General features: G+C 41.3%; 2 protein-coding genes and 1 long non-coding RNA gene across 7 annotated transcripts in view; 1 reads left to right on the top strand and 2 right to left on the bottom strand.

The window, feature by feature from the left end:
* The window catches only part of LOC101155669 (globoside alpha-1,3-N-acetylgalactosaminyltransferase 1), a 46,587-nt gene extending 14,416 nt beyond the window's left edge, over positions 1-32,171 (top strand). Inside the window, exons 1-11 of one of the 5 annotated variants that reach the window (XM_011492162.4) lie at positions 15,725-15,854; positions 22,281-22,319; positions 22,805-22,927; positions 23,255-23,287; positions 23,860-23,994; positions 25,624-25,732; positions 27,298-27,411; positions 28,081-28,197; positions 28,333-28,466; positions 31,389-31,466; positions 31,569-32,171. In XM_011492162.4, coding sequence (XP_011490464.1) covers positions 15,781-15,854; positions 22,281-22,319; positions 22,805-22,927; positions 23,255-23,287; positions 23,860-23,994; positions 25,624-25,732; positions 27,298-27,411; positions 28,081-28,197; positions 28,333-28,466; positions 31,389-31,466; positions 31,569-31,716 — 1,104 coding nt within the window. In that variant the 5' untranslated portion in view covers positions 15,725-15,780 and the 3' untranslated portion in view covers positions 31,717-32,171. Of the gene's footprint in view, positions 1-15,722; positions 15,855-20,844; positions 20,999-22,280; positions 22,320-22,804; positions 22,928-23,254; positions 23,288-23,859; positions 23,995-25,623; positions 25,733-27,297; positions 27,412-28,080; positions 28,198-28,332; positions 28,467-31,388; positions 31,467-31,568 lie in introns of those variants that run through there. The other 4 variants (XM_004067239.5, XM_023953534.2, XM_078945231.1 and 1 more) reach the window with 4 other exon arrangements.
* A 14,224-nt stretch (positions 32,172-46,395) lies between these two features.
* LOC144991103 (uncharacterized) lies at positions 46,396-51,635 on the bottom strand. The gene is made up of 5 exons (XM_078944881.1): positions 51,431-51,635; positions 50,283-51,350; positions 49,315-49,878; positions 46,608-48,168; positions 46,396-46,527 (listed from the first exon to the last, which is right to left on the bottom strand). The coding sequence occupies exons 1-4, from the start codon at positions 51,618-51,620 to the stop codon at positions 46,769-46,771; spliced, it is 3,222 nt and encodes a 1,073-aa protein (XP_078801007.1). The 5' UTR covers positions 51,621-51,635; the 3' UTR covers positions 46,396-46,527; positions 46,608-46,768.
* Positions 51,636-61,969: 10,334 nt separating this feature from the next.
* On the bottom strand, positions 61,970-64,664 carry LOC144991205 (uncharacterized). Its single transcript, XR_013655165.1, has 2 exons — positions 63,879-64,664; positions 61,970-62,406 (listed from the first exon to the last, which is right to left on the bottom strand). It is a non-coding gene; the product is annotated as an uncharacterized LOC144991205 (long non-coding RNA).
* Between the last annotated feature and the right edge of the window lie 5,647 nt (positions 64,665-70,311).

The following is a 70,311-nucleotide window of genomic DNA, read 5'->3' as shown; positions in this document are numbered from 1 at the left end:
TCCTGCATAACCACGACGAACTTCGGCCGCTTGGTCCAGATTCTGGCCCGCCTGCTGATAAGCCCAACGCCTGATGTTCCACCACCCAAGCATGCTCGTCACCCTCAAAGTTTTCCCTATCCTGACCCAGCCAAATATCGAAAGGCCTAATGGGGGCCCTCCCAAACATCAGGAAATATGGTGAGTAACCTGTGCTATGGTGTTCGGTGGTGTTATACACATACAGCAGCTCAGGAAGGTATTCAACCCATCGTCTCTTCTGATGTGGATGCAGTGTTCTCATCAGGTCATGTAGGGTCCTGTTAAAGCGCTCACACTGCCCGTTTCCCTGAGCATGATAGGGGGTCGTTCGAATTTTCCTGATCCCGTATACTTTACATAAACCCTGCACCACATCTGCTTCTACACACCTACCCTGGTCAGAGTGTATCCTAGAGGGGACATCATAGGGCTGGATCCAGTGCTTTACCAGGGCCTTAAAAACAGTTACTGCACGCTGATCATGGGTTGGTACTGGGACAGTAAACTTGGAGAAGACATCAGTCATGATAAGGACATTCTCACACCGGTCTGATGAGGGCTCCAACACTGTGAAGTCCATAGCCACAACCTCCAATGGCCGGTAAGTCAGCAAATGTCCTTGAGGTGCAACTACCTGCGGGTGAGGGTTCTTAGAAACGCTCGCTTTCTCGCTCTGCTGAAAATGACGGAAACTTAACACAGAGTTGATCTCATCCAGCCACTCGTAAAAGTCACACACGAACCCCCGGAAAAAAACTGCATTTCTTCTCCTTAGGGAGGTAAATGACACAGTCCTTCGGCCCAGTTGATGACGAACCACCGGCTGCTCCGTCCAATTGGGACGCCGCCGCCGAACCAGACCCAGCGGGTGAAGCTTCCTGCTCCCGCAGCCTCTCAGCCAACATGTCATTCATGTTCCGCAAGGCGTCCATGGTCGCTTTGTCCACAGCTATCCGGTCCTTCAAGGCCTGCAGCTCCGCTCGCAGCTCCTCCATGACGACAGCGGCAAAGGGAATCCCCGGAATCCCGTCATGACGTCAGCAACCGAACACCAGCCACTGCTTTGGTTTACGTGTCAGACTCCGGCCGCCTCAGCTCCGTAACGCAACGATCCTGCTCACAGTGCCAAATGTAGCCGGTTCCTCCGCAGGTGCGTGCCACGACGGCAGAAACAAGAGCGAAGACAATAGAAAGGTTCAAGCCCTTTTATTTTTATATTGCCATACCAAAGCAGCGGCACATAAACAGCAACCCCACGACACGACACACCGCAAAACCGGAAACGGCCAAGTGTTACATCCCACACACACACCTGTTCTCCTTATATACTGTATCACGCCCCCGAACCAAATCCTCATTGGTCACAAAATCTAATCACAACTATGCAGATGATACTCAGATCTATGTGTCACTGACAACAGGTGAATGTTGGCCGGTGGATTCACTCAGCCACTGCCTCCAACAGATCAGTGCCTAGATGCAGAACAACTTTCTCCAGCTAAACTCAAACACGACCGAAGTTATTATTTTTGGCCCACAGAAACAAAGAGAAAGTGTCAGCAGCTACCTTCATTCTCTGTCTCTTAAACCCTCAAATCAAGTCAGAAATATAGGGGAAATCATGGACTCTAACCTGAACTTTAACAGCCATATCAAGTCAGTAACATCAGCAGCATTTTACTTGAAAAACATTGCCAATATCAAAAACATAATGTCAAAGCCAGACCTGGAGATACTTATTCATCCATTTGTCTCCAGTAGGTTAGACTACTGTAACGGCCTGCTTACCGGCCTCTCCAAACGAGCTGTAAAACAGCTTCAGTAGTCCAGGCTTCAACCGTCTCTCCTAAATGCAATGTATTCAATCACAGAAATTCAGTAGTGACAACAAGCTTCTGCTCACCTTTCTAGTCGGGCCCGTGGAGAGACGGCATCACAACAGGAATCGCTAATACAGGATGTCTGTTCAAAACCAATCAAAACCGTTTCACCAATCTCGTTACAGTCTGCCTACCAGGTCCTCGACGTTCTTCCCTCGCGCCTCTTCCAAGCCCCACATTGGGTGCCAAAATTGAAGCGTGGAGATTCTGTTGGAATGAAAGCGCACAGACGGGGGTATCCAATTCAAGCCAAATATTTAATACCCTAACAATATTTCTAATACAGATATCCGGGCTCAATCAATTTCCCTGAATGCCTTTTACTAAAACAGGACTCACAGCAGAAACAAAGTAAAGAGCCCTGATTCTGTCCCTGCCCGGCAATTTTATACAATGCAATGCATTAATGAATATGTAAATCCAGAGGGGGGTGTGGACTCCGCCTGGTCAGTGGCCTCCTGGCTTCAAGGCATGTTAGCTGTCCCGCAGCCATCTGTATAGATAAGAGAAGAACACAGACTTCAAAGGACCCCCCCACCACCATGGGTGCCTGACACCCTGCTCCACATCCTGACATTTGCTCCTAGAAGTTTTAAGTGGGGGGTTTTATGGTGCATTATCTAACAGTAATTCTAAAACAGTTCTGTGAGTTTTTATGTTCTTCATTCCCCCTTTTGGCCTCGAAAGAGGCCATAACAAAACCTCCTTACGACTGGGTCAGGAAATACATTTTAACCCCACAATAAACCCTTGAAGATTGAATGCAATGTCTATAAAAATGTATGAAAAGTAAAAATAGTAAAAAATATAAAATGTAATTATGAGAAAACCTTCATAAGCCAGGACTGGACCATTCCATGTACGGGACACACTGCTTCATGGCACAGAACATCCCGGAGCATCAAACCATCGTTCCTAAATAATCTACACTCCACAGCTCAAGTAATAACAATACATTGTTATTACAATACAATACATTGACCTAACAGCTGGATGGTCCCCTCCAGGTCGTCAGCCTCCTGGGCGGGAGCTGGTGAGGGAGGCAGGGCAATGTATTGACCTTTGGGGTCGGCTCTGACCTGACTAGGTGTTGACAGATACAGGGAGCACAACATCCACAAACAAAATAAATGCACAGATAATATTGGCAATCAAGGCAGAGGAGACCAGCTTCTTCTATCGTCCAAACACATTCATCCAGTCGTCCCAGAAGGAGGTGTCTACTTCCGAATGTTTTTTCATCTTTTTATTCAAGCTCCTAAGGCCATCTAAGGCTTGGTTACTAGAACTTGTGAGATAAGTTTTTTTTATCCTGTAGAGGGCGCTGTAGGTTGGGAAGGACAGAAGAACATGCGCGGAGGGATACGTCAGATGTGAGATCTATGAGCTGGACCTCAGACTGTTGAGAGAACGTGAGCGAGTTGTTCCCGTTCTTTTATGTTTTTTTTCTTGAAAGAAAGACAATTATCTTCAAGATATTGCCTCCCATATAACACGTTTTGTTTTGTTTCACATTTACAAAGGACTTGGTGAGTCAAATGATTATTATATAATCGGTTATTTTCTTCATTATAAAATTGTGACTTATTTTGATACAGTTTTTATTTGTAAGATGATTGTAGTCAAAATTACATTATTTTGAGTTTTCTTTTTATCTTGAAAAACTGAACTGAGCTAATGAGCCACGACGTGCTGTTAGCAAGCTAACCCTCGTGTGAACTAGCCGCATTTCACAATGTGAAGTATGTGTCAGCGTGACCTACATTTAAATGCTGTGACTGAATTTTATGTTTATATTTATTTATATACATTTTATTTTGTATTGCACTTATGACAGGTCAGGTTTTTTTCCTTTGTGTGAATTCTCCACCGTCACGAGTGCCCAGTTCCCACATACCGCAGCAAATGACGGAAGTATGGTGATGGCAAGCCACCCAACTGGAGTCTGAACACTCAGAAGCAATCGTAAAAGAGCCCTGGAACTCTGATTGCCTCAAAGGAGAAATTGAACACTGCGTTCAATCGTGGTAGGAGAGTGACGACCTTAATTCCACAGGTGCCCAGTCACCGTGTGAGGTTCAGGGGCCAGGGCGGGTTAGTTTGTTTCGCCTTCTAGATTGGTTGTGGGGTTTCCGGGTTCTTTGGGCCTTTATTTTGGTTACTTCCGGTTTCTCCTGTTTGTGTTGCCTCCACCTTTACTTCTGTTATGAATTGCACCTGTTCACACACCTGTTACTCATCATTGCTGTGTATTTAAGTTCCTTCTACCCAGTTGTCACGGGATCGTTTTGTATTCATTGTACTTCGAGTCTCTGCTTCGAGATTAAAGAAAGAAAGAAAAACTTTGATTGAACTTACCTCTGTGTTCCTGCTATTGCATCCACGCGTCGAGCCTGACACACCGGGATCTGAAAGAACTGCCCAAGCAGGACGGAACAGACTTGTATTTCTTTTTTTAAATATTGTTTTGATTTAGAGAATTTTATATATTTTTATTGCATTATTTATTGTGAACCAACCTGGTATATTGGGTTTAAAATTGAACTAAAGAGTATTTTTCTGAAAACCTTGCAAGGTAAAATTTGACCAACCCCGGGGTTAACCAATTTTCTTTCTACACAAATTTTATTTGGGTTATCAGGTTTAATTGTTTATGTTCTGGAACTATTTGAAAGTGTTTTTGTTAATTCCCATCCATTTATAAATAAGTTAAAAAATCATAATTGTGGTCTGTGGTTATTTATTTCATTTAGTCTTTTCAACTGCTCCTCTGAACCTAGAACTATTCTAGTCCAACTCAGCATTTGAGGTGCTACATCTGTCTTTGGCAGTATTGTTGAGGATAAATGTACAACATATATCCACAAAAATCCCGCACACCCCGCAAATTTGATCTTTACCACACCACCACCAGATGTCTGCTCAAATGGTGAGGGAGAAAACGGGTCCAATGTCAGTCAAACTTTCACACCAGTCCAGTGGTACCTTCCCCAGTGGCGTTTCCGAACCTGTCAAACTGAAACACGTAAAGTTGTTGGCAGCAACCTTTTTATCAGATATTGGTTTGTGTTTAGATTGAGGTACCCAAGGGAAAACCTCCTCCAGGATGGAGCAATTTCCCTCCTTGTTTCGGGTCATTAACTTCATTATGCATTCCTCACCTACTGCACCTACTGGGGCAGGTACCACTCTCAGCAAAGGTCTCATTCCCATACAAACCACAGAGTCAGTCTTAGTTGTTTCTGCTGCCTGTCTGTTCTGCCAAGAAGAGCTGTGTCGATTATTGCTTGTGTGTCAATTATTGCTTGTGTCTCCCTCTTGGTCTGGGAGAAACCCAGACCAACAATGGACTTCATCCTAAATGAAAGTGCAACACCACAAAAAAAACTTATAGCATTAATCATAAGCAAAAAATAAATGTAATAAAAAACAAAAATATAAAAATGTTTGTTGTTTGTCCTCAAAGTTGATCTTTGCAGGCCTGAGCGTACAGCATAGCTGCTTTGGATACTTCCCTCATAGCTAAAGCAGGGCAACCATTAGGACCTCTCCAGATCCCGACAGATCTCTGGGTGGCGCCATCTGTTGTCCAGAATTTCTTCTCCTCTGGTGACGCTGCCTGCTGATGTTGCAATGAGGTCGTGATGTCAACCTGAGGAAAGAAGCCATCCAGAGAAACTACACATACAAAAATACAAACGAAAACAGGAACGTGCCCATCCGCCTGTTTGGCTGCTCAGTTAGCCGCGTTATTACCTTTTGCAATGGGAGTGTTGGCTTTACTATGACTCGTGGTCTTTACAATCGCCACTGAAGAGGGGAACTTTATACTCTGTGACAGTCGTTCCATCATTTCCCTATGTGCGATCGGATTCCCTCTTGCTGTGACACAGCCAGTTTGTTTACAACAGGCAAAATCTAAAACAGCTGCTACAGTGTATGCAGAATCAGAGTAAATAGTTACCTGTTCACCTGAAAAGCATTCGAGAGCCAGGCAGAGTGCAAGGACCCCCTCCATCTGCGTTTTCCATCTTGTTTCAGCAGCTGTGTGGTCACTGTTGAGTAAGACTCATAACCAACCTGTTTCACAGGCGAAAAGAAGATCATCTTCATACTTCACCACGCAGCCAGAGGGCAACTACATGTCAATCAACATTTCTTTCAGGGTCTGGACTGCATTTAAAGCCTTGTGGGCAACGGATGTACTGTAGGGGAAAACCGTGATACCAAAATACGAAATACTTCCAACAATTTGATTGTAATGGAAGAGAAAAGAAAACGTTTGCCAAATCAGCTACTGTAAATCATTCCAAATTTGGGCTTAACGACGTGAGAATGCGATGTGGAACTGGAACTGGTAACACAGGAGTGCGAGTTACATCATTAATGGTGCATAGGTCATACGGTAATGGATCAAATTTGCCCTTAACACGGGTTCCAAAGGAGTACAACATTTTGAGTCAGATATTTCTGTTTCTGGCGAACCAGAAATGATACATCAATGTCAAGCTCGATAGGGGGCGCTTTAGAGCAAAATCCCACATTAAAAGGGCCACTATACCTGAGCGACTCGGGCATCTGAGCAATGATATCCTCAGTTCCCTCGTGGTCAGTGAGTTTGCGGCCATAATCTCTAGTAAGAGTTTTATGCAAATTCGAAAACTCTTTGCTGATGGAGAAAAGCGAACATTAGGGACCCCACTCTGCTGCCAGTCGGAAACACCCCTTAGTTGTTTGACCATTGGTCCTAATTCTCTGGCTTCATGTTCTGGAGCCAGGGCAAGTGAAATATGTGGAACTGCATTATTGCTCATGCTGTACCATTGTAGTTGCTCGCTGGTCAAGGCACAGGACGCTGCGACTCCAACGTCGCCTATGTAGAGGTGAGTAGATGCAATGGGCCATTCATCACCATCTACATGAGTAAACTCTTCGGCATAAGTGTCGTCATGTGCCCTATCATAATGTAGCCAGTTCCTCCGCAGGTGCGTGCCACGACGGCAGAAACAAGAGCGAAGACATTAGAAAGGTTCAAGCCCTATTATTTTTATCTTATCAAACCAAAGCAGCGGCACTGCAACCAAAAGATGATGATATACAATAATGTGATATACACACAGAAAGAAACAGGCGAAACGTTAAACACACTAAATATATGAATGTGAAAACAAACACATACCAGAAACAGCAACTCCACGACACGACACACCGCAAAACCGGAAACGGCCAAGTGTTACAAGAAAATAACGTGCAATGCAGGGCGTCCTTCGGAGGGTGGTAAGGAGCCAATGACATGATCCCGGGTTTCCACACCTGATAGGCAGACCACACCCCCGGGTCAGATGGCTGGAGTTCTGTGAAGTCGTTGGTGAGAGCAGCCATTGTCCATGTGTTCTGATGCCAGCGTTACAATCCATTTTTCGTCCATCTGGGAACCGCACCTGTAGTCCATCTGGGCCACAGAGAATAGTTGCTTTTGTGGCAGTCAGGAGGTGTCTTCCCAGTAGGTTCACTGGTGTAACTGGCGAATGAATGAAACGGTGTCGTAGTTTTTGGCCTACAACCTCACTGTCCAATGCCTTGGTGAATGGCAGAGACCCACCATTGGCCCACCAATGTCACAGTTTGTGCAGCTAGACAGGAACGGTCCAGATTAATGTTGAGAGAGGAGTGTGTGGCCCATGCACTGTCAATGGAAGCACTGGCTCCGCCCCTCCATTGCTTCCAGGGCTCCCCAGGCCTCCCTATTCATAGCAGTCCTCCATGGGGTTGCCAGGGTCAAGGAGGACCAGTCAATCCACCGCGACCTCGGGGGGGGGGGTGTTCCCCCTCTTGGGGCCAGAGCTCTCCTCGGATGATAAGGACTATGTGGGCAATCTCTCTCCAAGTGATCAGCTGCTCCACAGATGTAACATAGTCCTGGGTCATCACTCCATCTAGACGCATAGCCACGCCCACCAGTATTGTATCCACCCCTTCCATGCGATGGTCCACCACCACCCCTCGAAGGCCCTGGCCCCTGCCACATGACGGTCTCAGATGATGGTGCTTTCTTTTTCGGTTCCTTTTTTCATTAGCGTCACTTGCCTTGGCCAGCTGCAACTTAGGATGGTGTATTTGTGAGTTCTGCATGGTGTCCTTTTCCCTTTCCTATGTGTATTGTTTTAGTAATAGCAATAAATGTCGCCTAAAACGTGCAGTCCCGTCAGCCAGCAGATGGGGATCCCTTTTTAGTTCATCTTGTAATTTTTCTGGCAACTAATTTATTATGGAGGTTCAGAAAAGTACCTCTGATTCGGGCGAATGCAATGGATGTTTTCCCGTTTGGTCAATCCACCGTTGGACACAATCACCATAATATTTAGCTGGGTCCAGACCTGGGGTACAGGGGACCGAGGTGGGAGCTGTGTCTAGAGTTTTTGGAAATTCTTCGCGAATTGCGGCAAAAAGTTGATGACTCACCAGTCCTAAGGGAGTACATGAAGGTATGCCAGATGTGTTAGCTTTAGGCCTCCTCGGTATTACAACAGACCCCTAACCCCGCTCATATCCACCAAAGCTAAGTCGTGTCCCGCTGTTAGAGAAGTAAACATATTGATCCAAGCATGGCCACCCTGATGTAAAGGTGGCAGCTGATCACACCGCCCTGCCATGTCTCTGACTGAGAAGGGCACATATTGACCGAGTACTCTGCCTCCTGCATCCGTCAGGGGCATCTTAGTCATGCTTCGCAACTTCATCTGGTGTGTTTTACCGGATTTCTTAGCTGCTGCTTGAATAGCTTTGGTGTTCTGAGCAGCTGCCAGTGTGATGAGATGTTCAGATCCTTCTGACACTTTAATTCTTGAATTTTACTTAATGTTTTCCTTCCTTTTTTTCGCCAGTATTCCACAATTTCCGGCCACGTCCCGTCATCTTTCACTCACCTTTTAATCAGTGCTTCCTTACCTTCCATCCAAAACTGTTCCATCCTTTTTTCTCTGGTTTTCCTCCACGCCTGCCAATTTGAGGTCCTCAAATTTCCGCTGCAAATTAAGAAACTGTGAACCCCATCCTCCATTCTCCTCACATTCTCTTTCAACTTCACCCTTCATTTTTACAGTTTTTTTTTTTTTTAACGGACCTGTTCTTTTTTTATTTCAAAAGTCTGATATATCATTTTACTTGTAATCTTTTAAACTATGCTTTTCCCCCGTCTCTATTTCATTCGTCGAGGACCCAAAGACACATTTACTCCCCCTTTTTAAACTCCTGCTTCCCTTTTTCTCAACTTCTCACCATCTGTTTCAGAGGGACCCTAACTCCCCTAGGTTTACAGAAACCTAACAGTGATTAAACCGCGTCGGCCAAACGTCAGTCTACGACGGGTCTACCATCGGGACTTGAACCCAATGTCCAGGAGGACTCGAACCTCCAGTTTTATTCGATATTATTCAATATTATTATTATTTTTTTTTTTCAAATTTATTTTTTATTGAAAAAGCACAGGATAAATTGTACATTGTTTTGACGTGTTACAATGTTCATGCTTTCTCAGTTTTTTAATTGAAAAACAAAAAAAACAAGATAATAATAAATAAAAAAGGAACATGTGAGGAAGCAGGGACTTTCAAAACATAAATGATATGACATGATTTCAGATGAAATCTGATCTTACAGGCTTAACATATTCTGTCCATATAGACCAAGTAGCGTAAAAAACATCCAGCTGTATTTGTAAAGAGTGTGAGATTCTTTCCATTGTCTAAATTCTTTGTACCACATCAATCCAGTCCTCTGTCGTTGGTTGTTCAGGTTTAAGCCATTTTCTGGTTATTGCTTTCTTACTGGCTGCCAGCAGAATGTAGAGCAGTTTCTTATTTTTGTTGTCTAGGCCATCAATTTTACTCAAAAACAGACTTTCAAAAGACAAGGGGAAAACAATAGAAAACACATTTTGCAGATGTTCGTGTATGTCAGACCAATACTTCTTGATAATCACACAGTCCCAAAATATATGGAAGTGATTGGCTCCATTGTTACCACACCTCCAACATTTACTATTTCCTAGATATTTTTTTTGAGAGGGTGTAGTAAAAAACCTCATTATGCTTTTCCAACAGAATTCACGCCAAATGTTTGATCCTGTTGTGATCCATTGTTTCCGACATATTTGTTCCCAATCCTCCTCTGTGATAGTGAGCTGTCCTTCTCGTTCCCATCTTTCCTTTACATAGTATGTGTTCTCCCCCTTGTGCGACAAGATACTATTGTATAACTTAGAAATTATTTTCGTAGGGCATATTGCTTTTATTAACGTTTTAAAAGTTTTAAGAAACCTTGGGTCATCTGTGGATATTTTAATTTTTTGATTGAAATAGTGCCGGACCTGTAGATATCTGAAGAAATCGTCAGAAATTAACCCGTGTTTTTTTTTTAGGGTATCAAATGTTTGAAATGCTCCCTTATGAACAAATGAGTTGAAATCAGTTAGCCCTTTGGCAATCCATAACTTAAATCTACCATCATATTTGTTGGGGGTGAACTCTGAGTCGTACGCACACCATCTGAGAATTTTTGAGTCTTCCATCAAGTTGCATTTTTTAACTGTGTCATTCCAGGTTTTAATCATCATATTCAGTAAGGGGTCATCTTGTAAAGGAAGTTCCCCCTGTAACTTGATATCTGCTAATAAAGCTTTTAATGGCATTTTTTCAAAAGTTTTCAGCTCTAGATCTTTCCACCCTGCAGTGTAAACTGGAGAACACATGCAGATAAGAGGCCTCAGCTGGGCAGCACAGAAATAGTCTTGTAGACAAGGAAGATTTCTGCCACCCTGATCTGTTTTTAATTGTAAGGTTTTATATTTAATTCTGGGTTTTTTCCCTCTCCATATGTATCTTGATAACATCTTATCCCATTCTACAAACTGCTTTTGGGGTATGGGAAATGGTAAACATTGAAATAAATATAACATTCGTGGTAATATATTCATTCTTATTGAGTCAATCCGTGAGTGAAGGTCTAAAAATGGTATTGCATTCCACCTTTGTAGATCTGACTGTAGTTTAGTGTTAAGTGGTCCATAGTTCACTTCAAACATCTTTGTAAAATCTTTGTGCAGAGCAATGCCTAAATATTTAATTGAGTCTGCCTGCCATTCCCATTTGTACTCGTCTTTAATATTTTGAGGAGGGCTGTAGATTAAAGTTAAAACCTGTGTCTTGTTTACATTAATTTTATATCCTGACAGAGTGCCAAAATCTTTAAGGGAGTCCATCATTATTGGTAGAGTTTTTGTAGGTTGAGATATAGTTAATAGTAGATCATCTGCGAATAAGGAAAGCTTTTGTTCCTTTCCTGAAACTTTTACTCCTTTAATGTCTGCTCTTTGCCTGATCCATTGCCCAAGAGGTTCAATGTATAATGCAAATAAAAGGGCAGACATGTTACATCCCTGCCGAGTTCCTCTTTCTAAGGTTATCGTCTCAGTGAGGTCTCCATTGATTTTAATCCTGGCTGTTGGTTTGTTATATAACCCTGAAATTGTCTCAATGATTGATTTGCAAAAGCCAAATTTGCCGAGTACTTTATATAAAAAGGTCCACCTCACCGAGTCAAATGCCTTCTCGGCATCCAGGCTGATCACTAGAGTCTCCTGTTTTTGTTGAACAACTTGATGAATTATGTTTAGTACTTTCCTGATGCTGTCCTGTGTCTGTCTCTGTTTAATGAATCCTGTCTGGTCCTTATGTATCAGCATTGGGAGAATTGTTTCCAATCTCCGTGATATTATAGAAGTGAATAGTTTGTAGTCGATGTTTAAAACACTAACTGGCCGGTAGTTAGCACAATCCAGTCTGTCCTTTCCCTCTTTGGGGATTATTGAGATTATTGCTTCGTTCCAAGACAATGGAGTCATTTTTTTCTCCATCACCCAGTTAAATGTTTTTAATAAGGTTGGAATTAGATGAGTTTCCATCGTTTTATACCATTCTGGACTAAACCCATCTGCTCCTGCCATTTTTCCGCTTTTTAGTTTTCTGATCGCAAATTGAATTTCTTCACTAGTAATTGCTGTAAGCAATTTTTCATTTTGCTCAACTGTTAGAGTTGGCAAATCCAAATTTTTTAAAAATGCATCTATTTGGTCACTATTATTTAGGTTTGTTTCTGAGTAGAGATTTTTATAGTATTCATGAAAACACTGTTGAATTTTCTCCTGGTCCGTTTCAATTTTTTTACTTGAAGGATTTTTTATTTTATAAATTGCTCTCTCTGCTTGTTGTTTTCTCAGTTTATAAGATAGAAGTTTCAAAGATTTGCTGCCTACTTCATAATATTTTTGTTTCATTAAAACAAGTTTTTTCTGTACCGCCAGTGTATTGATGTCGTCAATTTCTTTCTTTAATTTTATAATTTCAGTCTTATTTTTGGTCTTTACACTTTGGAAATGCTCCTGTTGAAGTTTTAACAGTTTTTCTTCTAAGCACTTCAGTTTCTGTTGATTAGCTTTTTTCTGGTAGGATGAGACGCTAATTATTTTCCCTCTCAGAACTGCTTTTAGAGCATCCCAGAGAGTTCCTGGTGATACCTCACCATTATCATTATGTATTAAGTATTCTTTAATTTCATAGCTTAATTTATCTTTGATATTTGGATAATTTAAGATGTTATTGTTTAATCTCCAAACAGTGGCTCTTTTCTGTCCAGCCAAGTAGAGACTCACTGTAACTGGATTATGGTCAGAAATTGCACAAATTCCAATATCACTGTTTTTCACTCTTAGTAGGTCATTTTTGAACATAAATATGTAATCTAGACGGGAGTACGCGTTATGCGGATGTGAGTAGTGAGTATATTCTCTTTTTGTTGGATTATTTTCCCTCCACACATCAACTATGCCCATTTCCTCCATGAGATGTCTCATCTTTTTCCCAATCATTCTATAGTCACCTTTGCCATTTGAGGAATCGAGAGAGTTATTTAATACAATATTGAAGTCTCCGCCGCATATCAAGGTTCCTTGACTTTTTGTTGAAATTATTTCAAAAATATGTCTATAAAAAGACATATTTTTATATTATATTCATATTTTAATATGTCTATAAAAAGACATATAAAAAGACCAGTCGCTACCAGGGGGAACGTACACATTTATTAATGTTATTAGAATACTATTGATTTTTCCTGTTATCATTATATACCTGCCTTCTTTGTCTTTGTATTCTGATACGTGTTGATAATTCACTGCCCCAGCTATCAGGGTGGCCACCCCTCTCCTCCGCCCTGAGCTATGGGAAGAATAGAAAACGTGTTTAAAGCCCATTTTATTCAACTTTAGATGCTCAGCCTCTGGGAGATGTGTTTCTTGTAAAAAGACTATTTCTGCTTTATCTTGTTTTAGTTTGGATAATGTTTTCCACCTCTTAACTGGATTATGTAAGCCATTGATATTAAGTGTAAGCAGTTTTACGTTTCTGTCATACATAATGTTTCACATTTTAGTATTTTGCACATATATTCCCTGCTCCTCATTTTGAACACTGAACTCTGAACAGAAAGAAAACTTAACAGTTGAACATAACTAAAAACAAATGTAGGTAACTTAAACTTCCAAGGTAGGGGTCTTAGAAATAGACCCTGTTGAGCCTCTAAAGGCAGTGTCCTCCTCACTTTGGTAGGGGGGGCCCTTTTGAGCAGGGCTTTAGGTGTGGGAGATTGTCCCACCGACAGAACCACGTATAATGTCAGTTACTTATACACCTGATGACCATTACGTCTCAATATTTTTATTTGAATTAAAGGTAAAAGGTAAAAATAAGAAAATAAAAATAAGATCTCCTCAGACAAGTTCTAGTAGATTCTGATTTATCAGAAACGGAAACCAAAGTTACCATTGGGAAACCTTTCCAGGGTATTTATAAAACTCACTCCACCGCTGGGTCAGCACCGGTTCTCCTGAATGCTCTCAGTTTTTCTTTATAACTCGGACCCGGTGGGCCTGGTGCTGTGCGGCCGGTCCCTCTAGTGACCCTGTTCCAGGTGTTCAGCTGCTTGTATCGCTCCAAAACAGATTCCGGTGGTTTGATGACCTCCACAGGAAATCCTCTTTTGCTCATGTCCTCACTTGCTTCTGTCGCTGTGTTGTAGATCTTGACTCCATCAGCATACTTCACCTTCAGCCTTGCAGGAAATAGGGTTTGAAACTGGATCTGCTTGTCTTTTAGAATCCTCAGGATAGCTGCATATTCTCTTCTTTTCTTGAGAATGAGTGGAGGGTAGTCATTGTCCAAAGATATCTGTTTACCTTTCCAGGTAAAGCCTTTTTGTTGCCATGCTTTGCGGAGTATTTGCTCTTTGGTTTTGAAGCTTAAAAACTTCACCAGAATAGAGCGTGGTGAGGCTCCGTTAGGGGGGGGCGGCCCTAGTGAGCGATGGGCTCGTTCGATGTTTATATTCTCCGCGCCCTCTAGCTTCAAACCTTCACGAAGTAAAGTTTCCACAAAAGCACTCATTGAGGGGGAATCTCGCTCAGATGTTTCTGGCACACCATAAATCCGGATGTTTTCTCTCCTTTCGCGGCTTTCCAGGTCCGTTAGCTTGTCTGTTAGCTTCACGTGTACCTGCATTAGCTCCACCATAACGTCTTCCATTGTTTGGATTCGCTCCTCTGCTTTTTCAATCCTCCCCTCAGCTTCTTCCATTCGGTTATTCACTTTAGCGATGTCTTCTTTAACACTTTCCAATTTTTCGTTGTTTTCTTGGCGAAACGCTCTAAGCTCTTGCAGCAGTATATTGTATTCTGCCATTTCGCTTGTGTTAGCAAACGTTAACTTAGGTGGTAAGCCTCCGGTGACTAGCTTTAGCAGCTAACGTTAGCCCGTTTCAAAGTCAGTTTGCTTCCACCAATTCGCTGCAAAACACTGGTCTTTGGTGTTCTCTCTTTGCCCTCGATGTTATATTCAACTTACATAGTTGATTTCGCCGTTCCCGGGGCTTTTTTTGACTGATTTCTCTGGTTCAGTCGGGAGCTCTCCCACTACACAGCCATCCCGATGATGTACAAACCGGAAGTCTATTCAATATTATTAATCTCATGTATTGGCAGACTCCAGGTTTCAACCGTCTCTCCTAAATGCAATGTATTCAATCACAGAAATTCAGTAGTGACAACAGGCTTCTGCTCACCTTTCTAGTGTTCATGACTCTGACTGCAGAGGGAAGGAAACTGTTCTTGTGTCTTGAGGTTCTGGTCCTGATGGACCTTAGCCTCCTGCCCGAAGGGAGTGGCTCCAGTAGACCATGTCCAGGGTGAGAAGGGTCGGCTGCTATCCGCCTTGCACGTCCCCGGATTCTGGAGACGTATAATTCCTGGTCAGATGGAAGGATGCAGCCAATCATCTTCTCAGCTGAGCGCACAATACGCTATTCAGGAAGAGAGAGCACAAGTTTGAATGCACTGTGTTGTGACGCTTCTGGGCCACCGTATAATATGCATTAAATGTGCATCACACTTACAGCAGCTGTGCTTTAAATATATCTTTGTAAAAGAACAATGGTCTTATTCTCCAATTTTAGAAATGTAATTCTCCAATTTAATCTTCTAAAAATATTTGCAATTTATTGTCGAAAGTCTTATGCACCTTTCTGTACTTATTCTGTACTTTCTGTACTTATTCTGTAATTACCGTACTGTACTATTATCGTCCACACTTTATGGTTAATGATAAAATACCACGAACAGTTTCCTGTTTTTTTCTTTGCTCTTTCAGACTGCCGGGCTGGTTTGTGTTCAAAACAGCAAATCCTGTTTGACTGGTATAGATAAATGATAGTCCCAATGCATCTCTCAATCCAGTCACTGTCAGTTATAAGTGCAGCAGTGAAGGGTCTCAGAATGTGCTTCTTGTTGCGAATTCCCTCCAAGGCCTATTATTTCATAAGCTTTATCGTTCTTCTAATCTTTTTAAGGTAAGTCCTCTGTTGTGCTTGTTGGATTTTTTAATTTACTAATATCATATTTCTGAGATTTAATAGATAATAGAATAGAATAGAATGCCTTTATTGTCACTGTGCACATGTACAATTTGCATCATACGCGTATACAATGAAATGAAAAAAGCAGCTCACTATTTAGTGCTGGCATCCATAGAAAATAATTTCACAGAAATAATAGAATAATAAAATAATTTCACAAAATGAAGGATACAATATACCAAGTACCAAAACATGTTCAAAGGTGCAAAGTGCACAATAGAAAATAGAAAATTTCCACAGATAGGTTGTAGTTAAAACAAAACAAAAAACAGTTATGCCCATGATGGCAGAGATATATTGCACTTACTATATTGCACAATGATGGGAATATATTGCACATAATGAGATGGTGTTGACTTGATGAGATGTGCATAGTGAAAGAGGGAGACATGGGGGTGGAGCTGTCAGCGACAGTTTATGTGGGAGTTCAGGATCGTTATAGCTGTGGGGAAAAAACTGTTTTTAAGGCGTTTTTTCCTTGATCTGATGCACCTGTAGCGCCTTCCTGAGGGCAACAGGTCAAACAGTGCAGAGCCAGGGTGGGAACTGTCTTTCATAATCTTCCCAGCTCTGCTAAAACAGCGGGAAGAGTAGATGTCCGACAGGGAGGGGAGGGGGGAGCCGATGATCCTCTGAGCTGCTTTGACTACCCTCTGCAGTCTCTCCCTGTCCGCCATGGTGCAGCTGCCATGCCACACTGTAATGCAGTACGTCAGAAGGCTTTCAATGGACGTACGGTAGAAGGTTGTCAGCAGGCTGGGCCAGTGGGCCAGTGTGCATGTGGGAGAGAGGTGGGGGCCCAGCCTCACAGCCTGGGGCCGGTCAATGAGGAAGTCCTTTATCCAGGCACATGTGAGGGGGCAGGCCTTTAGTGTCCAGTTTCCTGATCAGTATGTCCGGGATGATTGTATTAAAGGCAGAGCTGTAGTCCACAAAGAGCATCCGAACATAGTTCTGCTGCTCCTCTAGGTGGCTCAGCTCAGCATGCAGGGCTAAGACGATGACATCCTCTGTAGACCGGTTTGTGCGGTATGCAAACTGGTGGGGGTCGAGGTCAGAGGGGAGGTGATCACTGATGTGCCAGAGGACCAGTCTCTCGAAGCACTTCATGATAACAGGCAGAGAAGAAAAAACAAGTTGGACTATGATTTTTATTTAAATACTTTATTTATAGATTTTCCATTTTTATAGAAACGCACATAGATGTAAAAAGCTATTTTAGAACTGTACAGTCGTAGAAGGAAAAAAAACAAGTATACAGTAAACCCTTGTTTTTCGCGGGGATTACGTTCTAAAAAGACCCCGTGATAGGCAAAATCCGTGAAGTAGAAACCTTTATTTGTTTTAACTATTATTATACAATTAAATACTCTATTATACATTGAAAAGAAATAACAAACCAATTTACAGGCTCAAGCATTTGTTTCACAAATAAAAGTACTTTAGAAACCTTTTTTTCAACAAATAACTCTGTACTGTACTGTCAAATAATAATTTTAATCATCAATGTGAACAGAAGGCTTCAAATCGCGGAGATTAGCCCTTCCCACCAGAGTATTGGATTAAACGGGAGAAAATTTAAAATGATTATGAAAAAAATATAAAGTACAGTGGGACAAATAGTGACTCAGGTGTATTTCACTGCTCTACAGACTGAGCCGCTGCATCCTGACTCCACTCTGCAGTGTTTTCTTATTTTGAAGCCCGCAGTGCAGCTGTGTTTGTTCGGGAGAAGAGCATAGTGATAGGCAGTTGTTGTCGCTCTTTTTTCTGCTTTGCAAAAAGATCCTTATACACCGACATGCCACCATCAAGAGAATTTGCACGTAGTAATGAAAATTTGGCAAGCTGATTTACGTACGTGCACATATTAAACTGCAACGTTATTGACGCCCAGATAGAGAAGAAGCGGAGTGACTTTTTAGCCAATCAGAATGCAGAACACAATGCACGATGCAAATCCGTGAAGTAGCGAAACCGTGAAAAGCAAACCGCGTTATAGCAAGGGATCACTGTATACATATACGTACATATACATGCCTATACAAGTAAAAGTAAAATAAAACTTGTCAACCGGTGGCATGTGAAACAAATCTTGCATATAGATTTCCCTAGGCAAATTTTTGACGTCATTGACAACAAGAAAACGCAAATAAGAGTCAGTTAAAATAAACCAAAAACTATGGAAGCGATTGTGTAGCAAAATTAAAAATAAAATTCAAAACCAGAAATGCTTTTACATTTTGAAAATGAAAAAGCATTTTTGACTCAAAATTAAAATGAAAAAGCAATCCACCAAAATGCTTTTTCATATTCTTCTTCTACACTAGGAACTGATAAAACACTAAGTAGTATAGAAAATGTATGTTTTCATATGTTATTCTTTATTATGTTACAGCTTTATCTTTAGTGTGAAGTGAACTCATTTTTAATTCTCAGGATTTATTCTTCTGTGACATTTCTTTAGTTTACAGCTGCAGCTGCAAAGCTTCCTCCCCTCCACACCTCAGTGAAAGAAATAGAATGCTCTTTGTGCAAATTTAGGAGTTATCCAGAGAAGCAATAAATATGCCATGGTCTCCATTTCAACCATCTAGGTTGAACATCTTATCCTTGGGAAAGTGTTCAAATTCGTGTTTTCATGTGGAGGTTGGAGCCGACCTTCACCCTGGATGCCGGTAATGGAACCTAAGGTTATCCAGGAATGATTGATTGGGACTCTTTTGATCATCGGAGTGTGTGCGCCGGTAAAATGGGCCCCGGAGAGGCAGAGCGGATCTGAAGTTGGCAACCTTGATCTATTGGCCAGGGATAGCAGGCAGGCTATCAGCTGACGAATCAGAGCGACCAGAGGAGGAGTTTCAACACACATGTTTAAAAGACTGTTGTGGTTCTTTTCTGTGGTTCTCAAGAAAATCTACGAGTAATTCGCATGTAACTTGTGCGTTTGTAGGTCTTAACTTGGAAATCCACATATGTCTGCATTCATGTTTTAATCTGTGATAGAACTATTGTCAGGGAAATAAACTTTGTGTATTTTTAATCCGGTTGAATACTTGTTTTGCTTTACCACTCTCGACTACGGAACACGCATGGATGAAAAGAACTGAAAAGCGAAGATTTCTTTCCTACAGTAGTTAGGAATATAAAATATCGTAAAACACTTTGCGTTTATTTGATTCTATTAAAGACATTTTGATAAGAATGACGGTCCCGCGATTTCGCTGCAGCTATAAATGTTTTCTGAAAAGTCCCGCCCCTTTAACTGTCTGCACCGATCATTCTTGGAGGGTTAATCACATGTCATCAGTCTGACCAATCAGAAGTGGTTAAACTCTTCACTTCCTTGTTCCGATTCTGCTCATAAAGTCGCTAAGTTCCAAACAAACACCAGCTAAAGCTCGTCTTTAGCGGTGTAGCTTTCCACAGAATACGGTATCAGACCGTAGAACAAGTGAACAAAACAATGAAGCTCAGGGAAGCAAGTCTGTCTTCGTTCGGCGGCTGATTTTACTACATCTCCCATGATGCATTCGGTTAAAGTGACAGCGTCTCAGCGCACAATGAGTCTTCCCTGTTAAACGTCTTGAAACCACAACAAACACACATCAAACAGTTTTTAAATCTTCTAACTTAACTTTTATAACAAATTTTAGAGAAAACAGCTGCAACTTCCAGCTTTTCTGCCACAATTATCACACTTTTGTTTACTTAAACTTTATTTAATAGGGACAGTGCACATTAATGAACATCTATCAAACAATGATAGGTGTAAACATGCTGGATTATAGCAATGATGCTAATTTGCATCCATAGTCCCTAGGCAGGAAACATAAGACAGGACAAAACAAAAAACAGAGTCACAGATACAATAAGAACACAAAAAGGTGGTAAATTATGAAAGTTAAAAGTCAGTGGCTACAGGACTGGTTTGCTTTCAGCCACTGCTTGAGCTGAAAGCTTGAAGGTCTGTAATGTTTGACATTCCTTTAAGTACAGTGGAAGACTGTTCCAGAGTTAACTGGCCTCTACAGATGGCTGTTTTTCTGTATGGAACCTCACAGTCCCCTCGAGACGAGGCCCTAGTCCTGAGAGCGCTGTGAGCCTTTTTAAAAAAAAAAGTCAGACATGGGAGGCGGAGCAAATTCTTTTTACATTTTTGGATGCTGGTGTGCCGCGGGATTTTTGTCAAGGTTAAAGTGTGCCGTGGCTCAAAAAAGTTGGAAAGACACTGACCTAAATACACATAAACCTACTCTTAAAAAAAAGAAGAAAAAAAAGAAAAATTGAATAAAATAAAACACACTTAAATACACATACGCTGCAGCTCCCTCCAAAAACACTGATTAGTTCTTTAAAATCTCTTGCCTCATGTAAATGGCAAACCCTCAATATTTGTTATGAAAAGTGCCCACATTTTATGATATTTGCCCATTGAGCCCTATATACTATATCTGAAGTATTCCATTTGTAGACACATCATCACTTCTCTCACCCATTGGACAAAGGAAGGGGGCTGTTTATCCTTCCACTTCACCAGGATCAATCTTTGTGCCAGGAGAGATAGAAAAGCTATTGCATTCATTTGATGTGAGCTTAGGCCCTCTCTGTTCGGGAGAGCTCCAAACACGGTTGTAAATGGAATGGGATCTATTTTCCTTCCATACAGATGTGAAAAAGTTTTAAAAGCAGAGTTCCAGAACTTATCTAGGGCAGTACATGACCAAAACACGTGACTCATTGTGGCAGGTGACTGGTTACATCTTGGACATCCATCGTCACTGCTTTTGTATATCCTTATTGGCCACACTTTATAGTCAATAATAAACTACCATGGCCAATTTCTTGTTTTTTTTCTTGGCTCTTTCAGACTGCTGAGCTGGTTTCTTTTCAAAAGAGCAAATCCTGTTTGACTGGTTGTAAAAGGTTAGATAAAATATAGTCCCAATGCATCTCTCAATCCAGTCACTGTCAGTTATAAGTGCAGCAGTGAAGGGTCTCAGAATGTGCTTCTTGTTGCGTATTCCCTCCAAGGCCTACTATTTCATAAGCTTTATCGTTTTTCTCATCTTTTTATGGTAAGTCCTCTGTTGTGCTTGTTGGAGTTTTTAATTTACTAATATCATATTTCTGTGATTTAGGCTGACATGGTTTATAATTGTTGGAAAGTTGATGTTATCATGAGACAGTAAGAGCAGTATCAGACTAAATCTGCCCTAAGCTGCACATTAAATACGTGTTGGCTAAAATTGCAATACAATCCATGTGTCTTTTTGTATTTTTCCTTCCTTTAGCATAGCAAAAGAAACACTCACACTCAGAGGTAAAATGATGTAAGGTGTAAGGAATGACGCTGAAACACACGGAGGCAAATATTCTGTTTAAATGTGAAAAATAGATAAAAAAATATTTTAATAATAGTTTACCTTTTTTAAACTTTTGCTTAAACTCTTTTTATTCACCAACTTTAAACAGGTAGTTGAAAATAATATGTCAGAAAAGAAATCAAAGCAAAACCATGATAATAATTATAACTTTAATGCACACTTTTTGCTACATAATAGGCAGAGAAGAAAAAAACAAGTTGGACTCAGATTTTTTTTAACGCTATGGCTTATGCATTTTCTGTTCCGGAAGATATTCGTTTGACTCTCTTGGTTTTTGTTCCACATAGTCCACTCCAAATGGAAACAGTAATAAGAATCCGTGAAGTTAAAATAATTCTGAAGGACTTCCTCATTCTAAATCAAACTGTAAACATATCCAGTCCAACAGGTAACAGATATAAGAATCCGTGAAGTTACAATAAGCCTGAAGGACTTTCTCATTGAACAAAACACTTGTTTAACGTGCGGCGCCATCAAACTTGAATATGTCTTCATTTTCCATTGCATATCAGTGAACTGAGCCATTTAATTGATCTAAATCTCAATGACTTTCTTTCTCTCTTGTCAGGCAATACAAAACATTTACACATACTATTGGTACCCCTTCTGTTTCTTATTGCCACAGAAAAATCATTGTATAACTTGGGTAAAATAAATGGTAATTGAGTGAATTGATCAGGACCAGGTTCGGAGCAAACATCTTCAGGTGATTCAAAAATCAGGGGATTGTTCTTGACAGCAGTTGAATTGCTATATTTAAAACAACCAAATGAGCTAAAACAGATTTGTTTCTTGTAAAATATACTGTAAGTAAAAAGTGTGGTATTGTTTTGTTCTGAGGCAAATTGTTCACAATAAAATGTCATTGTCTTAAGCAACAGTTAAATGTTGTAAATCATGCTTTGATTAAAAATTGTATGTGTTCAAATATGAACATAAATGATAGACTAATAAATACTATTTTTTATTTCAGGACTTTTTATCGCTACTCACAAGATATTATCCGAAACAGGTAAATGGAGTGACTTGGTGGTTCATTTTATTCATCTTTCAAGTGTTGTGTTTTTTATTTTTGCGTGCTCTACATTTACATTTTGTGTCGGTAAATTATTAAAAGACATTTGAAAGAAAAAAATCTATTTAAATAAAAAAAGGGAGTGCTCTTAATAATATTTTACAAGGCATGCAAAGTAGACCTCATATAGTGATTCTTAAACTGAGTAAGAATAAAATCAGAAAGCAGTTTTACAAAATGAATTACACTGTCATTTTTTAGTTAAAATACTTACAAAAAATAAACCGTCTGAATGAACTGTCTGTTAGAAAGGTTGTTTTACTTATGTACGCATCGCTAAAGGTGGACTTCCTCACCCAAACATTTAGGAAAAAAGTCCCACAAATTCTAAATATGTCAGGATGAATATTATTTGTTGATTCTGTCTGACATCATTAGAATTATTAATTTGATGCAACTTTAAAATGTGTTTTCTTTTTAAGCGCTTCAACAATGTGTTTTGACGACATGGAACTTACAATGGAGAAACAGACAAATGTAGTGGAGGCTAAACATCGTTCCAACAAAGTTAGCTGGAGCATTGAGAACCTTTCAATTCCAAATGGGTAAGAGTTTTTCTTCAATTTATTCTAACAAAACCAACATCTATTTGAATTTTTTAGAGGCTAATTATTTATGGGCGTTCCTGCATTTAAATATTGCGCAAACTGTCTGTTAATTCTATTTTAATTTAAATGTAACTTTTGTATGTCATTTTCAGAAACCTTGCTCTGGAGACTTGTTGAAAAGTCATTTTCTTAAGTGATATTTTAAATAAATAAAAAAACAATCCTGTTGGGTAAACAAGATGAAGACATTGCTATATTTTTTGTTCAAAAATTGCTGTTTTATTGTCTAATCACATGATATCATGTAATGATCTTTTCCCATAGACTAATTTATCCTCAGCCAAGCACACAGAAGGGGTAGGTGCATTTCAGTCAGTTACAATCATAATTTTCTGCACACTTGGTGTTACAGTAATTGATCTGGAGGTTTGACTGCTTTTACCTTACCTTGCGTAACCAGGTTGCAATCTGTTCACTTGGGTAATACTTTTTTTAAACACAGTGTAAACTGGAAACCTTTTATTTGCAAACTCACCACTCAACTTTTGAAAAAAACAAAAGCAGGTAAAGGAAACAAACATAATTAACATAATTATTAACCGCGCTTTCTTTAGAAAACCAGGTGACTTGAGAGCACGTTGGTACACTTCCTGCTGCTGACTTTTGTGCTCCTGGAGGACAAAATAGGCCTTTGGTGGTTTTAAAAAAGTGAGAAGGAAGAGTACAACAGTATTACTGAACTACACAATAGTTATTGCATGATTTTATATTGGTTGCTAAAACTGAAATATATGGAAATGTTCAAGGATAACTTTCTGTGTGTCTCAAAAATTTGTGCACTGGGAAAAATCTTTAAATTATTTATTATAAATGACCTGACCTTCAAATGACTACAGAAACTAATATGCTTTTAATATGTATTTTCTCAGACGCACTGATGTGAACTGTGTGACAAACTGGAATGTTCCACTGGTCTGGGAGGGGACCTTTGATCCAATTGTTATTGATGCAATCTACAAGAAAACCAACCCAAGAGTTGGAGTGATGATTTTCGCTGTTGGCAAGTATGTCAAGTATTATAAACCAGAGCTGTCAATGGATTCAAATATATGATTGTAATGATAGCTGGATGGCCTTATATAACTTTCAGTTACTTTCAATTCCTTTAAGTTTTTTCTTTATATGCTATATTTAGAAAAATAATAAATAAAAAAATACACAAAATAGGTTTTTTGTAACACTATTCAAAATCTGAATAAAAACATAATCCCTGGCCATCATGACATGATCAAGACTTACAAAATAAACAAAATATGAATGAATGAAAGATTTCATACTAGTTGGTTTAAAGGCATAGGTATGCGTTCGTGAACACTATCTGTTTTGTGTGCATGTTGACATGTGGACATTTTTGCGGCTAGCAGGTGTGTTGATAATATTTGAGTGTGTGTGAACAGGCCCCGCCCTTTTTGTACTACATTTGAACCGTACCGTAACGATAAACAACCAGTAAGCCTGTCTGCTCTATGCTGCTTCATGGTCTTACCCCCTTTCCCCTCCGATTATCACCCTCCTACCCCCCCCTCTCTCTAACGTCCCTCTCTCTTCTTCCCCTCTTTCCTTTTCCGTCCGGTCCAACACCAAAGATTTTCAAACATGATTGAAATTAATAAAGTTTGGCCTCAATTACAAAAGGGGTTTATTCAGACATACCTTTGGTTTGTCTGAAGATGAATAACCCCTCTTGTTAAAATAAAATATGTCCAACACAAGAGGCCCTCAGCTCTCATCTGTTTGCCTAGCTGTTGGACAGGACAAGTTGGAAAAAAAAAAAAAAAAAAAAAAAAAAAAAAAAAATATCATATAAAGTCAAACTTTTTAAACTTCACCGGAGCAAAACTATTTTGATTAATTTCAACATGTTGCATGTCAAGGAGTCTGTGCCTTCATCAGGGAAGTCTCACATATCACAGGAATTGGTGGGGCAAAGACCAAGTTTCTAGTATTTTTTTTATTATTTTTTAGGAATTTTTTGTTCTCAAATTCCAAATATTTCAGTAATCTTTGACCATGTTTTTGGGAACTTCCTGTGTTTTTCTTTTTCATTTTGTTACACATACCACAGTTAAAACAGAAAACCACTCTAATTTACCTTGTGTTGTCATGTTTTGATCAATTTTTTATGACAAGAGCCTTTTGTTGGGTATATGATATTGGGTAACAATGACCCAGCAAGTGATGGTGTAACTTTTTATAGCGAAAGTGTTCTAGGGTTAAAAACAAAGGAATGCACTGTACTTTGGGAATGTTTTCCTTTTTTTTAAACTTTTTTGCTGGCTGAGCCTCTGTGTTGGTTTTTGGTTAAAAGTCACATTCAATGTTTGACATGTGTCAGTAGTAAACCATTTTGCAACAATGTGTGCGCAAATAACTCTGTCGTCTGACAGAGCTTCTGGCACAAACGGAAATAAACTTTCCCTTTGATTTTTTTTTTTGCTTCTTTGAAGCATACAGCCCCTAGGCTGCATACCCAAATGTTACCCACAAAGGGCAACATTTTATTTTTGATACACAACAAAAAGTTGTCAAATTGCATACATTTTGAACCTAATGTGATATTTTCAGTGTAAAGTTGACAGATATAATGTATAAAAAACATATTTTATTCATTTTTTTTCCTGTCATTTGAACAGATATACTGGTTTTCTGAAAGGTTTCCTGGAAACGGGTGAAAAGCACTTTCTTACTGACTTCAGAGTTACATACTACATCTTTACAGACAATGAAAAGGAGGTTCCTGCAGTAAGTGTCTCTTCATTAAGCTTTAGTAAAACCATTGAATACAAGATCATTTTGTACTATAATGAAAAAGGTGTCAGGTGGGGGGGACTGGTGAGCAGGAAGGACTCAGAATTCAGAAACAGGAGCACAAGGTTCCAAGGCAAGGGGTTTATTAAACAAAAAGCGCTGCAGTGCAGGAAAACAAAACTAAACTGTGGGCATAAACGTGAAAACATGGCAGAAGACAGTCAGGGACAAGACGTTACACAAGAGCCATTACACGAGAGACATTAATGGACCAGCCCAAGAGGAAGGCAGAGACAAGACTTATATACAGACAAGACTGACAAGACACAGGTGAACATGATCAGGGCAGATTGGGACCAAGGAAGTAAAACTCAAGAACATGACAAAACAGGAAACCTTTCAAAATAAAACAGGAAACAGAACTCAAACATGACTAAAACAAGAAGGGAAGCAAAAACCAATAGAAAGAAACCCAAACCATCACAAAAGGAACCAGTTTAAAAAAAGACAAATTGTGTTTTTAATTAAAAATTAATAACGTATATTCACCATGACTTTATGAATATAGTAGAATTCATATTACATGCTTAAATACTATAGTAAAATACTAACAAAATACAAACTAACTGATAAATGATGCTTTATTTTAGATAGACACTCCTGTCATTTATATTGCCTTCCAAATATGTACCCAAACTTGTTTTCCTATCCAAGAGAACAAAACTTAAGCAAAGCGAAGCAGTTTGGGTTCAGTAATGTAAATATTGTTGAAGTTGCCCTGCAATGCACTGGTGAAGTGTCCAAGGTGTACTGGGGGTATTGGATGCCATTCAGTTGCTGGGTGGGATCATTGTGACCCCAGATGGGAATGAAGTGGGTCTGGAATACGTTTCTATTCACTTGTATGGAAGGACACATGTGGAATGCGGTGTGTGAGCAGGTTATTTTGAGTCTTGATCAGAGGAAATAAGTGCTAAAGAAGAGGTTCTCTGTGACAAAACAAATATTCAATCTTTTTATTATTATTATTTTCAGAAAACGAGTTAGAATTGCAAAGGACTTCCTGGTTTTCTTCAGCAAGAGAGAGAGTCTACTTTGGATGTCAAAGTTCAGTTACCATGAAAAGTTAGTTTTGATTTTGAGCCAAAACTGTTACAATTTTCTTCAGCAACAGGCAACATCATAAGTGTGCATTTAATTTCTTTAGGTTAAATAACATGGAGGTTTCCCTCACAGGCTGAGTTTCATTTAGGTTTATTTTCCAGAAAGCAGCAAGGTCTCAGAGAAATGGTCAGTACCGTTTACAGGAGCATTGGATTAACATGATTTTAATTCATACAAAAAAACACGAATTTCATTATTTTTTTACTTCATATATATTTTTTTAAAGGATTATGGTTCATTAAAATGTTTGTCTAAGGGTTGTATCCTTGAAAAATCTTATTATTCAAGCAACTTTTTTGTGTTCAGAAGGAGTTTAGTTTTTTATTTGAATTCAAATTAGTTAAAATTGTAAATTTTGTCTTTTTTCCTTTTCTTTTTTTAAATCTATTTTCAAGATTGCTCTAGGTAAAGGCCGGAAAATTACAGTTCTTCCTGTCCCTTCAGCCAAACGCTGGCAGGAAGTGGTGTTCGGCAGGATGAAATGGGCAACCATCACTATCGACAAACAGGTGGAAGTCCAAGCACACCATGATTTGTCATGATACACTCAAGACACAACATCATATTTATTAAGTGTTTTCCAATTGTGTCCTGTCAGTTACTAAAAAAGAATTATAGTATGTGGTGCTAAACAGTTTTGTACATTGGACGTGAGTAATTTTTGACAGCCTTTGTGTGTGCGAGCAACAGAAAATTCTTTGGTGTTGTATAGTCCCATTCTATGTTATTTTAAAAACAACAAAAAGTAAATTATTTCAGGAATGAAACAGTAGATTTGTGTATAAAAGTTTGAGCCCAAATTCACAATGAGGAGTGGCTGATTTAGCAATAAGAACACTTAGCTCCACCAAGCTCCACCAAGCATATTGTGTTATAATCATATCTGATAACATCTTTCAGATAATATTTTTATGTATGTATGAACACATCAAGGTAAATCTTTCTGATCTAGTTTTTTCTAAGAGTACTTCTGGTAAATGATGTATGATAGACTTTAATTTTCTTAAGTCAAGGGAAAATAAATTTCTTCAAAGTCAGCCAGGATCGAAATGTTTCTCAAATTCTATATTAAAACTCTACATTACATTTAGCAATATATTTAACAACAAGAAAAAATTGTGTAGTTGAGTTTGAATTTTCTGTGTTGTGTTTACTTTTTCATTGATTTATGGTTTTAGATCCGCAATGAGGCAGATTATCTTTTCTTGATGGATGTTGACAGTCTTTTCCACAATCGTATTGGAGCAGAGTCTTTCAGTCGGCTGTCTGCGGTCCTTCACCGTGGATACTACAAGGTTTTACTCTATATTTTCCATCCTTCCATCATTTTGTTGCCAAGTGTTGCATTAAGTTAGTTTTGGAAGTTTCTAATTTTTACATCTTCCCCATTTGTTCAAATTAATTATCCCCAAAATGTCCTTCTTTAATAGAACACTGAAAGAGCCAATTTTCCTTATGAGCGACATCCTGAGTCCAGAGCATACATCCCTGTTGGGGAGGGGGACTACTACTACACAGCAGCTGTCCTGGGGGGATACTTAGAGGACATCTATAACCTTGTCAGGTAACCCCACCCACCACCACATGTGCTCGCAACAGCTTGAAATATTTTTGTGATCTTAACCATCTCAAAAACACCAGGAGTAAGTTATGTTTTTATCAACATATTGACACAAACCAAGTTGTTTATCCAAATATTACTTTGTTAGTTGTCTTTTGACAGTACCTCCTATGAGTAACACAAAACCAAACTTGTTGAGAGAGATTCTCATTCATACAGGGGACATTGTCTTGAGATTGGGTCAGGACATGTGGATTTGTATTCTTTCTTGATGAGTTTTGCCTCAATCCCAGTATATTTATCAGTCTGAATGAGGCTGGGTTCAAGCCCTACATATATCCTCCAGGTGGGTGGATATATGAGTGCGGACTTAAAACGCGGAGCTGCTGCGCAAAAGTAAATAAGTCTACAAAAAGCTCAGTTCAAAAAGACCAACACAAAAGGTTAAACCTTTCAGAGTTATCCCACATGATCTATAGCAGTGGTTCTTAACCTTGTTGGAGCTACCGAACCCCATCAGTTTCACAAGTGCATTCACCGAACCCTACTTTACTGTAAAAGAAAAAGATTTTTTTTCCAAATTCAAGACATAGTTTTTCCACTGGTGCACAAATTGAACCGTGCAGAACAAAACCAACATTGTGCATGAACTGTCAACAAATTACATACCTGCAAATCAGTGTGACTTCTGCTGTTGCCTTTGAGAGACCAGTTCAGATATGCGTGGCTTCACCTTGGCAAGTGCTAGTCTCATGTCGTTTTCAGGGCAAAGTATGTTCCTTTTCTCTGTGTTTATGTCCAGCATCCTCCAAAAGGATTTCTCACAAAGATATGTTGTAACAAATTGTGTAAAAAACTCCAGGGCTTTCTTGGAAACAACTGGATCCTTTTTCATTTGTTGACACCAAAACGTTGAGAACGTTGTTGTTCTGCAGAGTTGCTGCATGGCTTTGCTGAATTTCAATGATTTCATCGAGGTATTCATCATTGATCTCTGCTGTCTCAACATCAAACGTGAACGGCGTTCTCACCCATGCTGGATATGAGTCTTCTGCAGTCAAAAGACTTTGCCACCTCTTCTAAGTGCGTGACAATTCCTTGTTTCAGTTCCATGGGTACAGAAATTTCACCAATTCCAGACACATCTTCCATCTACTGAAACAGTTGTCAAGAAGGGCAAAGTTTGCGAAATGATTGTTATTTCTTCGTTGTTTCCATAATAGTAGCTTTTTTTGAAAAGCCTTCAGGTTTTCTTCTGCTTCCATGATGTTGACTTCACCCCCTGCATCTGCTGATTAAAGTGATTAAGAGTTGCAAATATATCTGCCATATATGCTAAAATGAGAATGAACTCAGATTTTTTGAAGCAATCTGCATGAAAATGTTGGTGCTCTTCCAAAAACAAGGCTAATTCCACAGGCAAGGCAAAAACACAATTCAGCACCTGTCCCCGGGATAACCACGGCACACTAGAACGGTCCAGAAGTACCATGAATTCAGCGCCCATTTCTTTGCACAGCTGACTGAAAATGCGGTGCCTCAGAGCACTTTTTGCACATAATTCACACAGTCCACTACAGTTTTTAATACTTCTGCCATTTTTGGAGTCAAGGCTTTTGTTGCCAACGCATGCCTGTGCAGAATGACAATCATGTGTGGTGCATCGGCTTTTACTAGCGCGCCAAAACCAGACTTTCTTCCCAGCATGACTGGAGCTCCATCTGTACAAACTGCAGAGACCATATCCCATGAAAGCGTATTGTCTCTGAAGAAGTCATCCACCAGCTTCCTCACATCGTCTGCCTTAGTTGTTGTTGTAAGAGGCTAACAAAATAAAAACTCTTCTTTTATCATGTCGTCTTTCACATACCGCACAAAAACAGAAAGCTGGCTTAGGTTAGCAACGTCTGTGGTCTCGTCAAATTGAAGGCTGAATTTTGCCGGGCTTGAAATCAGATCTGCGACTACTTGAGTCAAAATGTCTTTACTCATGTCCTCTATTCCTCGCTGATGGTGTCATCTGAAAGAGGGATTTGAGATAATATACCTTCGGCCGCTGTTCCTAGTATCAGATTTGGCGTTTTTAACGCAGCTGGCGTGTGGCTTGCCCTGATTTGCGATCAGGTACGCAACTTCATATGATGCTATGAGGATCGGTTTGTTAATGAGAACCAATCCAAGAGCAGGCAGAGAGGCCTTATCATCAAATCTGGCTCTCTTCACCTTGAATTCAGGAAGCGTTGTGTTCTTATATTCGCCATCTCCATGCAGCTTCTCAAAGTGTTCCTTTAGTTTTGCCGGTGCAAGGCTGGAGTTGCTCAACTTGGCATTGCAAATCATGCAGATAGGACGCTGACTCCCATCCCGTTCCGTGATACATGAGAATCCATATTGTACATATTCGTCTGACCACTTTCTTTTTTTGCTCAACATAATTTGTATGGATTAAAATATGAAGAAAATAATTACACTATGTACTTCGACAACATTCACACGTTGAATCACTCCTGAGTGCGCTTACTTCCTCGCGGCACTGATAGGCCAAGCAATGTCACGTGATCATTTGCAGCCAGTGATGGCCAAGCGGGGCATATCATTGTGTACAGACATGATGAGTCGGGGACCGGCACAGAGAGACCCAGACTTTTGCCCCCTTGTTGCTACATAGTAGCAGTAGCGTGAAGGGTCTTGCCGAAAGACCCACACTGGATGAAGAACATCGCACCTTCAGGGAAACAAACCATGACCATGCACCAATCCAACAGGCATCCAACTGAGCCATCCAGCCACATAATGAAATTCTGTTGTCCAAATGTCATAGATACATTGTCAGATTGAATTGGACGGACTTTAAAAAAAAAACTCAAGCCATATGTGACCTCAACTATGTTATAGCCCTGATTTTAACTTCTCTCATTTTATCAGGTACTGCTATGAACAGTCGGAAGAAGATTCCAAGAATAAGATTGAGGCAGTTTGGCAGGAAGAGAGCCATCTCAACAAGTATAGTGATCTACAACTAGCACATCTCTAAAACTACTATCAACAATCTCAGACCAGAAACCAGACATAACATTAAAGTTTCCTCCTCTTTCTGTTTCACAGGTACCTTCTATACAACAAACCAACCAAAGTTTTGTCTCCAGAATATCTGTGGTCTGATTATGATGCGGTACCAGCAGATATTAAAGTTGTCAGGATCTCCCAGTTGAAGAAGAACTATGCAGAGGTCCGACCCAATGGTGGACATTAAAGTTTTGAACCACAAGAGTTTTTACATTTTGTTTTACGAGAACTCAGGGGCATTTTGTTTCCTTCTGTCTTTAGACCCTACGTTTATGTATGTCTGAGTGTTTAGTGTTATCTTAAAATGTCAGATATTTTCCTACTTTAATTCAATATTCTTAGCTTTCATTTAACAAACTATTTTCCAATTTTTTCCCTCTAATCCTTGTTCAAAGATTTTCTTTAATGTAGTCAAATTTTCTATTAAAGTTGACTAATTCCAGTTTAATCATACAATATTTTTACTTTTCGTTTGTTTTAATTGTGGTGACCTGGGGGGTTATACTTCAGCCTCTATGACTCATGGGAAGTGGGGAATCTTGGGTGAAAACCATGAGTGAGAGGGTTGTGAGCAGAAGTTAGGTGCATGCCGTTTGACTGTTGTGGTTGAGTTCAAATAAATGAGTTTCTGGAAGAATATTACATAATCTGTCTCTCTCTCTGCTTCTTCCTCCCTGATAATGCGTACGAATTAGCCAAATAATTAGCAGCTTGGTTCTTGCTTCTCTGCTACAGTGACCTACCAGCTGAGTCCAGACAATATTAAATATGTCAATGGAAATCCTCATTTATAATTACTAAAAATTAGATTGACATTTTAAAGTGAAGGCATTTGTTTCGTCAGGACAAATCAGCATTTTAAAACTATACTGCACACTAGGCCAAGAATGTTGACCGGTATAAGTGAAGTCAATTAGACTTGAAGAAAAATCTGCATTTGCGAAATTTTGAGACAAAGATATTAATAAACCAAACTTTGACTGAAAGAGGCTGTTTAAAAAAAGAATGAGTCAGGCATTGTTGAACAGCTCATACAAAAGTTGTCTTTCATAAAATAATCTCAGCTCCGACTGTTTTCAACGGAGTTTAAAGTACAAATCTTCTCAGTTTTATTCTTAAGACAAGGATGTTGTCCATTTGTCCTAGTTTTTTTCCCCCTGGATTAACTGTTTCGCTCTTCTAAAAAACAAACAAAAAAAAAACAATGTTGCGTTTATGCAGATTTGCAGAAAAAAAGACTTAGTTAACAATTGGTTGTTACGCAGTTTCTCTTAAATTGCGGACTGAGAATTGTGACCAAGGAGCCGCCAGTGCAGAGTGGAGCTACCGAAAAATATGACTGCACTTGGCCAATAAAGCTGATTCTAATGAACCAACATCAAATGAACCTGTTGACCATGAAACATCAGAGAGCATTTTTAACATCATCTCTGCATCTTCATGATTTGTCTTCTCTCTGCTGCGATGACTGACAATGCAGAAATGCTCCAGAACTCAGGAGTTAGTCGTTGAAGGCAAAGTTATCCTGTACATTTTTATTGAGGGAGAAAAGTGAACACCTTAAAAAGCACAGTTTAGACAGTTTGTGTTGATAACGTCCCTTTTAGTCATAGGTTCGAGTTTCCGAGCCTCTTGACCAGGGGAATGCTAACTCTATGTGAGATACAGCTGTGTCTAACTTCCGGTACAATTGCAATTGTGAGTGTGTGAATGCAAAATAAACAGAGTTTGCAGTTCAGGTCACCGGAGGCGGAGAAATATGGCTTCAAGGACAGGATGCATGGCTTCCATACCTGAAATTCATGGAACACACTTGGCTTGTCAGGGGCCTCTGGATCCAGCAGATGTCTGCAGTGGGGTTGGCTGTGGTGTGTGACATGGCATCCGATCTGAAAGAATGCTGGCTCCTGTTTTGACAAAAATGTTCTGTCCCAACAGATTCACAGGCGTGTGTGGTGAATGCACAAATGAATGTTCCACCATCTGGTCAAAAGTCAGTCGGACGGTCTTTTGCAGGTTTTGAGGAGTCATATGTTCATTTGTCAGAGCAGATGGAGGTAACTGACAGTTTATAGAGGAACACGTTGCACCAGTGTCCATTAGACTCATCATGGAGTTACCTCTGAGCTTGAAAGGGAACATGGCTCCTGCATCACCAAATGTGGTCCGACTTGCCACCTCTGGTCCTCACCAGGGTGGAGGAGGGGCTTGGAGCGGTCATGGGTGCTGTTCATTTCCGCCAAGCCCTCTGCCCCTGGTCTGTGCATTCCGCTGTTGGGTACCTTGTTGTGGGCAGTCGGGCCCATTTGTCCTGAGCGCCACAGATGCCATTTCCAACTGCTGCTGGGGGGTGTCCCCTGGGTGGCTCACGTCTCCCAGGATATCCACCTGTTCTCCTGTCCCGGCCTCCGAAGGCCGGAACCTGCGACATCATTAGCCGTGATTACATGGGCAAAGTATCTTGATCGGATCAATGGTCGGGTTAAAATTCAACCGTGCACATGGGCACAGAAAACCTTTTTCCGATTAGAAGAAACGTTCACATGGGTCACACTTTCGGTCGGAATAAATCATTTGGGCATGCGCAGTAGTGTCGAAAATACCGGAAGGGAAATGTGTCCCGTTGTAAGCAAACCTTTGCTGTCACATATATTTATGCAGCAGCTCGGTAATATACGAGGCGATCTTCCAAATGGGCTTTTATTAATTTTATGAATATTATGAAGCGCCTGTTCGCTCATCATTTTATTTTTAATCCGTATGGTCAGTGCTTTTTTTGTGGAAGAACGGAGCTGGAAGAAGGGTTAGGACAGGCTTACACGGGCTAACAACATTAGCCTGATGGACACAAAATCCAGGACCTTGCGGGAAATGCTGCAATCTGCAGCTTGGCTGCACGTAAATTAGTGGGAAAAACATCAGCCTTTATTTTGTCGGGGCACAACTGGAAACACAATTCCATGTGATTTTTTGAACAGTTTCTAAGGACTGAGCGGCATTTCTGCTCTGAAAAGCTCACACACTGTCGGCTCGAGCTCTCCTCGGTTCTCCGGAGTCCGGCAGCCGCTAACCCAGAGCGGCGGTTCTGCTCGCCGTCCGAATTCTCACACATAACAAAACAACAAAACGCACACGTAACAAAGCACCCTCCCCTCAAACACATTAATAAATCCGGCTGCTCTGCTCAGAGAGGTTCACTCGGTCCACTCGCACCGGAGCCCGAACGCAGAGCTCGGGTGCCGGGTCCAGACGTCAGTGGGCACGCATCCCCCCCGTATCTCCCTCGTCAGGGGTGAAAGAGAGGGGAGAGCCAGCGGGGCGAGAGCGGAGCGGCGCTTTACGCGGGGCCTCCTCAGAGCAGCTGGTCGGTCCCGTATGCGCTCCAAAGCTTTTCTCTCAGCTAAACATCATCTAAACCAGAGCAGTAGTGAAACATGATCGGAATGAACCGTTTACATACTCCACGATCGGATAAACGATCGGTATAACCCACCTATCTTGATCGGAAAAAAATTTTGATCCGAACAAGTCTGATTGATCATGTTATTTTTTTTTGTTTTGTTTTGACACCTTTATTATCCAGAGTGGATTGTTTTTAAATAATTGTGTTTTCAGTTGTCCAACCTCTCTCTATGACCTGTCTTTTTTCTCAAAATGTCCTCTGCAGGGATGAATCAGATGTATTTTAAATCAACTCTTATCACCTGCCAGACGCTCCAATGCATTCTTCATACGTGCAGTCATGGCTTAATTTGATTAGAGGAGCTGACCAGAAGGTCAGTCACTCATAACTCAGCTCCTTCCTTTGAAGCCAGAGAACTGAGAAATGCTCCTTTTGTCACTCACCCAATGAAGCAGAGGGGGCTTTTCTGCGTAAAAATTTATGAGGTCTCAGGGGGGGTCTGCTCTTCGCCTTTCCTGCAACATTAAAGCTATGTGCTGCTTGGAAAAAAGATGTTGTTACAGCAGATATTGTTAAAGCAGATTTATTATTGTCATGCTTTGTTTTCACCATCGCCAACACTGTGGATGCAAGAGTCAGTTGATCAGTGATGAAAATCAGCAAAGGAAAAAATCCCTAAACTTTTCTTTGAACGATATGAGCAACACGTGGAGCAAAATCTTTGAAAAATACATCGTCTTACATGCATTCTGGTGCATTCTGGCAGCTAGTTATTCACTTTTTAATCAAGAAACTAAGACTAATTGAAGCATCGTGATTTAACATTCAAACCCCTAGTTTGACTTACAAATAAGGACTTGCTGTTCCTAAAAAAGAATATGCATAATTGCTAAAGGAACACAGTAACACAATCTTACAATCTAAATTTCTCCTTAAAGCTGCAAAACATACAATTGCTAAAATATAGTAACATCAAAGCCCCAAATGACAAAAAGAACACCAGTAACTATGATATTCTATGAAAGTACCTCAGTTATTTATACATTATTTCTGCTTTAGAAATAATGGATGTAAAACATCCACTTACACTGTTTTTTCAAACTATAATTACATCAAAACATGGGTTCTGCTTTAAACTATCTTTAAACACCAATAAATCCTTTAACACCAACACTAAGTAATCCGGGAAATATCAAAACAAACATGCAAACTTAGTTAAACAATGCAGAGATTCTTTTTTTTTTTTTTAAGTTTAAGTTTAAACCACCAAACACTTACAAATAATGTCAACAGCATTTCTTTGGGCAAAATTGAACTAAATCATGGTAATTAGGAAATACAAATACAGTAGAGACTTATTCAAAATAAGAAAACCGAAATAATTGCAAAATTATTTTACACAAAATATATCGTACCGATACTACCTTACTGTGTTTTTTCAAAAAGATTTGCCCAACTTTAGGCAACCTCCCGAGAAAGTTATTTTCGTTCGAACAGAGACAGAACAGAGAGGTGCTGCAGCCGCGCGCAAAGTCAAGCTGCTGAGGCGCCTCCCTACTTAAAAATATTTTTCGTCAAACCAAGACCACCGAAATTTGTTTTTATCGACGTCTTACAACCGAGGTCATGACCAGGCTCAATAATTACGATGTCAGTCGTTATTTTACCACAAATTAAATCGCAAGCTCTTCAGCTTTGTTCGTGAAAGTGTAGCGTGTTCCACTATTTTGGGTCTATCCGTCACGCTGACCACGTGGTACGAATAGAGTCAATCACAGCCGTCGACGCATTTGAGAGCAACTAAAACGTCCCGTCATTGGCTAATTCGAAAGAAGATGGCCAGGTCCATAGAGAAAACAATCCACACACAGAAACATGGAAAATAAAGCCAAAATTCGCCGATTTCAAACCTTTTTTAACCCATACTTTCCAAAATCTCATGCATACATTTCGTTCATAAGCAGTATAGTCTCCAAAATCTCATACATTCATTCCATTCATCAGCAATCACGTCCGTATTGTCGTCACAAGTCAGTCAAGTCATGTTTTTGTCCGGACAAAATGCACAATTTTACTAATTTTTCTGTCAAATTCACCTTTCATGTTTATTTTGAATCCTTCTTTGATTTCTCTCCGTATATAAAAAAATAATTTCTAGAGGTCGACACCTCATTCGTTTTTCCAAATCTTCCTAATCATGCAGAATTAGGTCCTATGTAACACTGTTTTTCATCAGCCTTTAGGCGTCTCAGGTCCAAACAGACGCAAACCCTCCGAATTCTAAGGACTCGGGTGAACCTAACCATCTTTATTCATACTCTGTTTTTATACATCAAAATGTCAAAGGCTAACAGACAACCCCTCCAAATCTGTTCTAAGGGCTTGGGTGAACCTAATCTTCATATCTATTTCTTTTGTTTTCGCGCACCGAGATGCCGCAGGCTAACAGTCATAACCCTTCATCTTTTAGGATTTCCTGTCCAAGGAAATGAGTAAACCCATCATAACTCGTGGGGTAACACTACGCTGTCCACACACTCGAATTCTCCTTTAATTTGAGTTATTCACTAATTGAATAACGTAATCAATATGCAGAATTTACAATAGGCACTGCTTACCTTATGTATGAGGGCCCTCAGGAGAATCAAACACGTGGAGGAGCTGTCCCCTGACTTTACAACGAAAGTCTCGTAATCTCATAAAATACACCATTATAATCCGGTCCGTTCGATCCGCGTTCTGGTCCCTGACTTCACGTCTCGGAGTCACCAAAATTGTAGGAAAGAAATCTTCCGCTTTTCAGTTCTTTCCATCCATGCGTGTTCAGTAGTCGAGAGCGGTAAAGCAAACAAGGATTCAACCGGATTAAAAATACACGAAGTTTATTTCCCTGACAATAGTTCTAACACAGATTTAAAGACATTGTTGCAGATATCTGGGTTCTCAAGTTAAAAGACCTACAGACGCATAAGTTACATGCGAATTACTCATAGTTATTCTTGAGAACAAAGGAAACTTTCAAAACAGTCCTTTTAACATGTGTTTGAATCTCCGCCTTCCAGAAACATGGCGGCCAAACCTCCGCCCCTGGTCGCTCTGATTCGTCGGCAGATGTCCCTCCTGCTTTCACTGGCCAATAGCTGGAGTTACAGCCACAGGGTTCGCTCCTCCCGGCTTTAGGGGGAGGTCAGCTCCAACCTCCACATGAGAACATGAATCTAGACAGGTTCCCAGGAATAAAGGCCCGTACACACTGGGACGAATATTCGCCAGGCGTTATTCGCCAGCGTTTTTCGCCACGTTTTTTGTGTTCACACCCAGGCGATTTTTGCTGACGATGAGCCGAGCGAACATGCAATTTCATTCCCTGACATTAGATGGCGCTTAATGTAAACAGAAATACTCCTGTACACAAGGTGGCGCTGCGCAACTTTATGCTTCTTAAAGTCGCTTTTCACTCAGAAGAAGAGAGCAAGTATTTACGCGCTTGTCAGAATAATACAAAGAAAACATGAATATTTCAAGCACCAGTAGCTCCAACTGATGCTTGGTTCGGGGATATTTTAGAATGTCCGTCATTATTTCTTCGCGGCTGTGTAGACGCTACTTGGCGTCTATCTTCTTCGCTGGTATGTGTGCTCAGCAAGGCAGTTTTGTGTTTGAGCGCCCCCAAGTTGTGTTTTACTGTAACTTCAGAAGCTCCAGACACGTGTGCAATTCTCATTGGTCGAATAGATTTCGACGCGAGGCTTCAAAAAAAAAAAACGAACCCGAGGTGTTTTTTTTTTTGACGCGTGGCGTTTTTTCGCGTCGGTGTGCACACTCTCATTGGTGCCCTTTGTTTAGTCACTAGGTGTTAAACGTCGGCGAAAATCGCCAACGAAATTCGTCCCGGTGTGAACAGGCCTTAAGACCTTCAACCCAGACGGTTGAAATGTAGTCCATGGCATATTTATTGCTTCTCTGGAAAAGTCCTAGATTTGCACAAAGAACATCCTATTTCTTCACAGGGGTTTGCAGGGGGAAAGTTTGCTGCTGGAACCATAAATCAAAAAGGAATGTCACAGGAGTATAAGTCTTGATAGTTCAAGATGAGTCACTTCACACTAAAGTGAGCTGCAACCTAATAAAATATAAGATATAAAAACATACATTTCTACACATACAGATGTGAAAAAGTTTTGAAAGCAGAGTTCCAGAACTTATCTATACCGTCTTTCCAGCTCGCTGAGCATGTGTCCCGTTATCTATGATGTAAACGCGCATGCAAAAAGTCAGTGACGGCTAGCGAGACCGCACTTCCACAGATGTCGGCTCACTTGACCGTGGTAGATTTTCTGTTTATGGAGCAACATACACTTAAACTAACTAAGGCGCAACCGTGTCAACTGGAAAACGTCACAACTGGGCAACAACCCAAAGCTCAGTTGTCCTTGAAAACCTGCAATGGAAAAATAATAGGTGTGGCAACACGAGCGGTTCAGGCACACTAAACAAAATGGAGGACTCAACCAGGTGGAGACGTGGTTCTGGCTCAAAAAAAATAGTTTTAATATCAATAATTAAAAACAGTAAGAGCCTCATATAAATAATTAAAACAGAGTAAAACAAATAACATTAAGGGGCTCAAGCCGACTTGTTGATGGCACGGGTACACCAACAACACTGGAACAGAACAAACAATACCCCGCAACATGCAGGGGTATAAGGTGCAAACAAGCAAAACACAGCAAACGGGTGAAGTCCCAGAGTTTGTGTACCCGAGCCCTTTTGTTACAGGTGGTCAGGAAGTGGCAGGTGTACACACACGTCACTACCGGCCTCCAACTCCCAGGAGCACCTGCACAGTCACGTGGTTGGCTGTAGACAAAGTGGGAGGGGGGAGCAGACGCCGCCGTCAGCGACTCCCTCGTTGGACCACCAAAGTGGATGGGGTGGGGGTGGGGGGGAGAGAAGGCCGTGTAAAGAACACCTACGGACACTTCCACAAAAAGGACCAAAACTCTGTACAGCAACAGCGGGTTCCACCAAACACCCTGTGGAGGCAAACCAGAAAACAGGCAGCAGGGCATTACCTCTGCAACCAGAGGACATGCAGGGTAAAGAGGCAGACATCACACACATACCAGTCAGTGGGGGATATCACAAGGAACCGGAGCGATGCGCTCCGTTCCAATTTCGCCTCCACTCCAGTCACACGCCCACCAGCTGTATGACCTGGAGTAGTGATGTCCACAGCACTGAAAACAAAATGATCACACAAATGCAGCAAAACTGATGGGGGAGAGATTGCACAGGCAGTAAGACCGGCTACCATACCTGCAATTCCAGGTGCAGGAACCCAGGGAGGCAGTCTCCGGCAGGAATGAGCAGAAGCCAGCTCAGTCCCGCTATATATGTGGCCTGGTGCTAATTAGCAGCACCAGGACTGGCGTGCTTACACCTGGGAGCCCAATTAACTCATCCTGCTACATAGGCAAAAGGCGCCAACAGCTGACAGAAAACTAATTTTATAAAGTAACAATTTGCTTAAGTTGTTTGTCTGATAAACGCAAATGCTTACAGTGAACCATCTTTAGCTCACAGTCAGTCAGCTAGCTGCTGCTAGCACTCGTGCTAGCTATGTCATGAAGAAAATGGAACATTTTTACCTCATCAAATAATCCCGGAACTCTTTGCTCCTCAGGTGATCAATAGCTTTACGCGCAATCGTCCCTGCCATCGTTCAGCGCTAATTAAAGACTAAGTCAATCAAAAACAAGCTCTTATTCTGACTAAATTGAAGGGCAACGACACGAACAGGAACCAGAGGACGACTGATCAAATCTGCAAAACACAAACCTCCACTTTACGACACTGTCGTAATTTGTTTTAGTGAGTTTATCAGTGCCTCCCTGTGGGTATGTTGGGTATAAATTGGATATAGAATAGAATAGAATAGAATTCCTTTATTGTCACTGTGCACATGTACAATTTGCATCATACGCGTATACAATGAAATGAAAAAAGACGCTCACTATTCAGTGCTAGCATGCAAAGAAAACAATTTCACAGAAATAATAGAATAATAAAATAATTTCACAAAATGAAGAATACAATATACCAAGTACCAAAAAATGTAAAAAGGTGCAAAATGTGCAATAGAAAATAGAAAATTTTGTTGGAAATAGAAAATATGTTGGATTTTAAAAGGCAGTAATCAGATTTTAGATCGGCAGTAAAGTATTGTATTCTAACATTTATTTAAATTTATACAGTTTTTTTTATTTAAAAAAAAAAGATGAAATTACTTTAAAATTAAAGTTTTAAAGAATAAAGTATAATTTAGATTTAAGATTCAAGACGGGGACTACGGATGAAAAATAGCCTTTAGGCTAATTCTGGCGCATTGCAGTGATGCTTTTAATGTGCACTGTCCCTGTTAAATAAACTAATAAATAAATAAATATGCAGGGAAGTTTCACAGAATTGGAATTTGCTTCTGTGCCAGTGTGCAACATAAAACAAAAGAACAACAGTAAGCAAAACTGAGGATGATCAAGGTGCAGGTAGTGGACTGGTGACTGACTGGACATAGAAGTGAAGTTTAATGGGGGAGGAGTTAAAAGGTGTTCATGACTCTGACTGCAGAGGGAAAGAAACTGTTCTTGTGTCTTGAGGTTCTGGTCCTGATGGACCTCAGCCTCCTGCGCGAAGGAGACCATGCCTCCAGTAGCCTCCAGTAGACCATGTCCAGGGTGAGAAGGGTCGGCTGCTATCCGGCTTGCACGTCCCCGGATTCTGGAGACGTATAGTTCCTGGTCAGATGGAAGGATGCAGCCAATCATCTTCTCAGCTGAGCGCACAATACACTATTTAGGAAGAGAGAGCACAAGTTTGTATGCACTTATGATAATATTACGGTGGCCCAGAAGTGTCACAACACAACACATGAGCACCGAGGATGGGAGAACTTTCCTGATCATCCCCTGAACAGTAGAGGCGTGAAAGGGCATAAGTGTTTTATATTTCTGCGGCCGGGCCTATAGGTGATGGTAAAATTAAACATATCAAAAAGGAGGCACCAACGGGCCTGACGCGAATTCAGACGTTTAGCAGAACGTAGGTAGGCGAGATTTTTATGATCCGTCCAGACGATGAACGGATGTTCAACACCTTCGAGCCAGTGACGCCACTCCTCTAGGGCGAGCTTAATGGCGAGGAGTTCACTGTTCCCCACGTTGTAGTTTCTCTCCGCCGTGGAGAGTTTTTTCGAAAAGAATGCCCATGGTTTTAATTTTCCCGAATCCACCGCACGTTGGGAAAGGACCGGTCCCACACCAGAATCGGACCTCGACGATAAACTGTCGGAGAAGGTCAGGCTGAATGAGGATGGGAGCGGAGGTAAAAAGGTTCTTGAGTTTGGTAAATGCGGATTGAGCCTCAGGAGTCCAGATAAACAATTTATTAATAGAGGTAAAAGTCAAAGGGGCAGCGATACTGCTGTAGTTTCTTATGAAGCAGCGATAAAAATTTGCGAAACCGAGGAACCGTTGGAGTTGTTTACGAGAAGTTGGAGGTTCCCAACTCGTGACGGCCGTGATCTTGGCAGGATCCGGACGAATGTTACCCAAGTCAATGATGAAACCTAGAAATGAGAAGGTGGGTACGTGAAACTCACACTTTTCCGCTTTAATGTATAGTTGGTTCTCTAATAACCGTGAGAGGACCTGGTGGACATGGTGGATATGTTCATCCAGATCCCGAGAGAAAATAAGGATGTCATCCAGGTAGACAAAGACAAAGCGGTTCAAAAAATCACGAAGCACATCATTAATGAGATTTTGAAAAATGGCGGGGGCGTTGGTGAGTCCGAAAGGCATTACTAAATATTTGAAATGACCGAGTGGAGTGTTAAAAGCGGTCTTCCACTCGTCCCCCTCCCTCATACGAACCAAGTGATAAGCATTGCGAAGATCTAGTTTAGAAAAAACCCTAGCTTCTTCGACAGAGTTCAACGCAGAATCAATGAGCGGAAGAGAATAATTTTTCTTAACAGTAATTTGATTAAGTTCGTGGTTGTCGATGCAAGGACGTAACGTCTTGTCCTTTTTTTTGAAAGAAAAAGAAACCTGCACCAACCGGAGAAGACGAGGGACGAATGTGACCAGACAAGAGGGCTTCCTGAATATATTTCTCCATTGAAAGTTTCTCTGGACCGGATAAGTTAAACAACCTCCCCTTAGGCAGGGTAGCACCTTTTAATAATTTGATGGAACAATCGTACGGCCTGTGGGGAGGAAGAGACCCAGGCTTGGTCTTGCTAAAAACGGTCTTTAGATCGTGATAGCATGGTGGTACCTTAGATAGATCGATTATTTCAGGATCTGGATCGTCACGAGGAGGGACCGAGGGAATGGCGGAGCGAAGACAGTTGGCCATGCAGGTCGTGCTCCAGTTAGTAACGTGGAGATTAACGCAATTGAACTGGGGGTTGTGAGCGTGGAGCCAGGGGAACCCTAGAATGATGGGAGACTGAGGGGTTTTGGTAATGTAAAACTGTATGAGTTCGTGATGGTTACCAGACGTGATGAGACGGACGGGCTTGGTGCGATGGGTGATCTGAGTGAGGATCTGACCACCTAACCTGGCCGCTTTGACAGTGAAGGAATTTATTTTTTGTGGTTCTCATTTCTCCTAGGCTTTTATCTTATCTTTATTTCATTGAAGGTTTCCTTCAGGTTTACTGTGTGAGGTTCCTTTGAATTTCAAAGGGGCTTCCTGAACATTGCATATGTAAAGAGGTTGTGATGCTGCAGCTCCAATCTCAACCCCCCTTCAGGAGAAAACAGTCTTTGATCTTCTAAGGCCATTTGGTTGTAGGTCTGACATGGGCCATAAATTAACTATCTCTGGTACTGTAGCTGTGGGAACCACTCCAGGCGTCCTTTCACGTGTGAAGAACAAAGCTCTAGGATCGACTTCCTGCGGTGACAGTTCCTGCCACCCATGGGGATTCCGTACCGTGTCTATCTGTGAGGTTCCCCCCAGAGACCAGATGCTGTGATTCTAAGGATGGGCTGAAGGAAGTAGGCGGGCTCCTCTGTCAGCCAATCTCTAGCGACCAGAGGCGGAGATTGGCCATCTTGCTCCCGGGGGAGGATGTTCTGACCACATGCTTAAAAGTCTGAACTCAAGGAATTTTCCTGTGTCTCCAGACAAGCTGCATGTGACTTCGGAATGTAACCTCTTGCGTATTGCAGGCCTTGATTTTGGACACCCAGATCGATCTGTTTTTACTCTGTTTTATTCTGTTTTATTATCTTTTTTTACTTTTTTAGAAATATTGTTAGGGAATAAATTTGTTAAACTTAATCCGGTTGAATCCCGTGGTTTTCTCCTTCTCGACTTTATTGAACATGCAACAAGGAAAGTAATCTCAAAGCGAAAGATTATATTTCAAACAACAGGAATGTCCAAAAGTTCTGTGGGGAGGTTGAGATCAGAAACCAGGAAGTCATCAATGAAACTTTGTTCTGCACCAGAGACAGGGATATAGAGAAAAGGTCTGTCGGTGGTGAGAGAGGAATGACCCGCCTGCGGCCTGCATTCTGGCGGGGGGTTCAGGTGTTTAAACGAAGCTTACACTGATGAACGAGGTGACCGGTTTGGCCGCAGTAGAAACAGGCCCCCTCATCTCTCCGTCTCTGCCACTCCTCAGGGGTGAGCTTAGAATGTCCAATCTGCATCGGTTCCTCTGTGGGACGTCCAACAGAATCATGAGACATGACGTGAACATAGCTAGCGGCAGGAGATGAGGAAAAAACATTGGAAATGTTTTTTTTGTCTTGGCTGGTAAAATCCATCAGAGTCTGAGCAATACTGTCCAAACGACGGGAAAGGTCCTGTTGGGCGGCAGCCATCTGGTTTAGGGATTCAGCCTGTCGCCCTAGAGCGACGCCTTGATGGGTGACGGCCAAGCGGAGTCCTTCCGGGTCAGCTGGATCTGGGTATTGGCCAGTCCGTTCTGTCATGATCTGACTGCTAGGTAGACCCAGATGCTGTAACCCGGAAGAAACTCAGGAGGCGAGGTAGGATCAAGATATTTAATGTTAGAGATGGTCCAGGATCAAAAGGCCAGAGTCAGGGTCCATGAGCAATCCAACGTAGTCTGAGCCGAGGACGGCGAGACCAGCTTGAGGCAAGGCGGACGTCGTGGACGATGGAAACAGCTTGAGGCGAAGCCGAGCACCGAGGACGGTGTAATCAGCCTGAGATGAGGTGGAGCGCCGAGGATGGCGAGACCAGCTTGGGGCGAGACGGACGCCGAGGACGATGAAACCAGCTTGAGGCGAGGTTGACCACCGAGGACGGTGTAAACAGCTTGAGGTGAGCTGGAACGCCGAGGACGGCGTGACCAGCTTGAAGAGAGGAGGGACGCCGGGGAGGGCGTAACAGGAACGGAGCGAGGAACCGGCGTGACCAGAGGGGAGATGACCTGAAGACGTGAGACAGGAGCGGTAAGTACAAAGCTTAATTTACTAGAGCGAGATTACCTAGCTTAGGACCAGGCGTAAGCACCGGAGTGAATACAACGGACTGGCGTAGTATGGTGGGATGGATCTCCTTATGAATGGTCTGCCAGGTGATGAGGTGATGAAGGCCAGCTGGTTCCAATGAGTGAGCAGGGAGGAGGAGGTAGCAGCCGGAGGCACCGTGACACTTACTGTACTATTATCGTCCACACTTTATGGTCAATGATAAAATACTACGAACAGTTTCCTGTTTTTTCTTCTTTGCTCTTTCAGACTGCCGGGCTGGTTTGTGTTCAAAACAGCAAATCCTGTTTGACTGGTATAGATAAATGATAGTCCCAATGCATCTCTGATTCAAAAATCTTTCCTAATGTAGCATAATTTTGCACATGTTTTTAACTTTTGATACTTGATGAAATTTTGCTATGAAAATTCCTGAAACAATGTTGTGTCTACTTTACTGATATAGTATTGTTTTATTCAAATGAATGGCTTTTATAAGTAACATAATCTGCATATATTTCAGATGACTGATCTGCATTTGCCATGTTGATATCTAAAATAGTTATTTTTGACATAATACTTAAGTAATTCATCTTTGTCATGTGTTTTATCGATATCTTATGATTCTTAATTCTGTCTGATAAAAGCTAGGAACCGGATATTGATTAATCATGTAATAAAATGGTTATAGTATAACGGGGTAGGATTATATAAGTTCGCTTCCTTCCACTCCCTTTCAAGCAATATTTATTAATATGTCTAATTATCCTAAGTTTGATTAGTTACTGTATGAATGTATAACTGATGATTATATTGCTGTTGTGTGTCATGGTCCCGTGGGAATTCGAAAGGACCCAGGCGCTGGAACCCGGAAGAAACTCGGAAACGAGAGGTAAGTATAAGGAAGATTTAATTTCTCTGTAGGAGAGTCTGTGACCAAGTCTTTGTTGCTGCGTGGCGGCTGACTGGAGGGTGGAGGCAGACGGGGCTCGAGACTGAGGCTTGCTGGATCCGAAGGGAAGACGTAGATGGGAACTGGAGAACTGTAGCCCGAGGAGCACACTCGTGAGGATGATTCCTGAGAGCGGAACGGAGAAGCAAAATCAGCGTGATCAAGCCAAGGTAAGGCACAAGACATGCGAGAGCCAGACTATGCACCGTGGTAAGAACAACGGACTGGCGTTGACGTCAGGTCCTGGATCTCCTGAAGTAGGCGGTTTAACGAGGTGATGATTGGAACCAGCTGGTCGCGTCCAGAGCCGAGCAGGAGAGGGAGGGGGGAAGGTGACTGACAGAGGCGCCATGACAGTACCCCCCCCTCAACGACCGCCTCCAGGCGGTCCAGGACGACGGTCCGGATGGGCGCGGAAAAAGTCGTTGATGAGGGAACGGTCCAGGATGAGGGAGCGGGAGATCCAGGAGCGCTCCTCTGGACCGTAACCCTCCCAGTCCACGAGAAACTGGAAACCCCGACCCCGGCGCCGGACGTCCAATACCCGGCTGACGGTGAAGGCGGGCGCGCCGTCAATGATACGGGCGGGTGGAGGGGAAGCGGACGGCGGGCACAACGGGCTTTCGCGGACAGGCTTGATTTGAGAAATATGGAATGCGGGATGTACCTTCAAAGCAGCAGGTAGGCGCAGCCGGACGCAGGAGGGGTTGATGATGTGGTCGATCTCGTAAGGGCCGATGTATCTGGGTGCCAGCTTACGAGAGGACGCCTGAACAGGAATATTGCGGGATGACAGCCATACCCTCTGCCCCGGTAGATAGACGGGTCCCACCACCCTGTGACGATTAGCGATCTGGCAGTTGCTCTCCTTGGTGCGGAGGAGAGCCGCCCTGGCCTGCCGCCAAATGTCCTGACACCGTTGAAGATGGAGCTGGACCGAGGGCACTGCCAGATCGAGTTCCTGAGAGGGAAACAGAGGGGGTGAGAACCCTAAGGAGGCTTCAAAGGGGGACATGCCAGTAGCGGTAGAGGAGTGAGTGTTGTGAGCATACTCCACCCAGATGAGGTATTTGGACCAGTCTGCTTCATTTTGCGCCACCAAGCATCGAAGAGCTGCTTCCAACTCTTGGTTTGCCCTCTCAGCTTGCCCGTTGGACTGCGGATGGTAACCAGAACTAAGACTGACCGTAGCCCCGAGGGCGGAGCAGAACGACCTCCAAACTTGAGACGTGAATTGGGGTCCGCGGTCAGACACGATATCACTAGGAATTCCATGGTAACGAAACACATGATGGACCAGGATATCCGCAGTTTCGGAGGCAGAGGGGAGTTGTGCTAGTGGAATGAAATGGACAGCCTTGGAAAAGCGATCAATGACCGTTAGAATTACAGTGTGCCCTTGGGACGGAGGCAGACCGGTAACAAAATCTAGTGCAATGTGGGACCAAGGGCGACTAGGTGTGGGCAGAGGCAACAGATGTCCGGAGGGGGGTGAATTAGAGTTCTTAGAGCGAGCACAAACTGAGCAAGCTGCCACGTACTCACGGACGTCTTTCTCCAAGGAAGGCCAGAAAAACCGTCGACGTAGCAGGTTGGTGGTTCTACGAATCCCCCCATGACAGGCAATCTTAGAGGCGTGCCCCCACGTCAACACCTCAGATCTCAGAGAGTCGGGTACATACAAAGTTCCAGGAGGACAGGTAGCGTGATCAGGTATCTCACCTTGGGCTTGTTGGACTTTGTTCTCGATCTCCCAGGTGAGATTACCTATAAAACAGGAGGTGGGGATGATAGTGGATTCAGAGGTAGGTTCCGTAACTGAGTATTTTCTGGATAAGGCGTCTGGCTTGATGTTACGACTGCCGGGTCGATAAGTGATGTTGAAATTGAATCGATCGAAGAACAGACACCAGCGGGCTTGACGGGAGTTTAGGCGTTTTGCACTGCGTAAGTATGCGAGGTTCTTATGATCAGTCCAAACAATAAAGGGTTGTTCTGCCCCCTCCAGCCAGTGACGCCACTCTTCCAGAGCCAGTTTAATTGCCAGAAGCTCTCGGTTGCCCACGTCATAATTCCGCTCGGCTGGGCTCAGTTTACGAGAAAAATAAGCGCATGGTTTTAATTTGTTGGAGGTTCCTTCGCGCTGAGATAGCACGGCTCCCACACCGGAATCGGAGGCGTCTACTTCAACAATGAATTGTTTCTTGCCATCAGGTTGTATCAGAATGGGTGCCGTGACAAAAAGTCCTTTGAGTCTTTTAAATGCCATGTCGGCAGCAGGGGTCCAAACAAAGGGCTTATTAACAGAAGTGAGCCGAGTGAGTGGAGCCGCGATGCTGCTGTAATTTCGGATGAACCTTCTGTAGAAATTTGCGAAGCCCAGAAATTGCTGTAACTTTTTGCGGGTTTGTGGGACCTCCCATTGAGTGACGGCGTCTATCTTTGCCTGATCGGGCCGAATGTTACCGGCTTCAATAATATACCCCAAAAAAGGGATAGAAGAAGTATGGAATTCGCATTTTTCCGCTTTTACAAATAGTTGGTTCTCTAGTAGTCTTTCCAGAACCAAGCGAACGTGATGCTCATGCTGGGTTTGACTGGACGAATAAATTAAGATATCGTCCAGATAAACGAAAACAAACCTATTTAGGAAATCACGAAGTACGTCATTCACGAGCCGTTGGAAAACAGCAGGGGCGTTCGTGAGGCCGAATGGCATGACCTGGTATTCATAGTGACCCCAAGGGGTGTTGAAAGCGGTTTTCCATTCATCACCCTCACGGACGCGGACCAGATGGTAGGCATTACGGAGATCAAGTTTGGAAAATATTTTAGCCTCCTGGACAGAATCAAAAACAGAATTAATGAGTGGAAGTGAATACTTGTCCTTAACAGTAATCTGATTTAACTCACGGTAGTCGATGCAGGGTCTCAGGGTTTTGTCCTTTTTCTGCACGAAGAAAAATCCTGCACCGACTGGAGATGTAGAGGGACGGATGTGGTGGAGGGAAAGGGCTTCCTGAATGTAGTTTTCCATGGCCTCCTTTTCAGGACCGGAAAGATTGAACAGTCTTCCCTTAGGGAGTGGGGCGCCGTTGAGCAGTTCTATGGCACAGTCATATGGTCTATGGGGTGGTAGTGTACTGGCTTTGGATTTACAAAAAACAGTTCTGAGGTCGTGATAGCAGGAAGGAACGTTGGACAGGTCAATATTCATTTCGGACTCCGAGGTGATGGAAACAGAGGAGGGAATGGCGGAATGAAGACAGTTTGCCATGCAATAAGTACTCCAGTTGGTGATGCGAGGAACGGCCCAATCGATGCGTGGATTATGAGTTTGGAGCCAGGAGAAACCCAGGATGATGGGGGTCTGAGGGCATTGTGTGATAAAAAACTGGTGGTATTCTCGATGGTTGCCGGAGGTGAGAATGAGGACCGGTTTGGTACGAGACGTGATGCGAAAAAGTTGTTTACCACCTAATCCGGCAGCGTTAATAGGGGACTCGAGAGGTTCGAAAGGCGACGAGAGGTGGTTAACGAGCTGTGAGTCGATAAGACTATGTTCAGCGCCAGAATCGATGAGAGCACTAAATTCACTGACTTGACCCTGATGAGTAATTTTGACAGGTACATACAAAAACTTTATTTCTTTGACGTGAACGTTTTCGACCCCCCGTGGCCTGTCATCTAACGAGGGGCTCTGGAGTTTAAACGTTTTCCACATTGGGAAATTACATTACCGGGACGCCCGCAATAGAAGCACAAACCTTCGTCGCAACGTTTCTGACGTTCCTCTGCCGTTAGTTTTGAATGGCCTATCTGCATGGGCTCCTCCAAAACATGTGTGGGGGGCTCGTGTGCGGGAAAAGAAAAAACCTGACCCGGAGCTCTGGGCTTCCGAGGGAAACTGGTGGGTTTGTGGCTCCGTTCGGCTTGACGTTCACGCAGCCGCACATCAGATCGGAGGGCTGCTGAGACTAGCTCCTCAAAAGAGTCAGGTTCGGGTTGTGAACATAAATGATCCTTAATTTTCTCATTAAGGGACTGATAGAAAATACCCTTGAGTGCGGGGTCAGGCCAGCCGGCCTCCACCGCTAAAATGCGAAAATCGATCAAATGTTCACTCACCGAGCGATTGCCTTGTTTTAAGCTAAGCAACCGTCGGGTGGCTTCCTCTTGTTTGCGAGGCTGATCAAACACGAGGCGAAATTCTCCGATGAAACGATCGAATGGCAGATGAGAAATGGGATTAGAAGCCAAAAAAGCCTGGGCCCACTGGAGTGCTTTGTTACGGAGGGCGTTTACAATTAATGATATTCTGCTGTGGTCTGACTGGTAGAATCTGGGTGCCTGCTGAAAGATAAGCTGACACTGTAGGAGAAATCCTCCGCAGGCTGCAACATCGCCGCTGAATGGTTCCGGCTGCAGGCGGAAGTTTTCGGGGGTCATGGCGTCAGCGGAAGTCGGGTTGTAGCCGGAAGCAGCAGTTTGAGCTGAGACTGTGGGATTCGAGGGTTGCCTTGTTAATTCTGCGAGAGTATGAGTAATACTGTCGAGTCTGCGGAAAAGGTCCTGTTGAACTGCGGACAGTTGAGTAAGGGCGTCTGCTTGACGACTAAGGAGAGTACCTTGAACAGATATGGCGTGGCGGAGTCCTTCCGGGTCAGCTGGGTCCGGAGTATGGCCAGTCCGTTCTGTCATGGTCCCGTGGGAATTCGAAAGGACCCAGGCGCTGGAACCCGGAAGAAACTCGGAAACGAGAGGTAAGTATAAGGAAGATTTAATTTCTCTGTAGGAGAGTCTGTGACCAAGTCTTTGTTGCTGCGTGGCGGCTGACTGGAGGGTGGAGGCAGACGGGGCTCGAGACTGAGGCTTGCTGGATCCGAAGGGAAGACGTAGATGGGAACTGGAGAACTGTAGCCCGAGGAGCACACTCGTGAGGATGATTCCTGAGAGCGGAACGGAGAAGCAAAATCAGCGTGATCAAGCCAAGGTAAGGCACAAGACATGCGAGAGCCAGACTATGCACCGTGGTAAGAACAACGGACTGGCGTTGACGTCAGGTCCTGGATCTCCTGAAGTAGGCGGTTTAACGAGGTGATGATTGGAACCAGCTGGTCGCGTCCAGAGCCGAGCAGGAGAGGGAGGGGGGAAGGTGACTGACAGAGGCGCCATGACAGTTGTGTATTATTTCTACTTAATTGCTTGAAATAAACCATTTCAAATCAAATCAAATCTCTCAATCCAGTCACTGTCAGTTATAAGTGCAGCAGTGAAGGGTCTCAGAATGTGCTTCTTCATGTTGCGAGTTCCCTCCAAGGCCTATTATTTCATAAGCTTTATCGTTTTTCTCATCTTTTTATGGTAAGTCCTCTGTTGTGCTTGTTGGATTTTTTAATTTACTAATATCATATTTCTGAGATTTAGGCTACTATAGTTTAGAATTGTTGGAAAGTTGATGTTATCGTAAGACAGTAAGAGCAGTAGCCGACTAAATCTGCCCTAAGCTGCACATTAAATACGTGTTGACTAAAATTGCAATACAGATAAAGAAATCCATGTCTTTTTGTATTTTTCCTTCCTTTAGCATAGCAAAAGAAACACTCACACACTCAGAGGTAAAATGATGTAAGGTGTAAGGAATGACTCTGAAACACGTGGAGGCAAATATTCTGTTTAAATGTAAAAAATAGATAAAAATAATATTTTAATAATAGTTTACCTTTGTTAAACCTTTTGGTTAAACTCTTTTTATTCACAAACTATAAACATGTAGTCGAAAATAAAATGGCAGAAAAGAACTCAAAGCAATTCCATGATAATAATTATAATTTTAATGCACACTTTTTGCTACATAATAGGCAGAGAAGAAAAAACAAGTTGGACTCAGATTTTTTTTAAATACTTTATTTAAAAATTTTCCATTTTTTATAGAAACACACATAAATATAAAAAGCAACTTTAGAACTGTACAGTCGTAGAAGGAAAAAAAACAAGTATATACATATACGTACATATACATGTCTATACAAGTAAAAGTAGAATAAAACTTGCCAACCGGTGGCATGTGAAACAAATCTTGCAAATAGATTTCCCTAGGCAAATTTTTGACGTCATTGACTACAACAAAACGTAAATAAGAGTCAGTTAAAATAAACCAAAAACTATGGAAGCGATTGTGTAGCAAAAATTAAAAATAAAAGTCAAAACCAGAAATGCTTTTTCATTTTCAAAATGAAACTGCACTTTTGACTCAAAATTAAAATGAAAAAACAATCCACCAAAATGCTTTTTCATGTTCTTTTTCAACACTAGTTACTGATAAAACACTAAGTAGTTAGAATATAAAATATCGTAAAACACTTTTTTCTTTGCGTTTATTTGATTCTGTTAAAGACATTTTGATAAGAATGACGGTCCCGCGATTTCGCTGCAGCTATAAATGTTTTCTGAAAAGTCCCGCCCCTTTAACTGTCTGCACCGATCATTCTTTTAGGCTTAATCACATGTCATCAGTCTGACCAATCAGAAGTGGTTAAACTCTTCACTTCCTTGTTCCGATTCTGCTCATAAAGTCGCTAAGTTCCAAACAAACACCAGCTAAAGCTCGTCTTTAGCCGTGTAGCTTTCCACAGAATACGGTATCAGACCGTGGAACAAGTGAACAAAACAATGAAGCTCAGAGAAGCAAGTCTGTCTGCGTTCGGCGGCTGATTTTACTACATCTCCCATGATGCATCCGGTTAAAGTGACAGCGTTTCAGCGCACAATGAGTCTTCCCTGTTAAACGTCTTGAAACCACAACAAACACACATCAAACAGTTTTTAAATCTTCTAACTTAACTTTTATATCAAATTTTAGAGAAAACAGCTGCAACTTCCAGCTTTTCTGTCACAATTTTCACACTTTTTTTAACTTTAACTTTATTTAATAGGGACAGTGCACATTAATGAACATCTATCAATCAATGATAGGCGTTAATGTAACGCCTATCATTGAAAAAAATTGATCTGTGTGTGTGTGTTCCAGCCGCGTGCCTATTGCAGTTGGAAAGATCGGTTGGAAGAGGCTAGAACAGGGGTCGGGAACCTATGGCTCGCGAGCCATATATGGCTCTTTTGATGGTCACATGTGGCTCGCAGACAAATCTTTAATTATAGTAATTTTTTTTTCATTAGACCAGTCCTTCTCGGGCGCGATGCGATGCCAGAGGCGCGCAGTAGTAGCAGTGCTTAGAGAGAGAAATCTGCGCCAGCGCTATCAGTTACTATTATCTATTATTTCACAGAGTTTGTACCAGCCTGAAACCTGTGAATTGCCGTGCCTAAAACTACGCGCTCCCGTCTCTGAGAAAGAGCGCGCAGATGCGGGGACGGGATGTGTGAGGGAGAAAGCAGAGGGTGGGGGTGAGGGGTTGTGGGGACAGGCAGCAGGTGAATCGCGCAGGGATTGTAAAAACGTAAAACCCGCTTCCCGTCACTCACTGCAGCGTGTGAGTGTGTGTTTGGCTCCACGTCTGCATGTGATCAGTCTTTGTCACATCTACAGAACATTCAGACCTAAGATCACGTTTAAAGTCTCAACGCCTGAACGAAGCAGAAACTCACCACGTATCAACCAGACTAGACCATCAGCAAAACTACCACGAGAAATACTCATCATTTATTAGCAACAGAATAACAATGTTATTAAAAAGAATCCACAGACTTATTGTACTTTAAAAATGTTGAAATTAAATCAAATGCACACATTCATTTGTATATTTAGTTTTAAAAAAATTGTCGCGGACTGAGTTGGATGGCTGTTGGGCCGCGTTAAAAGTTCTGGAGTTCATTGAACGCGTCAAGCAGAGATCTGATTGGCCCTCATATCTGTCGCTCAGCCTGTTGTTAGGTAGTTTGGACCAATGGGGTTCAGCTATGGGCCGAATAAGGGAAATGGGAGGGGCTGCAGCGGGAGCAGGGAAATATAAAGTTGGGAGAAGCGCTCTCGTGTCGGCGGGAGAGATTCAGGAGTTGCTGAATTAATTGAACGGCGTTTGTTGCGGTCTACAGTAATCGGAATAAAGAACTTTAAAAGAGGTTAAGTCTCCGTGCCTCAGTGTGGGGAAGGGACACTACATTATTGTATGGCTCTTTCGAAATTACATTTCAAAATATGTGGCATTTGTGGCTCTCTTGGCCAAAAAGGTTCCCGACCCCTGGGCTAGAAGAAGGGCTGTTAAAAAACTAACGGGCAGATCAGGGCCAGCAGCAGCTGTGATTGTTAATGCGTTTTTCTCATTACTTTGTTCTGTTCTTTTTGTTGTTGTTGTTGAAGTTCTCGACTGCAAATAAATTGTTCTTTCTTCATCACGCCTCGACTTTTGACGGGCGTAACAATTTGGAGGTCCCACCGAGATTTATTATTTTTTATTTTTGAAAGAACGATCTGTCGACGGGAATATTGAAGGATGTCGGAACAAAGAGAAGACTTTCTCATGGAAATCGAGGAAAAACTTTTCCAGCTCACTGTTGAAGAGCTGTGCCTGGTGTGCGAGTTTTTCAAGATCTTGGGAGGTGAACGAGCGAGAGGAAAGACGCGACGCGCTCTCGTTAAACTCATCATCAAGTTCTGTCAGCGAGAAGAATTGTTGGTGGAAGAGGACGAGGGCATGTCGGTGCTTCTGGAGCTGAACGATCAGCTGGAGGACGTGCTGCGGGGCCGATTGCCGGGAGGCGACGTGGGAGCTGCGCCCCTGTCATCACCTGCGGGGGCGGAGCAGTCAGCTCCACCCAACCTCCAGAGACACTCTAACTTTCAGCAGCTTGGAACACAGATCGAAAGTGGCCTCAGAAAAGGTTATTCAGAGCTGGAAATAATAGAAGCTGTGATCGGAGCTGTGAGCCCTTGCCTGAAATTAAGAAGCTTTTTGGAGGGAAATGACTCTCAGACAAATATTAAGATCTCATTATGCAGAAAAGGATGCAACTGTGCTTTACCAGCAGCTGTCAAAAGCAACCCAAGAACCTAGTGAAACAGCACTTGAATTTCTCATTCGTGTACTTGATCTACGCCAAAGGGTTCTGTTTGCATCTGAACGTGCACAGTATGGCCTCAAATACAACAAGGAACTTGTCCTGAGCCAGTGTTATCAGGCAATTATGACTGGTCTGCTCAATGACAACATTAGGGCTGAAATGCGAATGTACCTGCAAGATGAAAACAGTAGTGACGAAGTGCTACTTCAAAAGATGCAAATCGCTCAGTACAATGAAACCGAAAGAGCTCAGAAAGTAAAAGCTGCAAACAAACACGTTTATAAGGCAAAATTTAACACAATATAGCAAAGTGAAACTGAAAAATCTCTCAACCTCGCCCAATAGGCCTCTTTCGAAACATCAAAGAGTTGCAGATTTAATTGGAAAAAAATGTCTTGTTTGGTGCAAGATGAATAACATAAAGACTCAAGCGCTGTGGGACACAGGAGCACAGGTCACAATGATAAGCGAAGCATGGATGTCCCAAAACTTGCCTGATTTAAAGATCCGTCCCATCAGCGATCTACTAAATCAAAATGGGTTTTTGGACTTGAGAGCCGCAAACGGTTCTGAAATCACTTTTCAAGGTTGGGTTGAGGTTTGCCTGAGTTTGTGTGGTCCAAAAAAACAATCCACAAACTCAGATGAGGTTTGGTTCCAGTGCTGGTGAGCAAGGACATTGTCCAAGACCTATAATTGGGTTTAATGCGATTGAGGAAATCGTGAGAGAGAGAGAGAAAAACCACCGGCTTTGCCTTGTGAAAGAATAACTCTGCTTAGAAACTCTTTCAAATTTAGCACAAGGAAAGCAGAAACTCTCTTATGCTTAATTCAAGAAACTCCAAATGAGAAAATAACATATCCAATTAGGACAGGACACACACCTGTTGTAGTACAAGGGGGTCAAACAAAGTGTATCAACTGTTCAGTGGACACAAAAGTCAAGGCAGACCTTAAAATGCTGTTTGAGCCAGAAGAAAATCTGTCATTGAGTGAAGGGCTCAGTGTGTCTTGTCAGTTGATAGAAAACTCCAGGTCTTCCTGCAAAGTGAAAATCCATGTCATGAACACAACTCACCATGATATCACTGTGCCATGCAAAATTGTGATTGGAAGTATGGAGAGAGTTGTGGACTGTTTTCCTTTGTTCACAGAGAAACACCAAGTAAACCCTGTTGCTGCTGATTGTTTTCAAGCAGATTCCTTGGGATTCACTCCTGTGAAAGCCCCAAGTAATTATTTGGACACACAGTGGGATCCACCAGTCAATGTTCACCATCTCACTAGTCAACAGCAAATAATAGTAAAGAAAATGCTGAGAGACGAGTCAGATGCTTTCGCTAGACATAAAGATGAAATAGGGCACATTAAAAATTTGGAAATGAATATTATTTTAAGTGACAATGCTCCAGTGGCCAAAACATATAATTCTGTACCTCGACCGTTATACGATGAGGTAAAAAGTCACATACAGGACTTGTTAAAAAAAGGGTTTATTCACAAGTCTAGGTCACCATATGCATCTCCAATAGTTTGCGTGAGAAAAAAAGATGGGAGTTTGAGACTGTGCATTGACTACAGGGGATTGAATAAAAAAACTGTTCCAGACAGGCACCCCATACCTAGAATCCAGGAGATTCTTGACGGGCTCGGTGGAAATGCATGGTTTAGTGTGTTAGACCAAGGAAAAGCTTACCATCAAGGAAGCATCAGCGAAGACTCAAAACCATTCACAGCCTTCACAACTCCATGGGGGTTGTATGAATGGAATAGAATTCCTTTTGGCCTCACAAATGCACCTGCAGCTTTTCAGCGAAGTATGGAGGAAAGTTTAGAGGGCCTGAGAGACAAAATCTGTATTCTATACTTGGATGATGTTTTGGTCTACAGTAAAACATTCTTGGAACACGTTGAAAATGTCAGATTGGTCCTGCAACGCCAGAAAGCCTGGGGAAACGAACTCAGACCAGACAAGTGTGACCTGTTCAAAAATGAGGTGCTTTATGTTGGGAAATTGATTTCATCTGAGGGGTACAAGATGGATGACAAGGAAGTGTCAGTGGTGAGGGAACTAAAAACAACACCCCCCACCAAAATCAAAGAGCTGTGTAAACTTTTAGGATATTTGGGGTATTATAGAAGCTATGTGCAAGACTTCTCACAACATGCAAAATGCTTATATGATCTTTTGTCCACAAATGCAGCTCCAAATTCAAGGTCCAACCATCACCCTGCAAAGGGAGGACAACCCCCTCCACATCAGAAAATTGTTTGGACTGAAACGCATCAGAATGCCCTGAATCATTTGGTAGATGTCCTAACTAATTCCCCGGTGATGGCTTACCCAAGGTTTGAGGAAACATTTATCCTGCACATAGATGCTTCAGAAGAGGGACTTGGAGCTGTTTTGTACCAGAGACAGGAGGGCAAACTCAGAGTCATTGCATATGGTTCACGAACATTGACACCAACAGAAAATAACTACAGACTGCATTCAGAGAAACTAGAATTTTTGGCACTCAAGTGGGCTGTTACTGACCGATTCAGAGACTATTTGTTTTATGCTCCTTCCGTAATAGTGTACAGTGATAATAATCCTGTCACTTATGTTTTGAGCACAGCGAAACCGAACGCAACTGGTCATCGCTGGGTGTCCGAATTGGCCGACTTCAACATAACACTCAAGTATCGCCCTAGAAAAAGCAACAGCGATGCTGATTTCCTGTCACGCACACCTGTGAGTACGGACTCTTACATGAAGAGTGCACTGAGCAGTGTCTCCCTGAAGTCCCAGCTGCAATATTCAATGCCACTGAAAAACAAGATTACTACAACTTAGACTGGATCTCTGCTATCACCTGTAGCCCACATGTCCTGGAACTAAATGCAGACAGTCATCCAGATATTACAGTTACTGAGCGAGACTTGTTGCAAGCACAACGGTATGATGCAGCCATAGGCCAAATACTGAAATTGAAGAAATTAGGATAAAAACCTAACAAGAGAGAAAGCAATATGACAACAAAGGTCAAGCAGCTGCTTCGCAAATGGAAATGACTGTACATTTCTCAAGAAGGGTTGTTGAAGCGCAAAACAGCAACATGTTCCCAAATTGTACTTCCAGAGCAGTACAAAGGACTGGTTTAAAAATACCTTCATGCTGAAATGGGTCACCTGGGCGTAGACAGAGTTTGACACCTTGCCAGACAGCGATTTTATTGGCCTAGAATGCAAACTGACATTGAGTTTTTCTTAACACAAGTTTGTAAATGTAACATCAGAAGAAACCGGCAGTCCAAAGCAGACCTCCCATGTGTCACCTGCCTGCAACTCCCCCATTTGAAATAATATCAATAGATTATCTGCATCTGGAAAAAAGCAGGGGAGGACATGAGTACATTTTAGTAATTTTGGACAATTTTACAAAATTTGCACAACCCAATCCGAAACAAATCAGGCAAAACTGCAGCTGACAAGATCTTTAATGATTTTGCTTTGAAATTTGGATTCCCTGCAAAAATACATCACAATCAAGGCAAAGAATTTGAAAACCAGCTCTTCAAAAAGCTTCAAAAGTACACAGGTGTCAAAAACTCAAAAACGACTCCTTACCACCCTCAGGGGAACCCAGCAGAAAGATTTAACCGAACCTTATTATAATGCTGCGAACCTTGGATGAAAAAAAAAAGGTGAACTGGAATGACTATGTAAATAAAGTCGTACATGCCTACAACTGTACTGTCAGTGAAGCAACAGGGTACACACCTTTTTACTTGCTTTTTGGAAGAGACCTGTGATTACCAATTGATTTAATCTTTGGGTTTAAAGGCGAAGAAGGACATGTATCACCACAAGAATATGTTTAGAAATGGCAACAACAAATGCAAGAAGCATATTATATTGCATCCAAAATGATTCAAAGAACTACAACCAGAGGCAAAACATATTACGACCAAAAGAGACAAAGTGCAGTCCTTTCACCGGGCGACAGGGTTCTTGTGAGGAACATGTCGGAGCGCGGAGGACCAGGAAAATTACATTCATACTGGAAAAAACAAATACATGTAGTTGTGTCCCGAAAAGGAGAAAACAGCCCAGTGTATGAAGTAAAACCCGAATGTGGCACAGGAAGAGGCAGAATTCTCCACAGAAACATGCTAATGCCCTGTAATGCCTTAGCTCCACAAGAACAAAGGCAAAACGTTGTGAGAAAAGAAGCACAGTCAAAGAATAGAAAAAGACATTCAACTATTGAAGAAAAAGAAGAGGAAACAAGCTCAGATGAGGATGAGCTTCAAGAACAGTGTGTTGCACACAGGCTTAAAAAATATGTCACAAAGTCTGGAAAGCAGGGTGTGCCCAATTCCAGCGCTCCAGCAGTGGAGCAGCAGCCCAGGTGGGGTGCTGCAGAAACGGAGCACAGATACATGCTGGGCCAGATTCCACCTGCTGCACTTTCAGCCCCTGCCTTTGATACAGAGCACAGGGTCGAGACTCTAGCAGAGGAGCCTGTGGACAGTAACAGAGCTGAGATTGATGTTCCAGATGTAGCACAAGAGACTCTGTGAACGGATCCCGCTTGTGCTCAAGAAAGAGAGTGGACTGATATGTAGCCACGCAGATCTAGTTATAGTTTATAATTGTTGGAAAGTTGACTTTATAATAAGATACATAATAATAAGAACAAGAAATACAAGTTGGCTAAAATTGCAATACAGATAAAGAAATCCATGTGTCTTTTTGTGTTTTCCCTTCACATTCAGACACACACATTCAGAGGTAAAATAATGTAAGGTGTGAGGAATGACTCTGAAACACGTGGAGGCAAATATTCTGTTTAAATGTGAAAAATATATGTTAACACAACTGAAACCTGTAAAAAATATTTTATTGATAGTTTACCTTTGTTAAACCTATTGGTTAAACTCTTTTTATTCAGCAACCATAAACAGATAGTTGAAAATAATATGGAAGAAAAGAAATCAAAGCCATACCATAATAATTATTAAAATTTTATTGCACACTTTTTGATACATAATAGGCAGTGAAGAAAAAACAAGTTGGACTCAGACTATGGCTTTTGCATTTATACATTTTTACATTAATAAAAGCATGTTTTGGAGATCATCTTGTATAATACCGAGCTGACGTATCTATGTATGTAGCCGCTCGGCGGAACTAAGTTTCTCTTCCGGTTTTTAAAAACACTGCTGCTCAAGTGCGAATGATTTATTCCTACTGAAAGTGTGACCCATGTGAATGTTTTTTATAATCTGAAAACGCTTTCTGGGCCCATCTACACGGTTGGATTCTAATCCGACCAATAATCCTTATCAAGATATTTTGCACATGTAACCACATCTTATGGTGTCGACTCGCATAGTATGGAGTTAATTCAGTCTCAATAATCAGAAATGCACACAACCAGTTTTACAAATACACACGCTCCGATTCACAAATGTCATTTTATGCAAACGTGAAAAATAAATTCGGAAATACACACCCTGTGTTTCACAAACACACACATTGTGTTTCACAAATGCACACTAAATGTTTTACAAATGCACAACAAGTGTTTCTCACAAATGTGCACACTGTGTTTTACAAAAACATTTTAGAAATTCACAATAAATGTATCAGAAATGCACAGTAGGTGCTTCACAAACATGATTTTTAGGTACACATGTGATGTGAACTCACAGATCATTCGAATTGCAGAATGTGCATTCAAAATCCCGTTCTCGTTTGTGAATCTCCCCGTGTGTGTGAGAGATTTTTCTACGGTGAATATTGAGACTCATCTGACGGAGCAGGTCGACTAATGTCACCATTGGCTAGTGAATCTGTCAATCAAACCCATCGGCAAAGCAGGCGGGTTCGCTTTTAGCCAATCGAATGGCCCTTTACACTTTCTCTACGCTTTCTGCAGGTGGCAAAAGCCCCGCCCATGTTTGATTCTGTACCAGTCGGTCGTTAGCGTGTTAGCTTTAGCATGACTTGTCGGTTTATTGCCTTCTGTTGTCTGTTATCTGTTATCTGGGAGCAAGGCAACAGTGGTTGAATGCACTTGACATTGAATCCATCGAACTCTGTACTGGTCATGAGATTTACAATGAACGTTTCACTCGGGATTGTTTGTACGTTATTCTCTTAGCTTTCATGCTAGCGTCATTTCAACACTCAGAAACAGTTCCCTTCGGTCTTGATCATCAGAAGGTGGAGGAGGAAAATCTTTAACTTCCACAGTATGTTCTGTGGAGAAACTGGCATCACTTTGCTCCGTACCACACAGTGGGACTACATTACCTCAAGTTCATCTCACTGTCAATCACAGATACCCAATACACCTCCCCTGCTCGGCCCGAAGTCACTTTGCTGTACCTTATTTTTTTTTTTTTTAATAACTCAAATGTCATTGATGTTATATTGTAACCATATACATATACACCTCTTGGCCAGGTCACCCTTGCAAAAAAGATCCTCATCTCTCTGGGTTTGACAACTGGTTAAATACTACACAACAAAAGATGGTCATAGAACAACAAAGTGCATACATTCACCCTTTATTGCAGAGTAAAATTCAGTGAAAACATGAACAGATTAAAACATCAAAATTTAAGCAAATGTGGGATCTCTACTGATTTTAATTTTATTTAAACTGGAACTAATTTTCATAACATCCTTACTTACAATGAAGTCCCTTGAACAATACAGCAGTATTGATTTGAACTCTGTCTTCCTCCCCTCAGTCTCTCTTCTTCTGTATGTAATTATGTCGCCTAAATTAAGTTCTAAACAAACGGGACAGTAAAGATGTAGGTCCACTCCCAAACGGTCTGAATTCCACAATGGGTTGATGTCATCTTGCAGTTCCAACATTTGTGGACCCAAAAGGGGACTGTCCCATACCAGGACATTGATCCCAGGATGAGGTTCAGCCATGGATCCATTCTCCTCCCATTTAATCTCTGGAACCAGCATACCCTGACAAAAAAAAAGATACTGTTTATGAACAGCACTGTTTTTTTAAATGTTTTAGATTATGTAGGAACAGAGACCCACTGTTACATCCGACCCAGAGGGAGGGAGAAAATGGGTAACATAAAGAAATGATATTAAGCCGGTAAGGGTTGAATGGCTGTCAGTGCAGCCGTTTATTTTAAATGACAGCTGCAAAAGTAAAGAAGGTAACAAACTTAAATGCTCAGGCACTAATGCAATAAATAACCAAAAGAAAATCTAACTAGATAGACATCACTAAAATACAAAACACAGTTCACAATCAGAGGGGAAAACCAGGCAGTTTCCAACAGGCTCTAACGCCAAGTCCAACAACAGGGGGTCAGCTGATCAAACAGATTCCTCCCAGGAATTCAGCTGCCCACTGGAACATACGCTGCTCCAGGCTTTTATGCTTCCCGCCCAGCCTGGTGATTGGAGGAGGGAAAAAGCTGCAATCATTTCCTGCAGGAGGTGAAGTCAACTGATGTGGTGGATGGAGGCTTCTGCAAAAGAAGCACAACCACACACACAACACACACATACACACAACACACACATACACACACCAAAAAGGCCCGGGGCCGTAACACCCACTAATAATGACTTATATTGTTTCTGGCAGGCAGACCTCATATCTCCATAACTGTTTTTAATTTGCAAATGAGTGACTCTTAACAAAGTAGTGAGATTAGTACAGCTGATGGCTCATAATGCCATGCATTGTGATGCATTTTGAACTTGCAGATGTGCTATTCTTCCTACTTGATTTAAAAAATCAAACAATTTAGGGAAATAGTTTGCACCACACAACAATAATACTTTTCATTCATTTTTGATGAAAATTCCTTGAAGTCATTGTGATTTCATTATACTGTTCTTGATACTTTCCACTTTAGTCGAACTGCACACACATCAGTTGTCCAGTACAGTGAGATTAAATAAAGCAGGGTTTTTCAACCAGTGTGCCGTGGGAGATGGTCAAGTGCGCCGTGGGAAATTGCCCTCATTCACTGATCTAAAAACATTTTCCATCTCCAGGAAATCAGCTCTTTGTTCATCCAAACAGGCACTGATAAAACACTGAGTAGTTAGGAATATAAAAGATCTTAAAATTACTTTTTTCTTTGTGTTTATATGATTCTATTAAAGACATTTTGATAAGAATGACGGTACCGCGATTTAGCTGCAGCTACAACTATGTAAGGAAAAGTCCCGCCCCTTTAAGTGTCTCCGCCAATCATTCTTGAAGGTTTAATCACATGTCATCAGTCTGACCAATCAGAAGTGGTTAAAGTCTTCACTTCCTTGTTCTTAATTCTGCTCATAAAGTCTCTCAGTTCTAACAAAAATACCAGCTAAAGCTCGTCTTTAGCGGTGTAGCTTTCCACAGAGTCCGGTGTCAGACCGTGGAACAAGTGAACAAAGGTTGAAAAACACTGAAATAAAGCACTTACCCGGGGATCAGAAACAGGGTTCTGGGTCAAGCCCAACTGCCACAGCTGATTTGGTGTCATGCTTTGCTCCGTCCTGATTGGATGGCTGTCCCACGCGTCACTAAAGACATCCAAACTGGCCTGAATGTGTGGTAGGAAAATATAGTGGCAGCAGAATACGTGATGTTACTGATATTGAGCAAGTCTTGGTCCTAAGGAGAGTGCAGGATGTTGTAATATAAACCAGTAACACTCATGAAGACATCACACCAGAGGTGCTCAATCCTGTATTTGGAAAAAGGCCAAAAGAAATATTATATTGTCAGATTTATTTTTAATACATCATTCACTTTTATGTATATATTAAAGCTTCTAAAATTGGGTTCAACTCACCGTTGATTGTGTGTACACTTTTCCTGCAATGAAGCTGTTTGTGTCAGTTCTACGTACTGTGAGCATTAACTCGGCTATGCCCACATTTTCTCCTCCGTGATCTACTCTCAAGGCCCGTACACACCGGGACGAATATTCGCCAGGCGTTATTCGCCAGCGTTTTTCGCCACGTCTTTTGTGTTCACACCCAGGCGATTTTCGCTGACGATGAGCCGAGCGAACATGCAATTTCATTCCCTGACATTAGATGGCGCTTAATGTAAACAGAAATACTCCTGTACACAAGGTGGCGCTGCGCAACTTTACGATTCTTAAAGTCGCTTTTCACTCAGAAGAAGAGAGCAAGTATTTACGCGCTTGTCAGAATCATACAAAGAAAACATGAATATTTCAAGTATCAGTAGCTCCAACTGGTACTTGGTAAGGGGATATTTAAGAATGTCCGTCATTATTTCTTCGCGGCAGTGTAGACGATACTTGGCGTCTATCTTCTTCGCTGGTATGTGTGCTCAGCAAGGCAGTTTTGTGTTTGAGCGCCCCCAAGTTGTGTTTTACTGTAACTTCAGAAGCTCCAGACACGTGTGCAAAAGCGCAATTCTCATTGGTCGAATAGATTTCGACGCGACGCGTCGAAAAAAAAAAACGAACCCGAGGCGTTTTTTTTTTTTTGACGCTTTGGCGCGTGGCGTTTTTTCGCGTCGGTGTGCACACTCACATTGGTGCCCTTTGTTTAGTCACGAGGCGTTAAACGTCGGCGAAAATCGCCGGCGAAATTCGTCCCTGTGTGAACAGGCCTTCACCCTGACAATAACATGAAAATCATGTCTCAAACACATAATTACAAATGCATCGCCAATACGGTACACATCAATTTAAAATTTAATGTTTTTATGTATGTTGCCAATAAGTAGAATTTCTAGGTTAGATAAATTGCAGGAGTGGGTTACATGTATCACTGGGGAAAAAATTGAGGCGAGAGAGACTGTTAAGGGGGGGTAAAATGTTATTCATGAGGGGAAAGAGTTTTAGAGTTGCCTTTGTTTTAAGAGGAGTCTAAAAAAAGTTATTTTATTTTTGTACAAATAACCAAGTACTTATACTGCCTGATATGTGAATGAAAGATTTCTTTATGAATAACATGAATACCTCAGAGGTAAGCCATACACGTTCACAGCGTCACTGAAGAAGGCCAAGTCTGCACAGTTGTTGTCTGCCATCTTCAGGTACAAGATCTATGGAATACAAGTACAAATACTTTCAACTGACAGATATTTACAGGGGCAAAAATGCTAAATTCCCAATTGATAGGTAAAACAGTAATAAAATAGAATGATAAAATATGAAATAGAATATAATAGAAAGGTATTTAATGATCCCACATAAAAACACACACGCATTACAAATAGAAATATCACAAATTAAAAAGATTGATGAAAAAGGTAAATAATTGAAAAATCAGTGGGTAAAATTAATTAAAAGAAATTACTTGTAAGATGCCCTGCCAGAGAGTTGTATTGCCTGTTGGCACGAGGAACAAAAGATTGCTTCAGTTTTTCAGTGGAGCAGCGCTGGGACAGCAGTCTGTTTCTGAATGTGCAGGCCTTCCACAGCAACAGGTTGACTGACAGTCGATGATGCAGCCTTTGAAGGATGTCACGCTTCAGCAATTCCTAGAGAATAAATAAAAACACGAAAAACATGGATTAGATCATTTAACTGTCTGAGATTAAATTACATAACTTTCAAATATTTAAAAGGGTATTTTTTTAAAACACTCTTGCTATGATAACTTGAGCATGTAGTAAAGAACAGCTTTAAAAAAAAATCAGAGACAAGACACTGATCACAGGAAGCCTGTGTGTAATACTTACAGTAACTTCTACTCTAATCACTGTTGACAGCAGATTTCTCCCATCCACCCTTTCTGTGACTACTTATCGACTACAAAATAGCCTAAAAACATAATGTTTGGGATTCTTGTCATTTCAAAAAAAGCTTGTCATTTCAAAAAAAGCTACTATTATGGAAACAACAAAGAAATAACAATCATTTCGCAAACTTTCCCCTTCTTGACAACTGTTTCAGTAGATGGAAGATGTGTCTGGAATTGGTGAAATTTCTGTACCCATGGAACTGAAACAAGGAATTGTCACGCACTTAGAAGAGGTGGCAAAGTCTTTTGACTGCACAAGACTCATATCCAGCATGGGTGAGAACGCCGTTCACGTTTGATGTTGAGACAGCAGAGATCAATGATGAATACCTCGATGAAATCATTGAAATTCAGCAAAGCCATGCAGCAACTCTGCAGAACAACAACGTTCTCAACGTTTTGGTGTCAACAAATGAAAAAGGATCCAGTTGTTTCCAAGAAAGCCCTGGAGTTTTTTACACAATTTGTTACAACATATCTTTGTGAGCAATCCTTTTGGAGGATGCTGGACATAAACACAGAGAAAAGGAACAGACTTTGCCCTGAAAACGACATGAGACTAGCACTTGCCAAGGTGAAGCCACGCATATCTGAACTGGTCTCTCAAAGGCAACAGCAGAAGTCACACTGATTTGCAGGTATGTAATTTGTTGACAGTTCATGCACAATGTTGGTTTTGTTCTGCATGGTTCAATTTGTGCACCAGTGGAAAAACTATGTCTTGAATTTGGAAAAAAAATCTTTTTCTTTTACAGTAAAGTAGGGTTCGGTGAATGCACTTGTGAAACTGATGGGGTTCGGTAGCTCCAACAAGGTTAAGAACCACTGCTATAGATCATGTGGGATAACTCTGAAAGGTTTAACCTTTTGTGTTGGTCTTTTTGAACTGAGCTTTTTGTAGACTTATTTACTTTTGCGCAGCAGCTCCGCGTTTTAAGTCCGCACTCATATATCCACCCACCTGGAGGATATATGTAGGGCTTGAACCCAGCCTCATTCAGACTGATAAATATACTGTGATTGAGGCAAAACTCATCAAGAAAGAATACAAATCCACATGTCCTGACCCAATCTCAAGACAATGTCCCCTGTATGAATGAGAATCTCTCTCAACAAGTTTGGTTTTGTGTTACTCATAGGTACTGTCAAAAGACAACTAACAAAGTAATATTTGGATAAACAACTTGGTTTGTGTCAATATGTTGAAAAAAACACAACTTACTCCTGGTGTTTTTGAGATGGTTATGATCACAAAAATATTTTCAGCTGTTGCAAGCATATGTAGTGGTGGGTGGGGTTACCTGACAAGGTTATAGATGTCCTCTAAGTATCCCCCCAGGACAGCTGCTGTGTAGTAGTAGTCCCCCTCCCCAACAGGGATGTATGCTCTGGACTCAGGGTGTCGCTCATAAGAAAAATTGGCTCTTTCAGTGTTCTATTAAAGAAGGACATTTTGGGGATAATTAATTTGAACAAATGTGGAAGATGTAAAAATTAGAAACTTCCAAAACAAACTAAATGCAACACTTGGCAACAAAATGATGGAAGGATGGAAAATATAGAGTAAAACCTTGTAGTATCCACGGTGAAGGACCGCAGACAGCTGACTGAAAGACTCTGCTCCAATACGATTGTGGAACAGACTGTCAACAACCAAAAGATAATCTGTCTCAGTGCGGATCTAAAACCATAAATCAATGACAAAGTAAACACAACACAGAAAATTCTAACCCAAAACACAATTGTGTCTTGTTAAATATATTGCAAAATGTAAAGAATTTGAGAAATGTTTCGCTCCTGGATGACTTTGAAGATATTTATTTTCCTCTAACTTACAAATTTAAAGTCTATCATACAAATTTTACCAGAAGTACTCTCAGCAAAACAAGATCAGAAAGATTTACTTTGACGTGTGCATAAATACATAAAAATATTATCTGAAAGATGTTATCAGATATCATTATAAAACAATATACTTGGTGGAGCTTTTGCTTAGGTGAACACCTTAGGTGTTCTTATTGCTAAATCAGCCACTCCTTATTGGGAATTTGAGCTCAAACGTCCCTCTGACCTTTAATACACAAGTCTACTGTTTCATTCCTGAAATTATTTACTTTGTTTTTATTAATAACATCTAATGTGACTATACAACACCAAAGCATTTTCTGTTGCTCGCACACAAAAACTGTCAATAATTACTCACGTCCAATGGACAAAACTGTTTAGCATCACAAACTATTATCTCTTTTAGTAACTGACAGAACACAACTGGGAAACACTTAATAAATATGACTTTCTTTATTTTAGGCTTTGTGCTGCAGAAAAATTATTAGGACATAAAGTTTGAGTTTTAAACAATATTTTCTTGAAGATCAATTGTGTAATAGGTTTTGAATATAACACTTCACGATGTGACTTGAGTGTATCATGACAAATCATGGGGTGCTTGGACTCCTACCTGTTTGTCGATAATGATGGTTGCCCATTTTATCCTGCCAAACAATACTTCCTGCCAGCGTTTGGCTGAAGGGACAGGAAGAACTGTAATTTTACGGCCTTCATTTAGGGCAACCTTGAAGCAAGATTTTAAAAAAGAAAAGGGAAAAAGACAATATTTACAACTTTGACTAATTTGAATTCAAATAAAAAACTAAACTCCTTCTGAAGACAAAAAAGTTGCTTGAATAATAAGATTTTTCAAGGATACAACCCTTAGACAAACATTTTAATGAACCATAATTCTTTAAAAAAGAAATACATGAAGTAAAAAAATAATGAAATTCGTGTTTTTTGTATGAATGAAAATCATGTTAATCCAATGCTCCTGTAAACGGTACTAACCATTTCTCTGAGACCTTGCTGCTTTCTGGAAAATAAACCTAAATGAAACTCAGCCAGTGAGGGAAACCTCCATGTTATTTAACCTAAAGAAATTAAATGCACATTTATGATGTTGCCTGTTGCTGAATAAAATTGTAACTGTTTTGCCTCAAAATCAAAACTAACTTTTCATGGTAATTGAAGTGGGCCATCCAAAGTAGACTCTCTCTTGCTTAAGAAAACCAGGAAGACCTTTGCAATTCTAACTTGTTTTCTGAAAAAAATAAATATAATAAGATTGAAGATTTGGTTTGTCACAGATAACCTCTTCTTTAGCACTTATTTCCTCTGATCAAGACTCAAAATAACCTGCTCACACACCGCATTCCACATGTGTCCTTCCATACAAGTGAATAAAAACGTATTCCAGACCCACTTTAGTCCCATCCCGGGGTAACAGTGATCCCACCCAGCTACTGAATGGCATCCAGGTACCACCGGTACACTTTGGACAGTTCACCAGTCCATTGTAGGGCAACTTCAACAATATTTACATTTCAAAAGACTCCTTTGAAAACCAATTTGGCCAGTTACCAAGGTGATGTGGGTAAGACTCTGACCATTCAGCTGAACTAGTGACAGGTGAACTTTTCTTTCTCACTGTCTTTACAGTAAACTTTTGGTTCAGAAATCGGAGTTGACATGAATGGATGTGCTGAATATTTGTTTATTCTATTAAAAAAAAGTAACTGAAACCCAACAAAACTACTTCTCTTTGTTTTGTTCTTAGTTGCTTAGTTTTGTTCTCTTGGATAGGAAAAACAAGTAAGATTTTTTTATATTATCCATCCAGAAAACCCGTAATATAGTTTGGGTACATATTTGGGAAGCAAAATAAATGACAGGCGTGTCCATCTAAAATAAAGCATCATTTATCAGTTAGTTTGTATTTGATATTATTTTACTATAGTTTTTAACCATATAATATGAATTCTACTGCATTCATAAAGTCATGTTGAATATACGTTATTAAATTTTTATTAAAAACTCAATTTGTCTTTTTTAAAACTGGTTGCTTTTTCATTATAATATAAAAATATCTAGTATTCAATGGTTTTACTAAAAGTTAGTGAAGAGACACTTACTGCAGGAACCTCCTTTTCATTGTCTGTAAAGATGTAGTATGTAACTCTGAAGTCAGTAAGAAAGTGCTTTTCACCCGTTTTCAGGAAAAATTTCAGAAAACGAGTATATCTGTTCAAAAAAATATTTTTTTTAAGTATTACACCTGTCAACTTTACAATAAAA

This window comes from Oryzias latipes, chromosome 3 (assembly GCF_053564925.1).
Source record: "Oryzias latipes strain Hd-rR chromosome 3, Olatipes_Hd-rR_3.1".
NCBI classification, from domain to species: Eukaryota; Metazoa; Chordata; class Actinopteri; order Beloniformes; family Adrianichthyidae; genus Oryzias; species Oryzias latipes.
This window is presented reverse-complemented; position numbering and strand designations above follow the sequence as displayed.

Coding starts and splice junctions, on each gene's coding strand:
- LOC144991103 (XM_078944881.1), bottom strand. CDS start 51,620: ATGGTTTATTTCAAGCAATTAAGTAGAAATAATACACAACTGTCATGG. Junction 49,879..50,282: donor TCGGAAGCCCAGAGCTCCGG/GTCAGGTTTTTT, acceptor CTGCCGGATTAG/GTGGTAAACAACTTTTTCGC. Junction 48,169..49,314: donor GAGACCCTGCATCGACTACC/GTGAGTTAAATC, acceptor CCTGTTTTATAG/GTAATCTCACCTGGGAGATC.